The sequence below is a fragment of the Colletotrichum godetiae genome (genome assembly GCF_030913485.1).
Source record: "Colletotrichum godetiae strain CBS 193.32 chromosome Unknown BDP55scaffold_34, whole genome shotgun sequence".
NCBI classification, from domain to species: domain Eukaryota; kingdom Fungi; phylum Ascomycota; class Sordariomycetes; order Glomerellales; family Glomerellaceae; genus Colletotrichum; species Colletotrichum godetiae.
The window spans coordinates 1-65,793 of record NW_026851282.1 but is presented as its reverse complement, the minus strand read 5'-3'; the positions used below and the strand labels follow the sequence as shown (position 1 = coordinate 65,793).

Here is a 65,793-nt window from a genome sequence, read left to right as displayed (position 1 = left end):
CAGTGCTCACGTGCAAGAGCTCTAGCTAGAAATGGATGGGTATTTTAAGTGATGGAGGGAAACAAGGCATTCGCTCTTCTGCCACTCTGTGCAGTACGTACTCCGTATGGATAAAAGAACCTGTGTTCAGGTATCCGTACTCCGTACTCCGTACCTTCTTAGAATGAAGTTCCCTACCTTACCTCAGGTTCCCACCATTGTCAGGTACGAACCAGGATCATGAAAGTTGAGGAGACGGAATCAAACGCGATCATTGGCTGATTCTACCTCTAGTCCGGGGGGCAGGCGCTCTCCTCAAAGGTACCTTGGGACACCAGAAACAGAAGGCCGCAGCTGTGCTCTGGGGCCCGGCTGGCGGCCCATCACACACTTAGGTTCAATCTTCTCCTCCTCGCCTCCCCTCTAGGCCCATGTCTGTTTCTCTTTTTCGCTCCACCCTCCTTCTTTTCGAATTCAAAGCTCCTGTTGGCTTCCCTGCTCCTTCTTTTTTTCCATTCAAGAGGAAAAGGAAGAAATCAAGCTCTTCCTCTTCCTCTTCGTCCTGCCTTGCCTACTCCGTAACCCGTACTGGATCGCAAGGAACATAGGTTCTCAAAGGTACCCGCTATTTGTACAGTGGAACATTCGCAGAGGTAAGGAACTTCCATGACCGCCTGCCCAAGGTACCCTTAGCTACCTGAGGTACGGGTGCCAAGCAATATCAAATACCTTTGCCTGACCACCACACACCTGCCTCTCTCTCTCTCTCTCACTTTGTCCCATTCTCCTCAAACCACCACAACCATAACCATTCCAAAACCCCTCCTCTTCCTTCTCTCCCGGCTCCCGCGCCTTCGTCCTCTCACACAGTCAGATTCTCTTTCTGCTCCGACCAATCGCGACTCGACCGATCGGGTCAGCGTCAACATTCCGGTCCTCATAATCTCCCCACACTCCAAACGCCCCCATCGATTCTCAATTCCCCTCTCGCATACGTCGAACGACGACTAGACCAGGCATCTCGTCTTCTTGAATCGTCAGTATACCCGATTTCTTGCGCTTCAACCAAACTGGCCTCTACCGTCGGAGCCTCCCCCTTCCCGGCCTAGTCGCCCGAATCTTCGCCTTCGCAGCTATTCCAATAGTACTGCGCCGGAAACCCTTTGGACACATTCTCCCTGCCCGGTTTGCGGACCATCGCCACCGCGAATCCTCTCCCATCCAGGCCGGAATCTTGGGCCAACTTTTGTTTCTATCCACGACCGACCCTGACTGTTTTCCCAAGGACGCATCACATTTATCGCCAATATGACCGAGGTATCCTCCACCAGGCTGTACCTGGGAAACCTCCCTCGCAATGGTGAGCTCAGCCTTGCGCATCGCCCGGCGCGTTCTTGTCGCAACCTGCTAACCTTCGCAGCCACCAAGGCTGATGTCGAGGCCCATTTCGCGACCCATGGCACTGGCGAAATCACTGAAATAAAGCTCATGAACGGATTCGGATTCATCGAGTACAAGGATGCCATGGATGCTCGCGATGTTGTTCCTGGTAAGTCGCCCCTAGCTGTTGTTACTATTGCGACTATACCTATTACCCTGTTGCTGACTTCTTCTCTGCCCAGCCTTCCGTATGTCGTATTGCGCCGTTCCACCATTCAACGATATCCCTTCACTTCTGGTGCGCTAACCATAGCGTTGAAAAGATGGATCCGACTTCATGGGCGAACGCTTGACTGTACAATTTGCCCGTGGAACCCGTCACAGGGAGGGCGGCAGTGCCGGTGGCTTTGGCAACAATGAGCGCGCTCCTCCCAGGCCTCGCCGCACTCCCCACCGAATGCAGATTACGGGACTTCCCACCGATACCAGTTGGCAGGTCTGTTGCTCTCTCCCCATTCTCTAAGCTGGATTCCCGGATTCCCTTCTCTTATGCGCCTGAGGCGCGCCTGGACCTTCATCGTACCCTTCGAGGTGGACTGTGGACTGTGGACTTTTCGGCATGCTGTGTAGCCTCAGCTCCAAGCCATCGGCGGCCTGTCAGTCGACTAGTCCGGACCGTGCTGCGCTCCTGAAACTTGCTTTCCCAAGTCCATGGCCGTTTCTTTGAATCGGCGCGGGCCTGCCAAAGCAGCGACGGAACTCCAATGCCGGACGACACCACTCCTGGCTTCAATCCCATTGGCTTGCCGCCGACTGGTCTATGAAACTTGGATCATCAGCCCTCTTCGGCCCATCTTACCGATCCTGGACACCAACTTACATGGATTCTGGATATAGGACCTCAAAGACTTTGCTCGTCAGTCCAGCCTTGACGTTGTCTACTCGGAAACGCCTCGCGACGGCAACGGGCGCGGGTATGTTACCCTCAATCCATTACTTGCAATCGTGCGTTTGCTGACCAAGAAACCAATCAGCTTCGTTGAATTCGAGACTGCGGCGGACTTGAGAACCGCCGTAGAGAAGCTTGATGGCCGAGAATTCAAGGGAAGCCGCGTCACCTGTATAGCAGACGTAAGCGAAAGTAGATAACTGATGGTGAGAGGACGTTTATACTCACGTATTACCAGACACAACCGGACATGCCGCCTCGCGGCGACATGCGCAGCGGCGCTCGGTCTCGTTCGCCCGGCGGCGGCCGTCGACCCTACCCGCCTCCAGTGGACGACTACGACCGACGTGGTCCCCCGAGAGGCTACAGTCCACGCCGAGATGGTTATCGCGAGGGATACCGTGAGCGTAGTCCCCGCCGCGAGTACTATGACGAGCGTGCTCGTTACCGCTCTCCTCCGCGTCGCCCCATGGACGATTATCCCCCTCCGCGAGGCCGTTACGACGATCCTTACAGGCGGGATTACCCCCCGCCACCCGACCCCTATGTCAACGGCAGAGGGCCGTACGACCGCCCTCCCAGAGACTTCCCTCCTAGGGAAGCAGGTTACCCGCGTGATGGGTACCCTCGCGAGTATGAACGTGGTGGCCGTTACTGGTAACTCACTCCTGCTCATAAACTTGCCTCATAGGGGCTGTCCTTGACTCTGAATAGATCCTGGAAGCACCTCCACTTCAATGGCTCAAGCCAGATTGGTAAATATCAATAACAACAAGCGGTGTTCCGTGGTAGTGGGATGAGGTAGTTTGCTCGTCACGCAGACGTCCCAGGCTTGTTCCAAATTGCGATTTCTGTCAAAGCATCATCAACAACATAGCTGCGGATGCAACAATGTAGGGTCCGTTAAGATCAGGAGGGGGAAAATGCCGAGTGCCTGATGTATATTGTACGATTACATGCATGGATATCCATCAAAAATGAATAGGCGTATCCGCCTTATGAGCACAAAATCTTGGTCTTTCGAGACTGGCTTTCAGATTGATTAACAATGGCATCTCTATTGAAGCCGGACGCTCAGGGTTTCTACCGGATCCACTATGGCGGCTGAGGGTGGTCCAGACACTTGCCATCACAAAGTGCAATACATGTTATCCATTCGTAGATACCTTGAATATTCGATGATGATGAAAGAGGTTTACTTGGTATCCAAGCCGACTGTCATGTCCGCATCGACAGCGGGGAGTACCTAGCAGTCTGCCTACCTTGTCCCGCCCATCATGGCACCATGCCTACAGCCCAGGCTAGGAACATTCCGAACGCCCAAAAGATTTCAAAAGCACTGCCTCAAATAAGCTCAATCATCTCCCTCCTCTCACTCTTCAACGCAGTAGACAGGTACAAATACCAGTCGCTCCGACGACGCATCTCGTTATCCGACATACAGCACAATTATCACAAGCATACATATACAACGCACGGCCCTTCCTTCGATGCGACAACGCGATTATGCCGTCTTCTTCCACTGGGTATACACGCCAATCAAACTGCTTACGGTACCAGCGAGGCCGACAAGACCGTCATCGAAGTTGGCCCATGCGAGGGCAGAGGTGGGGACGGTCAAGTCGCAGAGGTCGGAGATAAGTTGCAGGCGGCCCGCGGCGCGCTCACTGTTGTTTCTTGTCAGCTTGCTGTTGCTAGAGCACGAGAAGTGCATTCAAGGGGCGAACTATAGGAACGTACATTGCTATTCTCTTAGCCTCGACGACACCCTCGCCCTCCTTCTTGTCGACCTTGGCCTCGCGCTGCTGGAGACGGTAGAGGGTGTAGGTCTGGGCGACGACGCTGAAGATGATGCCGATGGCCCAGAAGCGGTAGGCCTCCTTTTGCAGCCTCTTTGCACCCTCCCACTTCTTGATGCCGGCGGCGTCGAGGACGGTGGCGGCGTCGAAGGTGAGGTAGCCGGCGTAGCCCAGCTGGCGGCCGACGGCGGCGTAGCGGAGGACGGGGTCCATTGTTTTCGCGTCGGATGCGACGGCGGCGGCCTTGAAGTGCTCGACGTTTTTGCCGATGCGCATGATCTTGCGGGTCAGGCCGAACTGCTTCTTGATGGCGTCCCAGGGGGCAATTTCGGCCTTGGAGCCATTGGTGCGGAAGAGGTACCAGGCGTAGAAGCGGGCAAAGTACTGGAGGGTGCGGAGGATCTTGTCGCGGCCGACGGTGGTGGCTACGAACTTGTTGTAGTGCGATACGGACGGGTGGTAGATGAGGGCGTCGGCGACCATGTTGGGCGGTGTTCTGGTTCTGATGGGGGTATTAGAAATCACTGGATGAAATGGATGGGCGATGCGCGATGAAGATTGGTATGTGGTGGATTAGATGGTGTTTTGCTGGATTATGGAGGTCTTTTTTTTAGATGGGGAAGCAGGCGTAAGATGGATGTGTGGGCTGGTCTTCACGCGGAGGTTGTAGTTCTCAAGTATGGTATCGAAATGGCAATAGGTAGTCTTATCGGGGGTGGTGCGGTTTAGAGAGAAGTATTGGGCAAGCCGACCGGCTCAAAGAACGAGCTGCCACATGCCGAGGTCCGCCAAAGAACCCGAGACATCGCCAGAGCTGGGGTGCTTGGGGTTATTCCTCTGGCAGACTGCTGGGGCACAGGGAGACAGACCTGGAGGACGTGCAGCCGGGCAGCTGCAACATACCTCAGCAAGAGCGACCAACAGGAGCCGGGGTGCGGAGAAGGCTCTCACGTGCCTGAAGACTTTCTGCTCTCTCTCAGTGTCTTCGCACTAAGGGACGTTTTAGGCCCGGTCAGCTTAGCTAATGAAATGGGGCAGCTCGCAGGGGAAATTGGGTGACCCGTGACAATTGACGGCAGTACATTTTACCCAAGGCCCAAGGGGCCAGTCATCAGCAACTTATATCTCAATTACAAAGTGCCCATGGATAGTTTCCTTGGAGGCCAAGGTAAGGTAGGTAGGTAACCAGCACGCCAGGGGCCTTGGCCACGCCTGATAATGAAACGTTGAAGCCTTTTTCTTTTGGTTCTTTATCATTTTTCAGTCACGAGCAACCAAATACTCCTCTCCATGAGGTAAGGTACGGATATTGGATCTTCCTCTCCACATCCAGTATGGAGAGGCTGAACTCCCATGACTACACAATGACTAGTTTTTCCTCCTATGGTAATTGGAAGCAGTGGGTTCCCGGATAACCCCTTGTCGTTCCCAATCCATCACACTTCTCGTGTCTTTCTGTTTCCATCTGGCACCAGGAATCGCAGTGACTTCTCGCTTCATCCATGCCCCACCCCGTCGGTCCTGTCAAACCCAACTAAGGAGCATACGTAGTAATACGGACAAAGTCAACACCTGCTTCTTCACATCGAGGAGATGTGTAAACCACGGATATCACTCAGAACTTCCACATCAAGGAGGGAGAAGCCGTGAGCGCAAACAGCGGAACACAGAGACATCATCAATACATATCCGTCCAATCCAACGGCTTGAAAAGCAAGAAAGGTGCGAGGGTCCAGAATACATTCATCCCATCACCCGCATGATGTCACCCCGTCCATCGGTCATGTCTTATCCGCCGTCCTTCTCTGCCGCTCCTCTACCTGTTCTTCTCCTATCGCCGAAAGAGTTGCCCCCTTCCAGAGCGAGCCCCTCCCCCTCGACGCGAGTTGTTAGTGTTGCTAAGTTGGCGTTGCCCACACAAAGGTGCCCCCCGCCCCCGCCAAAGGCAAGGTTCTCTGTTCCAGCCCAGCCGCCCTTTCAGAGTCTCTTGCCAGAAGCCACCCGTAGACTGCCGCAGCCATCGTGTGTGCTCGCTGCACACCGCGCCGAGGGTTTCCGAGAAATCCTCGAGGGGCGCCTTGCGTCCTCTGCTTGTTGCGCCCGCGTCCCCATGTCTCGGGTTCCCCTCGGCCGGAGGTGCCTGCGGTTGGCTCCACTTTGTCGTGGTGACTCGGGATCGAGCGCGATAATAGGACGTGTGGCCCTGTGATAGCCGTATGCCGAACTGAGGGGCATTTTCCCATGGCTGGGCCATGGACCATGTTTTGCCCATGGGCCATGAGAGGACCCCTTGGTACACACACGAGAGCTTCCGGCAACGCTGATGAATGAAGTCTCAGGTAATTACCTAGTAATAGTCCATGCCCGGACTACAAACAAGATCGCTTTTCCTTCAATCTCTCCTTCGTGATCCCATCTCTTGACTACTCTCCTCTCTCTCTCTCTTTCTCCCTTCTCCCTCCCTCCTACAACATTCATCTTCCATCTTCTATCCTTCGGCTTAAATCCCGAACCATTGTGTCAGTGCGCAACACTCTTTGTTAGAGCTCCCGTGAACCCCGCCATCGCAAGTGTCAACCCCTCGTCCTCCATTGGAATTATTCCGTAAGTTCTTCGTCTGTTTACAAGCAATCCAGGCCATCCTACTGCACCAGTGATAGCTAAGACTCGATATTGGAAGCCCAAAATCTAGCCCATCATGTCGGCCTACACAACGAACGCCGGTGAACAAGAGACCGAGAAGATCAACACCAACATTATCACCTTGACCCGTTTCCTGACGGAAGAGCAAACTAAGCACAAGGAAGCCACCGGAGATTTTACGTGGGTACCCTACGACCTTCCAACCCCTCGTGATAGCTTCTAACAATGGTTCTAGTCTTCTGTGCCACGCCCTGCAATTCTCCTTCAAGTCCATCGCATACTACATCCGCCGAGCTACCCTGGTCAACCTGACGGGTCTGGCCGGTTCCTCCAACATCACGGGCGACGACCAAAAGAAGCTCGACGTCATCTCCAATGACCTCTTCATCGAAGCCATGAGATCCTCCGGCCGATGCGCCCTGCTCGTGTCAGAAGAGGAGGAGGAAATCATCTTCTTCAAGGACGCCACCGGCGCCCGCTACGCCGTCGCCTGCGACCCCATCGACGGCTCCTCCAACCTGGACGCCGGTGTCTCCGTCGGCACAATCTTCGGCATCCACAAGCTGCCCGAGGGCTCCACCGGCACAAAGGAGGACGTCCTCAAGCCCGGCTCCGAGCTGCTGGCCGCCGGCTTCACCATGTACGGCGCCTCGACGCAGCTCGTCCTCACCATGAAGGGCGGGACCGTCAACGGCTTCACTCTCGACAACGGCGTCGGCGAGTTCATCCTCACCCACCCGGACATGCGCCTGCCCCAGGCCCGCGCCATCTACTCGGTCAACGAGGGTAACTCGCTCTACTGGGAGGACAGCACCAACAACTACTTCAACTCGTTGAAGACGCCGCAGGAGAACGGCAAGCCGTACAGCGCGCGGTACATTGGTTCCATGGTGGCTGACGCCTACCGCACGTTGCTGTACGGTGGTGTCTTTGCCTACCCGGCGGATAAGAAGAGCCCCAAGGGCAAGCTTCGCATCCTGTACGAGTGCGCACCCATGGCGTTGGTATTTGAGAATGGTTAGTAGCAGACTACGTACACCAACGTTTGATTACAGCTTGCTAACGCACATCACAGCCGGTGGCCAAGCGGTAGACAGCCAAATGAGGAGAATGCTGGACGTCGTCCCCGAGGGCATCCACGACAGGGCTGGAATCTTCATGGGCAGCTTCGACGAGGTTGAGAAGGTTAAGAAGTTCCACCAGTAAACTGTGTGTATTGCTGGGAGACCGACTGGTGTGTCCTCGTGCTACAAACCATCCAACACCAAAAATGTGGGAGAACACGGCGCATTTCATGATTTACTGAAACCCGGCGGGTGGTTTATTCTTCTTTAATGTGGGCGCTTTGGGACAAATGCGATGAACATAAGGATCGCTGGCTACGTGCCAAGGAGGGATCGGATTGAGAATTCCCTGTTGCAAGCTCAAGTGTAATTATCTGGCCGTAGATCGTAACCTTGAGTTGGCCAGGAATTGGATATGCATTGAATGAATTACAGGTTTGAGTGACGTAAAGCAGATGAACCCGCCAACTATTGAGTATTTCCAAACCACCAACAAGTTTATTGAACACGGGCATGTCCGCGATCGTACCACGATGCTCTCCACCTAGAAGATCTTGGGGAACAACTTTGGTGTGTTCTTCTTCCACTCTTGATAGTCCTTGCGGTCACCGTAGCGCTTGTCGTACTTCTTTTCGCTCATGGGCACTCCGGACACCTTGAGGAGAAGGAAGCTGACGAAGGCCGGGCTCACATAGGACATGGCCATCGCAGTAATTGGTCCGGTGACGCCAGACGACAAACCGAGTGCCAATTGAATTGGTTGCGTCACGAGGATTCCAGCGGCCGCGGTCGCGATACCGGTCCATAGTGACATCTCGCCGAAGTAGTTGGGGTATTGGCTAGAGAAAAGTGTCAGCTTTTTTCTTGTTCTCACGCCGTTTGGCAACGTCGCATGCGATGTGGTGACACGGGCAACAACCAGGTGTTACTGCGAAACATACCTGACACTCCAGAGACCCTTGGTCATAAACTCCTCATCATGGGCCTTTGCGCGCTTCTCGCGCAACCATTTGCTCTTCTGCCTGTCGGCCGTGATTTCGAAAGCGAACCCAGCGACGTAGACAAACAGACCAATGGCGTCCGTGATCTTGAAAGCGGGAAGGGAGGCAAAGGCGGCGGCGGGCACAGAGTTCAGGGCGATGACGGGCATGAGACAGAGGGAGACCCAGGTCGCTTGGGCGAACCAGGCGCCGGCAAACTTGGCTGGGGACTTTTTGATCTCGTCGAACCTAGAGTCTTTGCCTTCTTCCAAGATGCGCTGGAAGAGGTACGATCCGACTGTGGTTCACATCAGTCAGTGTTTGACGGCCACGCGCGGACAAAGGAATGGGATATTACGTCTAACAGCCCAGAAGGCGACGGCACCGCTGATGACAACCTGTCTCCAGTTGAGGGCTCCCACGCCACCCGGCTTGGTGAATGCTTCGAACAGACCAGGGAGCGGTGCCGAGCTAGCAACGGCCGACGAGTATTTGGCACGGAGGGAGGGCAGGTATAAGCTCAGAGCGGTGACGGACAGGTAGGTCAGCGACCCGGAGAAGTCGTAGAAACGTTCATTTTGGGCGAGGATTGACGGCACAGCAAAGGCCGCCTGGATCGCATACGCTGCCGAAACGGCGGGGATCAGAGTCCGGAGCAGTGGGTTCTTGAAGTTGGTGAGGTGCAGGAGGGACTGTAGTAAGGACATTGTGGATGATGGTTGTGCGAGAATATCGCCTGCTCCCTCCCACGTTGTAAGATCGGGGGACAGGTAACTCTTTATGAGCTGCCGAATCGAATTGAGCTTGCTACAGAGTCAGCCCTATGGCTTTGTATGAAGTCCACTCGGCCGAAGCTCACTCCTGGTGAGGCTGGAGTGAATGACGACACGACCTGGCCAAGGGGGGCCCAAGCTCCTTGGGCTTCGGCCTTCAGAAAGGTGCGGAATGCCGACATGCCCGTCTGCCGGATCCGGTCGCTCGGTGAGAAGGCCGGTATTTTTCTCGGTGAGTCTAACACCGACCCCGCACTCACCGAAAGATTATCGGGGTCTGAATGGCGATTTACCCCACTAAGAGCTGCCCCGCGGTCGGAGGGGCTTCGAAAATGAGTCTATTTCCTAACGTACACTTGCATGACATACTCTTTTGCAATTACATCTTCAGTCAATTGACGGTAGCACATCAAGCAATCCACAATGGCCTCCCCCAAGCAAGTCTTCATCGCCATCATTGGTAAGAATTGCCCGGTTCCAGAGACAGCCTCGGGACTCTCTTTCTTCCCACTGCACGTAGCAACGAGCTTGTGTTGACCTATTGGTGTGTTACAGGTGCTGGTGGCGTCGGAAAGTGCTTCCTGTCCCAGCTCGAGGCCTTGGCTACCCGTAGACCCTCGCCGAAGCTCAACTTGATCTACATCTCGACCAGCAAGAAGGCCCTGTACGATGCCAAGTACACTCCCACCCCCTTCGCCAGCGCCATCGAGGAACTGTCCCGCGCTTCGCAAGCGCCTCCCGCCCTCCCCCAGCTCGCCGAGTACCTCGCCGCCGCCCCGGCCAAGGTCGTCCTGGTCGACAACACCAGCTCCCAGGACGTCGCCGACGCGTACCCCGTCTTCCTCGGCAAGGGAATCAGCATCGTGACCCCCAACAAGAAGGCCTTCTCCGGCTCCTACAAGCTGTGGCAGGACATCTTCAGCGCGGCCTCGACCTCCGGCGCCAAGGTGTACCACGAGTCCTCTGTGGGCGCGGGCCTGCCCGTCATCTCGACGCTCAAGGACCTCGTCGACACGGGCGACCGCGTCACCAAGATTGAGGGTGTCTTCAGCGGCACTATGTCCTTCCTCTTCAACTCCTTCGCTCCGACATCGGGCGCCGGCGGCAAGTGGTCTGCCGAGGTGGCCAAGGCCAAGGAGCTGGGCTACACAGAGCCTGACCCCAGAGACGATCTCAACGGCCTCGACGTCGCTCGCAAGCTCACCATTCTCGCCAGACTGGCGGGTCTCCCCGTCGAGTCGCCCACCTCGTTCCCCGTCCAAAGCTTGATTCCCAAGGAGCTCGAGTCGTGCTCAAGCGGAGACGAGTTCCTGCAGAAGCTGCCCGGGTTTGACAGCCAAATGGAGGAGACCAAGGCTGCTGCGGAAAAGCAGGGCAAGGTCGTTCGCTTCGTTGGCAGCATCGACGTCGCGAGCAAGCAGGTCAAGGTTGGCCTGGAGCAGTTCGACGCATCTCACCCCATCGCTGCCCTCAAGGGTAGCGATAACATCATCAGCTTCTACACGGAACGTTACGGCAGCAACCCGCTCATCGTCCAGGGTGCGGGTGCTGGTGGAGATGTCACGGCCATGGGTGTCACGGCGGACTTGATCAAGGTGTTGGGCCAGATTGCTTAAAGCTCTATGTAGCCTCATGGAATGAAATCCACATGCCTACCCTGACGCCATGGATTGATCATCTTGAGATGTCTAAACGTAACAGTGATTTCTACCCCGCCGCAGCCTTGCCATCCGCTTTTCCAGCCACCATAGCATCTTAGGCTCGTCTATCCCATCCACAAAGCCAACCCAACCACGATGACGGCTTAACTGGTGCCGGTGCAGGTGACGCGACACGTTCCTTCTGGAACGAAACATCGGAGTCCGATGACTCGCGGCGGTTGCTGAAAGCGGCAAGGTAGCCAACGGTGAAGCTGAAATCACCCGATTGGGTTCCAAAGAAGCTGCGATGGTGTCAACAACATTCAGGGACTCCTACTTAAACGTGCATCTTACCTTCGCATCATGAAGCTGATTCTCTTGATGTTGGCAATGTCCAGTGGCTTGGCGTCAGGCTTATCCCTACCTCTGTAGGTTGCCTTGAATTGATCCCAAGGGATCTTCACTTCGCCAGCCTCGGGTACAAAGTCGAACTCCCAGCTAATTGTACTCTGGTCGCGGCCGTCCTCTCTCGGCGGGAGGATTTCATCCTTGATAGTGACTGTGTACTTCTTGGAATCGCTCTTCAAGACTTTGATGGCAAGCCCGTCATACTGACTCAAGTCCAGGTCGAGTGTGCCGAGCGTCCTCTGCGACGCAAATCCCGCTCCTCCTAGGGCGGTGATGTCCAAGTTGCCAAAGAACTCGGCCTTTTCCGGGGACTCGCAGTGCAAATGAGACTGGCTCTTACCACCACGTACTCTGTCGTCTGAATCGGTCCAGAGGCTTGAGTCCCAAGGGCTGCGGATGATGGTCAACCAGGCAAGTTCAAAAGGGGAAAGTTGTACGAGGCCGGATGGTCAGGCATGACCAGGAGCAACGCTTGTTCATCAAACTTGGGCACACTGACTTGTCACCACCGTAAAGGGAGAGCAATTTCCAGTCGGGAGGCATGATGTGCGCTTTGGCAGGTTGGCAGAACTGTGGCTATATCGGCAGTTGCACTGGGGCGTAGGTTCGGTACAGAACTGATGGCACGGAGGTTTGAGCTAGTCAATTGGCAGATAACCGGCCAAAATGGTGGTAGGATCCAACTTTTTTGCAATTGGGACGGAATTGGCTCTAGGATAGGGCTGTGTCGTGAGCGGTCGACGGCAGGCAATTGTCGTTGAAGAGCGCGAAGGATCATGACGACTTCATCTGAGCGTTCGCGAGGCTGGTGAGCTCTCGAGTGAATCCTAGCCAATAGGAGGAGTGGACAAAGGCGTGCAGCATGACCGTTCGAGTGGGTCTGAGTAGCTATTGTGGCTCAGCAGATTGGTTACCTAAGCTCCTACAGTTCATGGACTGTGGCTGTACAACGGCTGTGATGTCCATCCTTCCTCCTTCATATTGCTGCCTGCGATCAATGAACTCCCCATGGTGTCGATTTCCGTAATCGGCAAAAGGAGGTAGTGGCCTTGGAGGCGGGAATGACATGCTGATCTTTGGGTCATTGTCTCAAGTTACCGCGAATCACCGGGATGATGAGCCCATGCATTTGGAAAAGGGCGGATTGTGAGAACTTTGAATCAAGACACAGAGTGACAGACTGCGGAGATCGTCACGGCCTGTGCAGCCAAGGAGCCAGGAAGGAAGGCCGAGAAACGCTAGGGCAATTGGTACCAAGCTTCGAGCCAGCCAGTCGAGACAATTGTCTACCTACCCGTTCGGAGAGGTTGAACAAGTTTCCCTCACGGCTACCAAAGGTTTTACAAGCTAGGTCATCGGGGAGGGGGGTTACAGACTCTAGAATGCATCTGAAACTTGACTACAACCGACGATGGTTTTTTTGTTGAAAATCAAATGTTGCGGTTCAGCGCGAGTGGTGCCGGCGGCGAGCTGAGAGGGCGAGCTGGGCGAGGCCGCGAAGGCGAGCGCGAAACTCAAGTGTTTAAGATGTAATGACGAGCAAAAAGAAATCTTGGGGGTTTAGACACAAGCCTTGGGTGTGTGTGTGTGTGTTGTGTCATTGTCCCAAAGACAACTGCTGGCGCAAGAACGGCACGATGGGCTCGAGCTTCACACGTCCTCTGAGAGCTTAGCGCGAGCCAAAGTCGAAAAATAGCTGAGGCTTAACTTAATACCAGCCTCGACGGATTCGGATGACTTTTCTCGTCGTCTCAAGTTGAAAGATTCATCGCCTCGGTGCGGGGCGGTACGATGCTGCTTGGGATGATCTGGCTCACTTTCGAACTGGCGGAAACGACGATGTGAGGCAATGAAAGGGGGGTGTTCCTCGTTGCTGATGGGGTATTGACTTTGATAACCTTGTGGGGACAGAGTTGCACCTGAATAGTATGGCGTCTGTCTATCACTAATCATATTCTACTCCGTGCTCCGCAAGCTCCCCCGACCATCCCCATTATTGTAAGGCAGATCCCAAGTGCTTGTCTTGATTGCGCCCTTTGGGAAGGCATGAAAGGGCCGTGGACGGATGTTGTTTTAGCGCAGTGATGGGATTGAGGGGACGGGCGTTCGAGCTGGCGGGGGGCCATGCCTATCCCCCGTCTTCTGCCGGATCGGCTCCGAGTGTGTAACCAGGAAGATGGCGGTTCTGGGGACTCGTAACTTAGTAAGGCGGGGAGGCGGACAAGGCTTGTTCGATATTTCCTGACCTTTTTGCGGCCTAATGTGCTTCTTGGCTGAAGTCGACTTTGACGGGATGATGACGATACTAGATCTCCCCGATGAGCTTTGAGACGAAGTAAAGCGGGACAGAATTGGTTTGAATATCGGGGTAGACTGTAGGAGGTCTAGACCGTGCCTACTCAGACGCATGAGCTAACAACACATAAAGTATACAACACGCCTTAGTCAATTGCCTTCTTTTTCCGAGAAACCTTGATCCAAGACCCGGGACTTGACTGCCCCGGCGTTGTTGAGTTTAGATGGGCATTGCACCGACGTAAGGGGACTTTGGGATAGTACGTTTGCTGTCGAAGGGGTCTTAACTCCGTCCGATCTTATTCCGGCTCCGGTCCCGATTCCGTTTCCACCTACGGAAGAAAAGCCCACACAGTTGCCAACTCACCCCGATCCCCCATTTGTCGGATGATCCTTTGGGGCCACGGGGGCCTAGAAGTAGGTGTCGGTAGGCAGTCATTCTGAATCAATATGAGTAAAGTTCTGGTTATTTCAGCAGCCATCATAGCGGCGAAAGGCAAGTGTCCAACTTCGGCACCTTTCAAAACCTCGCCGACATATCCAACCCGCCGTACCAGCCTAGGCCGTGCGCAGCGTCAACGTTCGCAGTAACTAGCAAGAGCGCTACCTCTTTTAGTTTGAAGAGAGAGGGCAGAGAGTCGAAACGAGGTAGCGGGAAAGTGTTTCCTTCCTTCAGGGAGACAAGACTCTATTTAAAGGACACGCGAAAGTGAGACCTCTAGCGGCTTCCTTATGCACATTTGCCGGCACCGCGTACACAGCATTATCACAGGAACAACTGTTATCATCCTGATGGATTGCACAACTCAGTAGAATATGTCTCTAGACTTGGAAATGTAAACCGAGCACCGTAAAGTGTTGTCCGGCAGAAAGTAAATCGTTCCCGATCCATCTCGGCCTACAGATTTACTTCCCTACATCAGATACTCGCACTTCGGATGGAATCCTTGCTAAGAAGAGGAGACTCTACTATTGCACAACATGACATGGCGCGGGATAGTAGAACTGAGAAGGCACACGGGGCTTAACTCCGGGAAGACACGCACGCACACGGCACACACCCCCCGGGTCTTCTCTCTCCCGTCTCTTTCACGGCCGCCCTCGAGCCTCTCTCTCTCCTTCTCCCGCACTCCCCTCCCACTCGGTTGTGTTCCTCCTCCCTGAAAAAAAAAAAAGATGGCGTTCTGCCGCCCTCGGCGACTTTCCGGCGACTTCCCCCCCAAGTCGAACAACATCTGTAGGCGTTCGGATACAAGTAGAGTAGACTGGTAGAACCAGTCCAAAAGTTGCTAAGCTTTGGAGACCGGCCGTGGGAAAGCTGGCAGCGTCTCCCATAGGTAATCCCCAATCTCTTCTAATCAATCCGTGCCTTGGGAGAACATGGCGCCGTCAATAACCTTTTACCCCAGACCGAACCGACCGCCCGTTTGGCCCCAATTACACCCCACCCCTGCTCCTCAACGTACATACCTACGTTCAAGGGCTTCGCGGCAAAACGCCTCCAATACGTGCAGTCAGTCCCCTTCTGCGTCTACGTTCAAAATGCTGTGTCACCAAACCATGCTCACGCGCCCCCCTTGTCAACCGGTAAGGAAAAGTCGTTGGTAACACATCATGCGGTCGCCGGCAACTCTTGCACATACTATCAAGCTTCCTGCTTCTCTCCTAATGCTTGGTCCTTTTTTCTGCGCTTGCTGGGGGGGGGGGGGGGTGACAGAGCAGTACGCAACCTGACAGCCGACTCGAAATCCTTCCTTGTGTCACTTCAAACCCAGAGCCCGACTGATAAACCTGGGGGGTGGGCCGGCTGGCCTCTTCTTGTACGACCATGGGCCATGCTTCCCCAATCGAGCAATAGACGCAGCTCGCAGCAAGAAAAAGGGTGACAAGCGAAAGGCGGTTCAAATCCCGTGTTTCCCAAAGGAACTTGGTCCCATCCGAATGCCATCCCCGAACCGCCGCCCGTCCATCCATCATTACCCATGGAGGTGTTGATATCATGCCATGCCACACCTTGCGAATGGCCTGCAACTGCAGCCAAAGTCCCTTCTTTGACATGATCTATTGAAGCCTTCTCGACGCCCGGCTTCGCCCGTTATTGACGCACGACGTATCCGTAACATTTTACAACATCCGTTCAGACACCCTTCTCATGGTCTTGACATGTTCCCGCTTCGTTTTTCATGTGCAAGGCTCTCCTATCATACTCTTCATGGAGGAGCCAAGGGAAGGGCAGCGGCAGGCTGGTCGGACTTTGCCGAGTAAGGTTATGCTCCTGAAAGCGCCCCTCCACCCCCTCCTCTTCCCTCTTTTCCGACCCAATGTATTCTACGTGAGTTATCTACAGACAATCCTCCCCAAGTGCTATATTGTGGGACTTTGGCTGAGGCCGCAATTACCAAAGCCGTTCCGCCGCCACGGTGTCCGGCTCAAGACACGCAAGGGGCATATGACGAATTCCAGATCCGACCGGGCTACGGGCGAACATCCCGACCGCCGGGAACTTTTTCTCTAGGTACATAGGAATCCCTCCTATTTCATGATTTTAGAGCGTGTTTGCGTGTGAATCTCTTGCTGTATTCGTCATCTTGTTTCAGGTACCTCTAGAGAGCCTTGCTGCGCGTATGTTGAAGGAAACGGGACCAAGTTGTCGCGTATATGCTTTCCGCCCCTCGTTCCCCATTCCGCTCTCTCCAACGTCTTGTATCTCTGATCCCTGTCGAGCCCTTGCTTGCGGCAGAGGCTCATTCGTGGGTGGTACCGCAACATCGTTCATCTATAGTGTACTGTTGCTTGCTCAAGATGCTGGAATCCCAGTCTATTCATCCATCGACAGTCATCGTTTTCTATAGACGTAAGGTAATCTAGGAGAGGAATCCTCATGACATCCAGTTCACTGACGGGCGGGGTCTAATTTCCAGTCTGCTTTCATGTTCAAGTCTTTACTCATGCTACGAGGAACACAGCACACTCATCCGTCATCCCCAAAAAGGGCTGTTCTTCAAAGTGCTTTGTCAGATGCTTTGACCCAGGCCTAGACGCGAAGGTAGTTTGTAGTTTGTATCTTGACTCTCGAGCTTTGTCCCGAACGGAGTACGGATACTAGGAGTTAAGAAACTTTAAGCTATTTTCTCCGCACCCGACTCGGCCAGACTGATGTTTAACTCCGCCTTCCCTGCACGCTTCGTATAATCTTACGATACGTATATTCCCCCACGGCGGGCTAGAATTCGCTGTTTGTAACTGCTGAGCTGTCTCATCTTTGGCTGTTTGCCCTTTCGACACGCCCATCTCGTCATCGGACACATAATCAGTACGAACATCCCACAATGGTAAAGACGAGTGATGCACTGGTGTGATTGATATCGTGTAACTTTTTTGAGGTCCTCTATAGTACAAAGAATGTTTGGGACAATCTCGTCTTTTCAATTTTGGACTGCCGTATCAAACCTCGTAACAAGATGATCCTCAATGGGATCAGTCTGCCCAAAGTGAAACGCCGTCGCCTATTCCCAGTCATATCTCCGTGAGGTCGAGCGCTTCGACCGATACATGCGATCCAGACGCCCCCGAACTCCTGGCCAAAGCCACGCTGAACATGTCGAAAAGGAAAAAAAAGGGGGGTGGTGGATAAAAAGAGTCAAGTGGTAATAGAAACCCAAATTGAAGTCGCCAGAAATGCTACGCTCCGATAAATAAGGGTGTTGCATGTTTGTTTTTCCTCGTCCTTCGCGCTGCGTTCTCTATTGCTGGATCAGGCCAGGAGATCCCGGCATGGACAGTGGTGTTGTGGGATACTCGTAGCCGGCGTCGGAACAGTTGGCCGAGTGGTCAAACGAGTGTGAGAGCGGAGGAGTCTGCTCAACAACCCATCAGCATCATGTATCGCGGGAAGGCGGTTGTCGCATATAACTCACATGAGGGTTCGTGGGGTCGTAGGAGCTTTGCGCGTTCATATCCATGCTGGGCATGTACGCGTAGTTCATGTACGGAGAAAGACCATCGTCGCTGTGGTATGATTCGCGCTTGATGGCGTCTTGGAAGTGGTTCATGGGCGGGAGTGTCACCGGTACCGCTGCCGCGAGATATGTGGGATACTCGGCGGCTGACATGGGGTACGGTTGTGTGGTGTATGCAGGAGCCATGATCATCTCTTCGGCAGGGGGGTAGGTCGAATATGTGAGGAACGGAGGAGTGATGGATCTTCCGCGGTCATCCTCGTAGTGCTGTTGTTGGAAGAAGACCTCGTCGTCGTTGTTCATAGGAGGAGTGAATTGGCCCTGGTTCATGGTCTTGGTTGGTGGGGGCGTCTTTTGTTGCTTGCTCGCCGCCTTGGTCTTGGTGCTCTTGGTTGTCGCAGGCTTCTCGGTGGGGGATGTGCCTTCCTGGCCAGCGCGTCTCTCGAGGTCTTCGAGGCGTCTCTTGAGCTTCTTGCCTGTAAAAGGTGTTAGTATGTGTGGTTGTATCGCTAGGTGACTGTAGCTGTGACGTACGGTAGTTGCGCTGGGCAATGCGGTTCTGGATTCTCCTGCGCTCGGCGAGGTCGGAGATCTTGGTCCAGTCTTCATCAGGATTGGCGGAGCTGCTAAAGGCGCTGCTGGTACCGTGTCCTGAGTAAGCCCTGGGAGCGGGAGTTGTTGCCGGGTAGGCATATTGGTGATGTTGGGACATTGTGAACATTGACATTGTAGGCGGCTTGTGTGGTTGTCGCGCTTCTTGGTGTAAGAGGATGGTGGGGGATATGTAGTCGGGATGACTATCAGGCTGTATAGAGGGGCAAGATGTAGAAGAGGAAGCTTGGTGATAGTCGACAAGTCGCAACTTGTATAAAGTCTGGATTGTTGGAAGTCGGGATGGCGAGGCAAGATGTGGCAGAGGAAGGGGAGAGGAAGCTATTAAATAAAAAGTAGCCCAAAGGCATCACAGAATGGATGGATGGAGCTCAGCCCGAACTGCCCAGCAAGCCGGGAGCAATGACATGGCTGGCAGCGGCAGCAACGACAGGGCTGGCAGCGTGAGTGCGAAGGGCCACAAGTACAAGCAGGGGTGCTTGTCGTCCTCGCAGGGCGTCCAGGTCGACTTGTGAGGTCCACATAGCCTGGCTACCCTACACACTAGTACAAGGTATCGCAGCAAGACAGACGGGCAGGCAGATGAAGGGTACAGGTACCGTGCCTTGCGCCAGGTGGAAGACGACGAGGGGAGGCAGGGGAGGGGGCGTGCGGCTGTGTAGGAGGGGTGGGAGGGGGGGTGAGGTGTGGTGTGGGTGAAGTGAAGAAAGGCGAGTGAGCGAGAAGGTATGGGTGATGAAAGCCTACGAATTACCCATCTCAGGTAAGGTAGGATACCACGATACCTAGGGATGGAGATGGGGGCGCATGGGAAGGAATAAGGAGGGGGGGAGGGGCAAGAGAGCGAGGAAGAAACAGAGACACAGAGACATACAGAGAGAGAGAGAGAGAGAACGGCAGCAGCCGTCCACAGACACAAGAGACAAGTCGGAGAGGATTTGGTGATGGGTGAAGGGTAATGGGTGGAAAGAAGGTGCCTGATGACCTTTTGGTTTAAACGGAGCAAGCCAAGAGCAACGCCTCGTTCCCCTCTCCGTTTACAGATCAGTTAGCAGTACCACTCGCACCTCAGTTTTGAGTCTTTACGACGGGACGGCTTGGGAGAGGTGAGGTATGCGGTAGGCGTAGCCTGTAGGCTGGCACTAGCACAGAAAAGATGGGCGCACCGGCACCCAAGGATCAGCTGGGCTGGGCCGGAGCAAGGAGATTTGACGGAGCTGGAGAGAGGCCAAACACACACAGAGATTGACGGCCAGGCTGCAGTCCGACGGTGGGTGATGAGAGGCAGCAGACACACAATGGACGGAGGGATATGGATGCTGCGCTGCACTGCATCTACGCCAGTGGAGAACAACGTCGGAGAGCATCCAGGCTGGGCGGAGAGAAAGGGAGACTCGAACGAGAGGAGATGGACCTGGCAATGGCAATAATGGAGTGGTTCTTGTTGTGTAGCAGGGGTCGGGTCCGACAGGTCTTGTGTGTTTGGGTGTTTGAGTAAATTGAGAATGAGAATGACACTCAATTCTCAAAGACGGTCGAGACGGCGGTGGAGGTACGTACCTTGCATCTCCATCTCGCACTTTCTTCGATGGCTCCACCCGACCGGGTCGACAGAAGCTGTGAGTGCACCGTGGCCGTCGCCCAGGGTTCGCGATAAGTTTTGAGTCTCCACGTCGAGGGGAGACACAGAATCCCTAACAAAGTACGTAGTACGTACCATTGCTCATTGAGGACAAGGGAAGGGTGGCACTGGTGGCTCGGGTGGACGAGGGGGTGGTGGAGATGGTGGAGATGGGAGCACGGGGCAGAGATGGACGACCGGGGGAGGGAAGGAAAGCAACACCTCAACTTCCTTCCTCAAGACTCCCGCAAGACTACTTCGTACTTACCTTGCGGATACTCAGGAGCAGGGGCACCCAAGGCACCTTCACCTTCGATCGTTGCTGGAACTCCAAGGAAGGCGCTGTCCTTCGGGGTTTAAACAGCGGCAGCGCCAACCCGACGGCACCACCAAGCCCCGACTCTTACCTTTCGGATACCTTCCTTCCCTTCCCTTGCCTTACAAACTTACGAATACCTCAATACCTCCGACCTGACCACCTTACCTAAGGCAACTTCGGTACTTGTCCACTCCTGCTAATCCAAATGCCATTGACTGGACCACTTGTACGAGAAACGCAGAAGGGTTTGGCGCCGATCCATCATCATCATCATCATCATAGAACATCATTTCTCGTGTCTTGCAACCTCTCTTGATTTCATTTCGACGAGGGGACCTAGACAATCGCGCTGGCGCCTAGCCCATGGTAAGGTAGCCCTGGCATCATCCCCGTCCATCGAATTCAGAATTAGAATCACCTACAGGTATCAACATTGTCTACCAATCTTGGAAGAGGCAGGTGAGTATTGTTAGAACCCGACAGCAACATGATATATCAAGATGCTCAATAATAGTAGATATCCAACATCGTCCGTCGGACTGACTGGAAGGGCTAATTGTTGGTGGCAGCACGCGGCACAGCAGAAGCATTCTCATTGGACCTGCTGTTGCTAGCCTGGGCTAATTTTGCCCACTTGCATTCGTCTCCTTCTATCAATACCTGCGAAATGCTACCTCGAGATGCCATTGCGAATCAAGCGCGTCAAGGCATTCTGCTTTTACCCGTCTTATTTTGGCATCGATTGTGCATCAACCCATCCTCCATCTTCAACTTTCATGCTGGCCAGACCTCATGCTCATGGATGATGGAACAGGCGACAACTGTCGGACTTCCCGCGTCAGTCGGGTCGGTGACAAATGAAATGGGCAGCTCGGTTCACACTGGATGACATAGCGTCAAGGTTTCACTCCTTTGGGCCAGTTGTCCTGCTTTGTAAGTTGCTCTCGATATATCTCATGTGCAGGAAATTAGGAATAACCTCGAGGACGCCTTGCGCGCTGCTTCGATGCTTCGACAGAAAGAGTCCTAGCACTCACTCGAGGAAACATTTGAGGACTCGCAGCGCCCCATCCATGACGGGAGGTACGTACTCTGTACTTCGTACTGGTACCAAGGATCGCATCCCCTGCCAACTCTTGTGTAACACAAGAAAGGACAGGGCAGGGAGTTCGTACGGATATTGGCGCAGACAGACTCTATCCGTACTACGGACACGGATACAGAGAGCAATAAACACCTTACTCCGTACCTTATGTCCGTCCCGTAGGGCTGCACGCACGCACGCACAGAGAGATCCCGTTTCTCTCGCCGCCTCCCCCTCGCGCTCATCCTGCTCAGCGCCTCTCGTTGAAGGATCTGCCAGCGCAGAAGCACCTTGGGGGTGTTTGGGAATGGTAAACGGCAGAATGCATCAGTCAGTCTACGCCGTTCGTCGCCAACACCTGCTTATTGGTACCTAGTCATGTCAAGCAACGGAAAGGCAGCGGCTCTGGCAAGCCTGGCTCCTGGAATCAGCAGTTCTTGGTATGCGCTGTTGCGCAGAAATCGCCCTTACCCCAACGCGGGAACTGCTACCCCATTTGGGGGCCGCCGTTCAGATCCAAGCTTTCGCCTGGCGTTCTGTAGGGCGGCCGATCCCTCCACCAGTCACCACCGCCCACTTGGTGCTAAGTTGTGGCCTTTTGGCCGTTCCAGGTCGCCCTGTATCCATAAGGTGAAAGTACGTAGAACGGTAGCTGATCTGTTGCAACTTGGGGAGTTGGGGGGATGTTTCGGAACCACTGCTCCCCAAGCTACCTAGCTCAGCCCGCACACAAGGCCTAGCTTCTCCCAAAGTTCCTCACATAGGGCTAAGATGCGTCGTCTTAGACCACCAAAAGACTCATACACCCATACACCGTGACTTTTGTGGCGGCTTCTCTCTGCCGCGCCATAACGTCCCTCCCGAGATGGAATCGAGTAGGATTCTGTACCTATGCGGCTATGCCTCATACCTGGTCTTTTCACCCATCATTGGAGCTACCAGTCGCCAATGCCACTAGATACACGGTAGACTATCTGGAAAGTCTCCGCGCCCTGGACAGACCATGTTTGACAAGCACTCACAATGGCATTCCCCGGCCCCAGTAATGGGTGTTTCGTCCTCACCTGGCCAGTGGCTGGTCATCGTTGACTAGCAAAAGGACATGTCGCTGCCGTGGATTTGGGTCTTGGGGTCGCCATGGCTCGCTCTGTGGCGAGCTTTCAACATTCTGATACAGAGGCACCCTTGTCGCTCAAGGTGGTGCTTGGCAGATCTAGATGCTCCACGTCAACCGCCCCCACCCCCTCCCCGGACAACGACCGAGATCTTCTCTTGGGGGTTGAGGAATAGTCTCCGACCCAAACAACGGACGAGCTCTATTGCTCGTGTAGTTGAAGCGTGGTTAGATTGGCTTCTCTTGCGTGCGCGCGCGAGCGCGCAGGATGAGTCCCGAACGGGAGATGGCTATCCAGGTGTACCAGGCAATAGAGTTGACACTGGCGGCATTTGCTACGTTTGAAGGATCGTCGGCAACGACCCTGCGCCTCACAGGTGTACCGTTCTAGTGGAGGCGCGAAATGGCGAGCGCAAATCCGTATGGACGTCGAACAAGCTGCCTGTTGTTCCCATTGACATAATACGTCCCGAGAGGCGCCGGCTAGTTGGCTGGCACGGCTGGTTGGTAATCCGAATGAGGTCGTGACCAGGTCCGTGGGCAAGCAATGTGCCCGGGAAGATGCTGTCAGAAGGTCGGACGGTGCCGTGGCCATTCCTTCAGCCTGGCACCGTTTCCGTGGACAACACTTGACGAGAGCTATTAATTACTGACGATATCGGAGAGCGGGAGATGATGGCATCCCCCTTGGCCTCAAACCAAAAAGGACAAAGTCGCAAATCTAGCTACGGATGGTCAAGGCAGAGCCGGTAGGATTCGGAGTCTTGGACCGTAGAAGCATGGATTAACCCATGGCACGACGTCCGTACGGGGGAACTCTTTCGACGTGACTCCATCTCCAACTTCGTCTAGATTCCCAGGTATTCATGCACCAGCACATATACTCGCATATTCATCATTGAGGCGTAGGATGCAAAGACCCCGCTTACGATGGGGCCCGATACACTGCGGATACAGCATTTGAAAGACCCTTGGCGCATCTCGAAAGGGTTCCCGAATTGATCGCAGTCGTGCCCCCCAATCTTGCGCTGCAATGTTCAGCCGGAGCGGGAGCTAGGTGTTTGTAGACAGGGCCATGGCTTGCTTGTACAAGTTGATTGAGCATCCGTGGCCAGCCGGCAATAAGGACGGGACAAAAGTGGACCGGTCCCGGGATGGAGCGGAGCGGCGCTAGTCCCAAGATGTAGCCTCGTAAGACGGGCCAATCCCGAAGCTCCAAGCTCCTGGTTTTTAGCCTCTTTCCGCAGGCCAAGCTTTGCAGAGGTTGAATGAGTGTTCCCAAAACATGGGTCAGTGCACTGAACTTTCTATGATTTCCAGCGCAGAAGTCTTTGTGATCCGGGGTCCAGGATCCTTTTTTCTCTCAATTTTTAGGTTCCATGGACCGGCTGCGGTTGCGATGCTACTCCTAGGTGGCAGGTGCTCGATGCTAGATGCTGGGTACGGAGTACAGGGTGTGTCCAACCAAAGGGAGGGGGACTCAGGCTCGGATACACTAGCTAGACCACTTACCCCTAACCTTGCCTTGGCTATATTAAACATTGAAGCGTGCGGCCCAACCAGCATCACGAGAATTCGATTGCCTAGAGACAAGTGGGGAGTCTCGTGGCCGAGCTTGGTCATTAACGAATGCAGCAGCCAGTGAGAGCCCGTCGTTGATCTTTTTTTCACTACGAAGTGCGGTGCTGTGATATTTAACCTAACGCCCGCGCAGAGGCGCAGGTGGGGATCCATAGATATGTACTCCGTAGGGTATCTTCCATTCGATCTTCCCATGTGAGGAACTGAGAACAGTACTCCCAGCGACCAGTTCCCGGACCCGATTCCAGAGACCAGGGAACCTTCAACCCCATAGTCGAAGGGCTCCTCTTCTCCTCCTCCCCTGCCGAGACGTCATAACCAAAGAGGTAAAAAGGATTCAAGGACGGGGGCACCTACCACCCCAAGGCCCAAGGGACAACCCCACCCAAGCCTTTCCAGCCTAGAGACGGGAAGAGGCTATTCCGGCTACCAAGCCACAGGGCGAGGTGCGCCAGCGCCGTTTTGGCGTGTCCCGCCCGCAAGGCACACACGGCACAGCGTCACGTCTTTCCTGAATCCTCGCGCGTGTCAACGTTTTACCGTTGGGTTAGGTTGTTCTGTTGACACCTGTGGCCTCGTGGACTCTAGGACTCGTATCACGAAACACTGACTGCGTATTTGACACGATTCATTTGATATTTTTTTTACTATTCACAAACACATTTTCGGATATGGCAATAATCAAATCGCCACGGGAAACCTGGGTGGACCACGTCCGGAATTTCCCCAGATCCCTGCCTGTAGATATGTGTGTGTGTGTGTCATCGGCGAGCTGAAGATATATTCAGCATCCGAACTTCACGACGTTCATTGCAAGGATACCGGTACCAGGAGAGCGGTCGAGACACAGATTGCTCCATGCAGAACGGGAATAAGATCAAAAAAAAAAAAAAAAAAAAGACGCGTTGTGAAAGCAGCGGGCGAGACTTGGCCACGTCTTGCTCCGGCTATTGTTGGCGAGTTCCGGTCATTCGTACGATTAAGATGCCCATCACCATCATCATCATCATGATCACCATCACCTTGCTCGTCCTGAAATCCTACCCCCTCGGTCTGGATCCTCAGTATCGCGAATCCTCCCAGAGCGGGACCCCAATACAAGAGGCCAAAATTGACAAGGGGAATCAAACACCCTGGAAGCTGGAAGGGCGCGCAAGGTGCTTTAGGTCGGCCGACAGCCGCGCTGGTTTTGGTGTGTGTAACTAGGAATTATCAATCTCGAGACAGGGCCTCCCTACCCCATGTTGACTTGCAAATGCAACGTGCACTTCATCTCCTTCTTTGGGACGCTCGTTCTCGGCCCCCAACCAGCAATAGTGACTCTAGGCTCTCAGGCTCTGGTATCCGTACTCCGTACACATATCCGTTAGGTTTACTGGTGATTCGGGACTGGGTAATTAGGTGTGGTAAGGTAGGCAAGGTACTTGAGACTACGCCGTACGTCTATCTTACGGTAGTGCGGTCTACCCTTCCCGTGCCTCGTCCAAGGGCCCAAAGGGGGGGGGCCAAATGACGAAGGCTTCCACGTGCTTTGTAAGACGTCTATTTTTGCAAAGTCGATTAGCAAGACGCTGCCTGCCCTCCTATTCGTCCGTACTTGCGCAGTCACACATCAAAGTACCCCATCCTCCGCATCTTCCTCCATCTACCTCAACCGTGGATGCGCGGATACAACCCTCATCTGCGATCCTTCGGACGAAGTGAACATTTGACCCCACCCACTCACTCCCCCATCGTACTTCGTAACCATCTAACCCATCTCTTCCCTACCCCGACCCCTTCCCAGAATCACCGCACCTTCAAACACATCGCTGGTCATGCCATACCATGCCCATGATCCGAATAACTCCCATGTCGCTTTTTTTCCTTTCTTTCGCCGAACCTGTTTCGTAACCTGTATCGTACCCCATCCATGGAAATCATCAACGCCCGCAGTACCCCCTCCCCCCCTGTCAAAGCCGACCAGCCGGCTCCATCGCCAAACGCCCCTTGTCCCTGGATCTTCGTCGCAGCCTGGGTAAAAGATGAGAGCTCGCAGTGGGTGGGACCTCGGACTTGGGTTCCACAGGAGAGGGTACGAATAGGCATCCAACAAAACGTGCAGGTTCTGTATCTGTAATTGCTGCACAGCTCCAACAGGGCTGCATTTCCCATCGATGATACTATTGCAGGGCCGCCGTTGACGGTTGAGCCCGTTCAGACTTCTCGTCAAGCGCACACATGACTTCGAACGACTTTTACGCGCCGGTAACCACCCCTCCCCCTCTGGCCTCTGGCCTCTGGCGCATCGATAACGTCTAGAACATGCCGTTACCATCACCATCACCAGCACCCATCACAATCTCGACCTCTGAGTGGCTCGTTGTTGCATGACACGTTGACTTGGCGATATCCAGATCCGAAATAAGGAGCCAGAGTGTAACAAGACCTAATGATTTAGCAGCTCATTGGATGCTGCCTGCTATGCGTCGCTGCCGTCTCCCCAGCCCCCGGACCCTATAGGAATATTACTGGACCGCCAGATGAAGCAGGATCAAGTTCATTCCAGCCATGAGTTATGTATCAACGTTATGGCCGAGCTATGTCAGCACTGCACTTCTTTCTCCGCGATGCGATACAACGTAGCCTCCGACTTTCGATTTGCAGGGCGCATCACGACGCCACAAACCCGTTGGACGGCACTTGTCCACCAAAAGGCGGGCGCCGTTTAGTTCACTTCCTTAGAGGCCGTTTATTATCTGCACTTGTCAGCATGTCCAACGGCGGCCGGTCCGTCACTCTGTCACGGCAGCGCGGTCAGATATGCCATGCAGACGTTGTCATCAATTTGGCTCCGAACAGAGCAGAGAGCTGTTGAGATTGAGAAACACACCGCACCCATACCATGCCGTCAGACAGGCGCATTGTCTAGTTGCGAGAAGGATGGCGCAGCACTGTCGGTCATGACGATAATCAAACGTCTCCACGAATCGGTATCCTCACATTCTCCTTTTCAGGCAGCATACCTATCCTATTCCATTTACATTGCCTTTCATTGCCCGGGAAAATGGTTCTAGCAGATACCTTTCGAGTTTCCTCGCGGCATACCTCTGTAGCACTCCCCCTTCACGATGGTATGGTCTCTTTTTCCAACGTGTGCATGACCACTAAACCACGGTTGCTGACAGTTCTCCTCCCATCGATCTATTGAACCCAGCGCTGCGGATAAAGATTCGTAAAGGTGGCCAAGCTCGAGCCGTGAGAGGGCACGGTATTCTGCATGTTATGTCTTCTCCTGGATATCCAGCCCTACGCCTTCCAGATTGGCTTCAATTCATCCTAGGGCAGACAGATGGGCGCATACGATTGCATCCTCCTCCAGCAACCCCAGCCCACCGCACCGAAGTCTCGGGCTTGCAGGATGAAGCGGTGGGCCAGTAGGATTACACTACTACGCGGGCCCCGGCCAGGAAAGGAAAGGGGGCGCTGCGTTGGCTCCCCCTACAGGCTACTGTACATACAGGCAACAGGCTACGTCGTTCCACCATGACACCCAAGCCCCCCCCCCCCCCCCCCCCCGTCGACATGGGGTACGACGGTTAAACCATTGGGTACCAGGCCATGTTTCACGAGACGGCCACCTGCTAAGACCTGCCAGCTGAAGCTCTGGGGGAATCTCAAGAGGGTGTTTTTTTTAGGTTCTGACGATGCCCACACACATCGTGAGTTACGGCCTGTACGAAGCTACTGAGTTGGCTGCCAAGCCCGAAATTTGGATTTGCTTTGCCAGCAGGGTGCAGAACGTTGCGGGTGTGGCTGATTGTACTAGCCGTTTTCTTCTTTTGCGACCTTGGCCTCATTGTGGTCAGTGTACGACATCCCCACGAAGAAGGGGTACCATCTTTGGATGTAACCATGTCCTTCGCGATATACCTAGTGTAATGTCGATGGATCTTGGCCAAGAGAGGGAGGTATCCGCAGAGCTACCTTTTGGGTGAGGGGTTGGAGCATTGGAGGCTGAGAGAGAGAGAGAGAGAGAGAGAGAGAGAGAGACAGCAGGCTGCAAGATTTAGGGAAAGCAAGGGTAGGTAGGTATGAGGAGTCCAAGGCAGTCCAGACCGGGCCAAGGGTTGCGCGATTTCTCCTCATTCTCCTGAGTTGTTGCTCTTGAACAATATCCATGGGTACGCATACGATATGGGCTGGTTGGAGGAGGCAAAAGATGTGCCGGGATTGGCAGCAGGTACGGTGTTGTCCCCGGAAGGTCGTTGGGGTTTCGGGGCAACAAACGCACACAGCACGACCAACACAGGGCACCAGGTGATGGGCAGGTAAGGACCGTAGTAGTCCGTAGGAGTCGTCCTTTCCCGTGTCGCCCGTCCGCTCCAAAGCTCCGGGGTCGATCGGGGCCATGAAGGCCAGGGGGTCGCTGGGTTCCGAGACCCACAGCAAGCGGGGACGGATGGCTGCGACTGGCCGGCTCGCATTTGTTGCGTGGGGCCCTCCACTGTCCGGGGGGTGGTGCAAAAGGGCAGCGTTTCTTTCGTTTCTTTCGTTTCTGTTGCGGTTCCATGCAACCGTGAACCGCCAAACCTCAAAGTTGCAGCATGATGTTATTTCTTTCTACCAAGGCTAAGCCAGCACCAATGCAATAACATGAATTTGCGGTTTCTTAGCCAAACTATCTCTCAATCGTTTGTCATCATATGCTCCCCATTATCATCATCACCCCCATCTCGGTCACAGTTACACAGAGGGAGAGTACGGACAAAGTAGTGGCACCACAATCACTGGGCTCCAATCACAAATCCATCAGGTGCCAGAATTGGTATGTAGGAATCAAAGACAGGGTAAGGTAGGCGAATACTGGAGAAATGGCGTGTTGTTGCTTGGCCTCGGTAAAAATTCGTTATTGACGTTATTGAAGGGAAAAAAAAAGTGAAAAAAAAATCTGGATATGCATTTTCCAAGGTCGCTATGCTGCTGCCTGGGACCGGTGGACGGCCTGGCCATCAGGACTCCGCTTCGCTTATAATGGCTGAGCAGCAAATCTCCTCTCTAATTGTCTCCTTCTTCTGTGTTGGATCATGGATGAAGTTTCGTTGCGGCGGTGAATCGCGAAAGTGGATTTGATGATGGTCCCATTTTGAACTGCTTGATCTGGGCATATGTTTGCAGTGCACGGCGGAGCCCCTTGGAGGAAGCTGAGGCCGTTGTAGGCTATTCGTACAGAGTTGCGGGTAGAGAAGAGAGATCCCACGTACGGAATGTGATTAAAGCCCACCGGGAGAGGGACGACCCCATCATGGTGGATACTGGATAGGTAGAAATCCAAGGACCCTACGGAGTAGAATGAAGTGGAACCCCTATCCCTGTCCAACCATCAATGAACAACAGAACGGGGAGGGGATTGCAGTGATGCCTGTGCTTTTCTTTTGTGTGTCCGTGCTTGCGGGTCGACGATGTCTGCAGATTGCGATTGCCTTGGAATCATAACACGGATAATACGCCGCACCCTCGCCTTGTCGGTTCCAAAACCCAGGATGTTGGGAGTCAAGTTCTGGCGTGACCTGCCCTGCCATGTCCTGCCACCAGTCTGAAGACAACGCCAAAGGGGACCAAAAGGGGGTGTGTCGCTTTAGACGAGATCACTACAAGTAATGAGCAACCATCACCCCCCCCCCCCCCCCCCCCCCCCTCGCCGGAACGAGGCTTACCTTGTTGGGTCAAGCGATGTACTCCGTACCCAGGTATCGTTCATCCCCTCGTGCCCCCTAGTCGGCGGAGATGGTCTGTGCTTAAGTAATCAACAGATCAGCACTCCCGGGGGGGGTACAAGAAAGACGCCGTCTTCCTCGGCTTGCTGCTAATCTAACCGCCATTATCTCAATCTCAAGAAGGAGCAACAAGGCAAGGGCAGCTCTGGGGAAGTGCCTTTGTCGCGCTATGGACGAGCCCAGCGCCCGCGAGCTTTTAGAAGCTCCACGATTGGTAATCAGACGAACAATGGCCAGGCCAGGGTGCCAAAGTCGTGTAATGCCTATCCGTGAGGTTTTCGTAGACTTTAGTATCCGTAGCTTGTCTCGATATGGTAACTCGTGGTGTTGGCCAATGGGAGTCCCTTCTTCACGGCAAGCCACGACGCACCAGTCGCAAGTCCCAGACTTCCAAAGGACCAAAAGTCCTATGCCAATTCAACTCCAGCCTCTGAGCACCCTGCCTTTAGTCTGTACCGTTCACGTATCCGTTCAATCCGGGATAGACGTGGCTTGACAATCGCCTACCAGGCCCATGATCCCTTCCGTACTGGAAATCCACGTTCCTGCTGTAGCATGTCTACCTCGCCCAGTAGACCCAAAAAGTTCCAGTGATTACAAAGTAGTCATCCATGAACCTTGAACTACTTGCGGGAACATGGCAACTCCACCTGTGACGTACCGCACGGGCGCGCCATTCAAAGCGCCAGTGAGATGTTTAATTGCCAGGTGCTCATAGGGCTAGCCTCAATAAGCCTTTGCGATGACTGTTTTGGGGGTTTCCTTCGGCCTCGCTGATAAACGTAGTGTAGGCCTCACAACTGTTCTCAATACCCATTTTCCAGGACAGACAGACAGACAGAAATGCAGCTGATGATCGATGACGCGTCTGATTCTGTGTTCCGGGACGTTTGGCAGAAGTGCGAGCATGGCAGCATCAAGCCTCTCTTTACCCGAGCCATCTTCAAGGTCGTCAATGGCAAAGTGGTGTAAAAACGTTGGCGGCTGCTTTTGGCTTCAATCTCCTGATTTGTTCCATCGGCGGACGGGAAGACTGGATGCATTCGCCATGTACTGGTCGCGCCGCAGTCACCCCGAGATCCGGGCGTGTGTGGCCCGCATGCACGAAGAAGAGGGCAACTGTACCGCCGTTTCATCGAGACAAGGCATAATCGAAGGCGTTTCTGTCCGTACCAAGACATCACATGCTCTGATATGGTAGATTTGGTTGTTCTAGCGGTGTGGCTATCCAACTGATAATTCCCGAAGCAGCATGAGACGTACTTGTCGCAGGCGGGCTTGTTGACGATAATGCGCAAAAGCATACAGGGTCTTTTGTTTGTGCAGCGAATTGCTGCAGCATATGACTCCCGTCCTAGACTCTTGTGCAGTGTAGGTACTCGATTAGAAGGAGGACGGGCGAGACAACGCGGAACCGGGGACGAACCCCCTCTACCCCCTAGGCGTGAACTGGCAGGGGCGCGTTGTCTTGTGTTGATGAAGTTGATAATTCGCTTGGGTTTGCTGTGATGTCTGGGGGGTGTGAGACGAGAGGTAAAAGAAGCGACGGAATGATTCCATGGAAGCCACGAGATTGTTACACAATGGAGCCGACGAAGCAGGACTGTAGGTACTTGGTAGGTGGTACGCGCGCACAGCCGACGCGGAGTGTGGATGACGAGGGAGCTGGGAGGGGAAAAGGCGGAGGAAGCAGGTTACACAGGGCTTGGAGAAGTTCCTGGACTGGGGTGAGGCAGATGGGAAAAGGGAGCAAGTTGAAGCAAGAGGCGGAGAGACCAGGCGGGGTCAAAGGAGCTTGGGTGCAGATGCCAAGCTTTCGGTGACGCCGCCAGAAAACGAGGGGTCGTAGGGCTGAAGGAGCGTGTTGGGGCGTATCTGATTGGTCTGTTTGCTATGGTTACACAAAGCTTCCTCGCTTGCCTGCATGACGGTACGAATACGTACCTCCTATCCGTTAGGTTCCTCCCTCACCCTGCCCGCGGGCCTGCGTGCGTCCCTGCCCAGGATTCCAGGACTCCAGGAGGCTGTGAATATGACACGCTGCTGCCAAGGTGAGGTACCTCTTTACACGTAAGACCGCCCGGGCAGGTAGCTAAAAGATACTCGGCCGAGGTACCGCAACTTGCCTATCTGAGAGCCGCCCGCTATTCTGTCAGAACACACCCTGACACCTTACGCCTATCCGTAGCTGTCCGACCTTCCCCGAGTCCCGCAGCTTCATCCCGTCTCCCGTCCAAGGCATTCTCTAAACTCCGCAGGTACGAATAGACAATTCTTTGAGCACTCTTGCTCTGGCGTGGCTGGTCGCCATTACTATCTCTTCCCTGAAGCTCTACCTAGATGCAACATTCAAACCTGTCGTCATGTTTCTTGGGCGGATCTTTGGTGGCAACGCCCGCAGCCCTCGGCCGCATAGAGCAACAGTGCATGCTTTGTAATCTACCAAGTGCACCACCACCTTTGATCACATCACGGCTATAGGCAGTGATGATCGACGGAAATGCCCTTCCCGCACAGAGATATCTGGAATGCTACACATGAGCACATTTTCTTCGCCGTGCTGATGTGCGTACCTACCCGTAAACGACTCACTCATGAATCTCGGTGTCTGGTCTAGCAGAGCAAGGGAGCACGCCATGTCTGGCCGGCTACCTTACTCATTTACATCCATCTCCTCCAACGACGAAGAAGAAAGGCAAGCATGCCTCCTGGGCTAAGCAGCAATTGAAACAGTATTATCCTTTGATCCCTCGCCAGAGTATCAATAAGACGGCGTTTGATCAGACAACATGCTTGATCCTGTTGACTCGGTGTTTGGATTTACAAGGGGACAAACACCGACATCCATCGTTGTAACGTCGGGGGTTCCCGGCAGTGGTGGCGCCACAACAGACAAGCATTGTACGTACCTACTCGTAGGTAGCCTCGCCTGGCCAAGCTACGGGATGTGCTCCGTACAGGCAAACAGTTTTGACAAGTGATCAATCTTTCTAATCAACTATTGCCTGCATGTCGACGCAATATGAGTTGGGAAAAGTCGAAACGCAACGTTCGCCATGGCTTTTTGGCATTTGCCCATAGTTCGCAAGGTGGCAGGCCTGTCCCAATAGCACAACTGCGGCTCAGCGGACGAACGTGAAACAACGATGTGCACAAAGCGAGTGACTCTGAGTCTGCTAGAGCCATTTGATCCGCACCGAGGTATCGAGGTGACGGGCAATAGCAATTGTCAACCGATACAGAGTACTCCGTAGTGTAAGGCCCCTTTTGCAGATAGTAGTATGGGTTGGCTATCAACATGTTGGAAAGGTTGCCAGCAAGGGGGGGGGGGGGGCAGGTACAGGACTCGGAACCTCGATACGGTTCGTCCTTTCGTGCCTACGGGCTACACGTGGTTGGCCCGTATCGTTAAGAGTCACACCGGGACTCAGTCATTGGGTACGAACTCGTGCTTGTCTGTTCCTGTGCCTCTAGGCGGCTGTGCGGCGAAAAGAGACCCATCATGCCGTTGTCGTTTGTCGTTCATGGCCCCCGATCGCAAAAAAAATCGGCCACTAGTGCGGGACACGCAGGGTCGTTGCGCCGGTACTGCAGTTGGGGTTCAGGTGCGTATGCGTAACGATGAATGCGAATGCGTCCTAATCTGTATCCATGTCTGTAAGGTAGCTACGTGTGTCAGTGCGATATGGCCAATCGCGTGTATCATGTCTCTGCGCGTGCAACGTTGTCGAGCGGCCGCCTCTCGTGTAGTCATGGGCAATAAAGGGTCGTAGCAGTGGTGACCGGTGACACAATGGCAGCCCGGGGGAGAACATGACGATGGGCCCCCAGCACATCGTATGGGCATCCATACAACTGCTAATACTGCATGGCCCATTTATGACAAATTGAACTTCAGCGGCGTACCGAGAGAAGACATTGATGGCACCACCATATGCTCACGGGCATATGTAGGTGATTTGTAAGTAGGGCAAAGTACAATAACAAGAATTAGTTGTATCCGCATGTGTGTGATGTGTGCGTTTGTGTGTGTGTGTAGGTAGTGTAGTGTGTGATGTGGTGTAGAGCCGAGTGCGTACGGATATGAGGCCAAGGTGATGAACCTCAGGTACGGGTGCAGAAGGGGGAAATTCGCCGTGTCCGGATTAACGGCATGCCATCCAATCAGGTCGCAGCCATCTTTTCCCCCCTCCGAAATTCCACATGGACGAGCCACCGCCAATTCCCGCCAGATTTTGGTGTGCCCCCTCGAGCTTTGGTGGTGAAAAGGCGGAGGACAAGGGTCTGGACGCAATGAGCTAAGGTACAGAATAGGACTGGGCGGAAGACCCCTGCACCCTCTGTCCCTCTGTCTCTCAGTGTCCGTACGAGATACGTGCCTTTGCTTCTCCGCTCCACACCCGCACCCGCTCTGCACCTGCACCACCTGCAAGTGACTGCGCCTTCCTCAGAACCTTAGAGCCCCGTACCGTTTTGTGCGACTCGAGAGAACGGTGCGCATTTTAGTACTAGCGTCTCAAGCTCCGTATCAACAGACTACAGACAGACGTCTCACGGTCAACTACACCATCCGCTCGACCTTAAGCTGACCTTAAACCCATCCACCATTTTCCTTCAATGCAGTGGACGCTATTCCGTTTAATAAGAGAAAGCCTGCGGTTGACTCATTAGCAGATTCTTCGCTGATATGATTCATGATTGGTCTTTGATTTGCATGGCACTACCTAAGCATCTAGAATACTCGAGGTGCATCTGCATCTTGCTCTTTGCTAGAATTCAGCCCAATGAACGTAGGAACCTTGCGTATATCAGGCAGCAGACTTGGGGCGGAACATAAGGCATCGTCACCTCCTCTGGTCATTCGACGAGGACGAAAGTAGGCCGGATCCGATGGATTTGTCACGGGAAATGAGACGAAGGCTCGTAGGGCTGGCGAATGGCATTCGCAATCCTTAGCTTTGCTCCCATCTTCGTGTCACACGTTCTCGTGGACCGTTCGTTTTGGACCCCAATACGCAGGCACAGGTTGCCAATGTCTTGAATCCACGACAGAAGTGCGGCGGAGTTTACATCACCTACCTAGCTGCAAGCCATCGTCGCTGTCGCTGCCGCTACCGCTGCCACCACCATCTCCGCCTGAGTCTCATCTACTTCACCCCCTTGAGCAGTTCCAGATACACGAAACAGACTGCCTCATTCCGTGCGCAGTGACAAATCAGTTATCTCATTAACTGCTGGAGGGCGTCACTACATCCGTCTTCAGTCTTTCTCTAAATCTACTCTCGACATTTTTCATAGGCGGAAAGAAGGAGAATAAGGTCGGGCTATTAAACTATTCGCTATTCCCCCTGTAAAATTACGTAACTATGTACTTGTACCATCTGGCAGTTGATGGAATAGAGCTGCCTTGATGTTGGGGAGATATGCTCCCACTTCGAAATGGACATCGATTATGAGCCCAAGGTGGCTCGCGTAGACGGGCGCCAGCCTCTGGCCGATGATTGGAAGTGTATTTGAGGGCTGAGTTTGTAAGCCTCTGACTAGGCTTCTACCGCAGCTCAGCCTTTGCTTTTCCTTGTATGCCGAAGAGCTGGCTCCTCTGGCCTGCCCCTTGCCCTCTCAAACTTGATACTCGCGCTTGCCCAAGACGCACAAACACGGCGCGCGCTCTGGTCCAGACACGCCAAAGATGCCTCGTGGTAACGGTGACGATCAATCCTTCCGCCAACCTTCTATAGCATCTTCGTACTCGTCTCCAATGGGAGCTTGGCTTACAAAAGGCCCCGAGGCCCCCCGACCAAAACTCCACACACTCTTCGCTTCACAAGGCTCTTCGGCCTATCCGCACCAACAGATAGATGTATTGTTGACCCCATTTGAGAATCGAGGGCATCTACTACGCTTCGTGTGCGCGCTGCGCTTGTGTGGTTGACCGAGGGCTACGAGCGGGCCTCATCTCCAGTTCTATCATGGAAGGGCCTGCCTGATTTTCATTCAGCTTTGCTGCGTTGTACAGTTCCAACTAGGGCGGAGGGTAATCTAAGCTTGCTCTCCCGGTTATCCTCGCATGTCTACTCGCCCATCCCTACGACCCGGAGCTTGCTAAGTGATGAGAACTGCGGACTTCAAAAAGAATAAGATCTAGGCTCAAAGGATGCCTCTGCCGACGTGCAGAACTTTGGTCGCTGGCGATTTGTCGTACTTTGTAACACTGATAGTCTTGTGACTCTACTGTTCTTGTCATAGTCGAGTAACTGATATTATCTGTGCGGAGGTCGGCTTTCCGCAACCAACTGCCCGCTTCTGGCGTCCCTGAGAGAATAAACGGTCCAGACCGTGTGATTGGAAGACCCAGTTCCCCGGAGCATGTCTTTGGTGGCCGGGTTACCTCAGAACCCTATTGGGAACACGTTGGGCCGTAGGGCTGACGGAATCCTCCATGCACTTTCCGGAGGGTCAGATTTCTTCCAAGCCGTATGAGGACCATGTGGCCCCAATCAAATATCTATCTGGTGGAGTCACTTTCAATGGCGGCCGTTTACAGGCTACGGAGATCTTATGTGTCAGTGTGTAGAATACCGAGGATTCATTGTCCGGTTCTCGTTCTTCTCGCCGAAGTTCCTCCTGGCCGCCAACTTACTTCTCTTTGCAAGTTCTGAACAAAGGAAGTGCAGGAATGAGTATATTTTCACCAAAATTCCAGTATAAAGGAACATTTGACGAACATAATGAACGTCCAACTGTCGGTTATATTTGCGGATGCTGAAAGCTGAGTAGGATCGCTGTACCATATGCGAATTTCGAGTGCATGGAGTACTGGAGTATCCAAGCCCAACTACAGACCAGGCCGCTCTGTCAAAGTATTCTTGAGTGATCACTACGGATTAGATCGTTTTCCCTAGACCAAAAGACCAAATAAAACGACAAGATGCTAGAAATCCTGACCAAGAACCAAGATACCGCCGTCACCTACGGTCATTGGAGGATGCATATGAGATCTCAAATCTATGGTGCTGCCCATCTCAATGAGCCCGGCCGGATCAGACTACCCTGTCAAAGTCTCCATCCTCTCCTTAGGCATTGAATGCTTGACTGATGAAGGAGGATCACAGAGAACCTCTTGCGAAGCCTCTGCTGTGCGCCTGGGCTTGGGAGCGGTAAATATAGACACTGCAAAAGAAGGACGCCTCGATTTCAGTGATAGTACGCTGATGTGTCGAGTGTAATAAAATCCCAGTTATCTACGATGACTTCGACTGCTAATGCCTGGCTCTGGAAGTACAGTACTCTTGTCGCCATGCTCCTCGGATTGATCTCGTGATCATTTGTGAATCATCCTTTCGTAAGAACAAACCCAATTTCGTGGCAACACCTCACGTGTGTTGCCAACCAGCCACCGGTCTGGAAGAGATCTTCCATTCGTCTTAATTGTTGTTGAGTATAAACTATAGGAGACACTAGTAGCATGTATCAGAGAAGGAATTTTAACAAGATCCGCAAAAACATGGCTAGATTCAGCTTGGCCCGAGAACTTGTGCATGCTCAGACACGACGAGTAACGCTTGTCAATTTATGAAACCATACATATTCCTTACATAGAGAGATCTTGCCTTTGGTGCGTATATTCGTGGTGGAAATAGCGGCAGCGCCAACTGAGAGACACTCAATAACGAGGAGAATCGTCGATGGTCACAGCCACTAAAGCCTCATACCGCTAAATATGGAATCGCTAGTAGGTCCTGTCGATACTTCAGCCATGGCAAGATGAGTACTTTACGTCGATTGGGCGCCCGTTTTAGCTGACAGGACAGTTGTTGGACAGTTGTTCATTTGACAATATCTGAGTAATGGCATTTGCCAAAGAATCCAGGCTTGAACATGTCTAAACGGTTCTCATACGCCCATCGGATACCGAGTGGTTTCGCCGAGAGCAACCACTCTATCACAGGAAAGATAATCTCCTGTAGTCGAGAAGTAGTCCCCTCGCCGAATGCACGAGTGGGAAAGTGTACCGAAGGGTAAATTGACAGCCTGCCTATCACAAGATACAGCTCTGTCACATCCTGGTCATTGATGTATATGCCTTCCACCGCGACGCATGACGTGCCTCATAATCTGATTCCTAAACAAGAATCAAAAGGAAGCATCGGATGCGGTAGGTAGGGATCAGACCAAGGCGCATACGAGGACCCTGAAGCATGGAAAAGCCGATGGCGATATCTACGCCGAGAAAGCCCTCGTCATGCATCCCAAGTCAACCAAGAGTGTCAGGGCAAGTGATTCACTACATGTTACCTCTTCTTCTCCCCGGCACAGCTATCATACTGTCCCGCAATAACATGAAGTAGCATGGCTAGGAAACACAGCTTTAGTGGCCAGACATCGTATTTGCCGATGGTCACATCACTTGATCGATCAGGCGAAGAGCATTGGGAGGAATCTTTGGTTCACAGGTGACAAGTTGGAATAAATTGGATTCATGGACCTGACCCTTTACACATACACGAGTAGGTCGAGCCACATAGCATGGCAACTCCCACCCCACTGCCAAGAAGAACAGTTCATACAAGTATACCGCCCGACTGAAGCCAATACTACCATGCGCGACCCCGGATAGGAAGTACGTTGGCAACAGAAATCTTTGGGTCGTGTCCATAAAGCCCGAGACGTCATCCCCAGCCTCCGGCGCCAATTCCAGGTCCGCCTGCTCCTTACCGTATAATCAAAATGACACAACCCCATCGCCGATACCAAACGAGAAAAGAAACCCTTGCTTTTGCCCCCCGCCTTTTCGATGCTACATGTAAAGAGAGAAAGAGAGTCCGCGCAAGTTGAAGATGCATCCCAGATCAGCCTGATATGCCCCCATCTGGGCAAGAAAGCGGGTATCGATACGTCTACGACGCTTTGCATTTTCCGATGAAATCACTGACCTCCAAGTCGCCGAGTTATGCATGAGTCTATGTTGGCCCCAGAACGTTTACAATATGTCAGGTATCCATGGCCTCAAAGGCCAGGGTGTCCCCCTTGGGCCGGTTCGACGACATTGTCTGACAGGTTTATGAGGAGCTGGGCTAAGCATCTCTTGGTCGCAGCGTCGTCTCTAAGGACAGAAGAGAAGGTCGCATCTCGGAGGGGCTCTGGAAGACACTGGCGCAGAGCCTCACGCGCGCGCGCGTTGTCGCTCAATCTTCGCGGCATTAGCGAGAGCTAGAACAATCGAGTGATCTCGGGGAACTCACCGGAGAAAGCATCTCACAACGTGCTTAAGAAGCCGAGCGGTTTGCTGCTCAACGAGTTGAGCAACCATGTTGCTAAGGACAGTGCCCACCGCGTAGAAGCGTTCGTAGGTAGCGCAAATGTAGTTGAGCCCATTGTCATCCAATAAGATCTTTTGCACAATGAAAATTGCCACAGTTTTACTCAGCTCTGAGCCTGTCTCCATAATACGTAGGCAAAGAGGAATGATCTCTGTGGTGAGCAGAAAGTTGATGACCTCGGAAGAATCATTCTTGACGAGGGCGCCAATAACGCCTAGCGACGTCAGACGTAGGTATTCGAACGGTCTCGATTTCGACGTCGTGTTAAGGAAGGGATAGAGGAATAAAGGGATGTGGGCTAGTAAATGTGAGCTCAGGGACAGGTAACGTTTCGAAGAATCATGGAGGGCGGCGTACCGTTCAGGAACAGCGTGCGCGTGTCATTGTGGGAGGCCACACACTGAAGAAGTGCTAGCGCGTTGCATACCCTGTTGGAAGCCGCAGCAGTGAGTTGTGAAGGATTCAAGAGAGTGTAGACGGAAATAATCTCTTGCAGCAGCGATGTCATGACTCCTGCGTTGGCTTTAGTATGCGTTAATCACACTCGTCGTCTCCAGGCATAGGAGCTTACCGAACGAATGCCACAGTATGAGCGCAAGCTCAGGAACCTGTTCTCGCTTCTTGCTCAGCTCCAGAAGGGCCGCCTCGCGAGTGCTTTCGCTCAACAGATCAGCAATGTAAGCCATTGTTCTTCGATTGTCCTCGGATATGTTGTCGTGGCCGCCTTCCGGGGCATGCGCATTGCCAAGAGACGGAACCGCAGAATGCCCACTAGCAAGTCTATTGTAATGCTGCTGCTGCTGTTGCTGTTGCTGTTGTTGCTGCTGCTGCTGTACAGCAGAAGCGGCGGCGGCAGCAGCTTGCTGAGCATGGTGGTGTTGGTTAGACTGCTGATGCATCCATGCCGAGTCGGTCTGTGGATTAAACTGATGGTGTCCGTAAACGTGCTGAGCGGGCATCATCTTCGAGTCCCAGATCCGTGTGCTTTACAGAGTATGTTCTCGACGGAAATATGTGTAGTGTTCACGCGAGGGAAGCCACTGCCTTGACCGCAACCGAATATTTCTATCGCAATTTCCTCACGAGGAATCTCTTTCGGGCTGAGACTGTGGCAACAGCAATGATGATGGGCTGTGGCACTTCGTCGGAGTGTTGATGTGTGGGCGGCGGGCGGCGGCGGATCGACGATGTCAACTTCGCGGGGGGGGGGGGGGGGGGGTGGTTGCGTTTTGGGCTTCGAACTCTTGCGCGCGAGGCCGTTGAAAGATTTGATCGCAGATTCGTAATGGGTAAAGACGCCCGAAGATTGTGCCGTCTTAATCTCGTTGTGGTGCGTACTTCAAACCCTTGGCGGGTGTTGCGTATTCAAGGGGACAATTGTGCGTACTCGGTCAGGGTGGAGGTTGTGAACAATAAACCAGGTAAGGTTGAGAGGATGAGGCACACACAGAGGAAGGCAAGGTCAGACAGGGTTAGGTAATTGGTCGGTAGTTAGGCTAAGGCAAGGTGTAAGGAGAGCGTTGGAGGCAGGGAACACAGGTGCCTTATGCACATGGACAGAATAGCGCGCAACTAGGTAGGCACCACTGGGTCGCACCCGCGTGTATTACCTAAGCTGCCTGGCCTTCGACTCAGGCACCTCAGGGTAACTTGAACCAGAACACAATACAGACACCTAGAAGCCTCTTGGGGTTACCTGTAACAGCGGGGGCGGATGGACCTAAGTAATACCCTAATGACCTCAACACGACCAGCATGAAGTACACTTGGTTGGTAATATAGAAGACGTCAAAGATGGGAGAAAGCGGCTGGCCAGTTTTATGTACGACCCTAATATGTATCCTACAACCACGCTTCCTACCTAGGCGTGCCTGAGTAACTCGGTAGAGTATTGCCCGGGCCAGAATCGCGGAGAAAGGCTCTTTGGTATCATGGATTCTACTAACATAGAGGAGTACCACCTTGGCTGGCGATGTCTCCAAGGTTCTGGGTCTGCCCAGCGACGTAGAGAGGGATGAACAACATGCCGCACGTTGCGAAGCTTTGGAGACCTACGTGGGCTGCCCGGAAACGTTCTTGAGAAGATCATTGCCCGCCCACTGCTTATGTTGGGCTGGAGCGCTTGTCTGGGCCAACATCATAATTCTCAGCAACATCCAGCAGAACCTTAGTACTCTTTTTTAAAGCGCTGGTAGCTGTGAAAACCTCAAATTTCTCATTCATACTGGCATCTCAGAACTGGGCGACAGCTTCTGACTTCGATCATCTCTGCTCTGGCGCCGACGTCTTGGCTACCGTAGACGGAGTGGCAAATCATACAGCCATCTGCTTTTAGATAGAATCAAATGGACGCACGTACGTACACACTACTGACGTTTCTAAACTTCTCTATACACCTCCACCTAATTGAATTAGTTGACATTATCCAACCGCTGCTGATTATTTTACTGGGCACTTATTCAAGTAATGCCGTTCCTTCGCAAAGGCAGAAAGTTGCTGACTGATTGGCAGTTGGCTACTAAAACACCTCGATTGACGCCAAGGCGACCGAGTAAAAAAAAAAAAGTTAAGTTAAAGGTCAAAAAGGTCGTACGATGAGATTGTTTGCCTTCGATACCCTCCACCAGCTCCAGGATCCCGGAGTCGGGCCCCCAGATCTGAGCTAATCCTTGACCACAGATGTCCTCCGCGCTTTGTGTCTGAACGCTTTCGGCCCATCTAAAGACGAAGCTCCCTCAAAACCTGATCGGCCATATTCTTGTACTGCCACGTATTTCCCACCAGTCGCTTGAATTGTATTCCGTGGAGAGACAACAATGGGACCTTGACAATGAATATTTCGAATTCAAGAACCATACTTCCGCCAAGATCACTCTGAACGTGAGTGCTCGTCTCGCCAGGGACTCTTCTGGACGACCCTCCCGCTTCCCGCGAGACACTGTCGATCGAGACGTCCGAGTTGGAGTAACTGTGGTCTGCCTCAGTTCGCCCAGAGCCACGCGGTGTACTTGGCCCTCGATCAGTCGCCGGCAAGTCTTCTCGTTCCCTGTCGCCGCCTCTGATGGCACCAAAGCTGAAACGTCTCCTGTGACCAGGTGGCGCTTGTCCGGGGCTGCCAGGAACCTCTGGTACTTTCTTGAGGTCAATGCTGGGTGTGTGCTTGCACAAGAAGCCACCTTTGATCTCGGTGTAGTCGACTCCGAGGCCCTTGAGCACCCGCTTGATATCCGCCCGAATCTCTGTGACGTTCTTGGTAGAAGTGGTCGAAACGCTGAACAAGCCTTTGAGGAAAACCGGCTTGGCCAAGTCTGAGCTGTCCAGCCTGTCGGTGGATACGCCACTGTGGTCGCCTTGTTCTTGATCCGTTTCCTCCGGCACATTAGCCTCTCTAGCTTCCTCCCGACGAAGCCTGCGCTGCTGGATACTCTCGCGCCTGGCATGACCGAGTGATTTCGCTCTCATGGATGCAGCCCGTGTTTGCTGGCTGTCTCTAGATGCGGGTGGTGGTCGATCGGTGGCCGTCGACTGGTCCGAGCCACTCGTCGGGGGTGGCTCCTTCGGTGTCCTCGTTGATCCACGGCGACGCAAGTCTGCAGAATTCACGCTTGTGGACCGACCCAAACCTTTGCGCCGCGATGATTGACCCCCGGCAGACAAGGGTGGGCTGAGAAGATCACCGTGCTGTGGCTGACTGCTTCCAGATCGAAGCGGGAGAGGGTCAGGCTCTTCTCGTTCCCGTCTGCCGCGACGTATGCTGAAGCTTTTCCGGGGCATCGGTGCGGGAGGGGCCTCGGAAGGTGAGTGAACCTGGACTACAGGCGGATGAGACCGGTCTCTATCCGATCTTTCCGGATCCCTGCGTCTCCGTGTACTGAAGCGGCGGAGGATACCTGCAGCGGTACTCTCCTTCTTTGGGAGTGGCTCGGGCGGTACCTCTGGAGAGAGAGGTGTGGTTGGCGAAAGTTGGGAATTCTTTACCGCGTCGGGGGCTTCATCTTCACCATGAGTCCTTGCGCGAGGACGAGAACGGCCGCCCGTGACCCTTTCGCCGGGCATTTCGTAGGTAGAGGAGTTGGTGTGAGCCTCTTGTGGCGGCGTGATTTCAGGGATCGCAGGCTTCTCCTTCTCCTTCTCCTTCTCCTTCTCCTTGTGTGCACTGGCAGCTCCAGGGTTCTTCTCCATACGATCGCGATCTTGTTTCTCTCGCACCAGGTAGTATATGGAAACCAAGGGACTGAACGCGTTGAGAGGATCATTGCCGAGCTGGAGGGCCTCGGAACTAGGAGCCGTCAACGTGTCACGGCTGGTGCCTGAGTTCCTCCGCTTGTAGAAGTCGAAGCCGAAGCCGCGCTTCTTCTCCACGTCTTTGGCAGGCTGAGGAAGCTCTTTTTCGCGCTGGTAGAGTTTGATTGCGCGTTGGTAATCCTCTGACTCGATTGTTCGTTCCAGCTGGGCCTTGATGGCGTCTGGTGAGCCAAAGTTGAACCCAGTCATGGCGTTGACGACATCGGAGTCCAATGGGAGCGAGAGAGGTTCTCGCGGAGGCAATCCGTTATCCAGTGGGCTGCTGTAACCTTTCGTCATCCACGGGTGGACCATGACTTCCTGCATGGTTGCACGTTGCTTGGGATCCGTTACGAGCATTCGAGATAGTAGGTGCTTGCATTCTGCGCCATGTTAGATACATACCAGTCGCTGCACATAACTATGAGCAACTTACCGCTTGAGAGCCAACTTGGGTAGTCCACCAATCCCTTTTTGATTTTGGCGTGTAAAGCGGGCATACTCTGATCGTCGAACGGCACCTTTCCACACACCAAAACGTAAAGAACGATGCCGAAGCTCCACACATCGACCTCGGGCCCAGTATAGGCTCTCGCCTGAAGTAGCTCCGGGGCGGCAAAGTAAAGGCTGCCGCAGAAGGTTTTGAGATGGCCGCGCGGAGCAAACAGGTTGCTCAGCCCAAAGTCGATGATTTTGATATCTCCATTTTTACTGATCAGAATGTTTTCGATCTTTAGGTCTCTGTGGACAATACTGTTCCGGTGACAGTAGTCGAGAGCGCTAGCGATTTGACGGCTGAACTTGCGAGCTTGCTTCTCCTTCAATTTGCCGTGGGAAATGATGTAGTCGAGCATCTGGCCGCCGTTGACGTACTCGCAGAGCATGTACCAATGGTAGTTGGTGCGTACAACGTCTCGCATACCACAGATGTTGGGATGGCTCAGGAGGGTGACGATGGCGGCCTCTCGGGCGGTCCTGATTTCCTTGGACTGGTCCGCTCTCTCCTTATCTGCTCGAGTCTGATGTTGTGTATCTTCCGTTGAGCCGCGGGGAATAATTTTGCAGGCCACCTGCGATTAGGGAGGAGGGTGAGTTAGCAAACACGACAGGTTTGGGTGAGAGGTATGGAAGGCCATGGGAGGGGAAAGAAACATACCTGCTCGCCTGTATCCTCCTTGCGGGCCAGCTTCACTTTGCCCATGCTACCAGCACCAATTGTCTTGCCCAAGATCCATTTTCCGGATGGGGTAGGTATCGTAGTGCGCGATCTGCTCGTATGCTTCGAGGCGGTGGGCGCGCCTGGGCTCCGGGGGTCGGGCCCGCCATGATTGCTGACGGGAGCAGGCCCGGCGTTGTTGGCGACTGCGGTGCTCGCGGGCATGTCGGGAGCGTGGTTATATCGATGGTTTGATCTGGTACTGCTGTGACGCTGGAGACGCGAGGCCTCGGCGCGGGTTGATGAGGGCGGGTGTTGGCTTGGGGCGTTTCGCTTGGAGTGGAAGACTATGTCTGGTGTTTCATACTCATGTTGCGGGAGAAGGTCTTGAGCAAAATGGGAACCGGCTGAGCCAGCGGAAGCGACAGCAGCAGGGACGGCGGCGGTGGTGGAGGAGGGTTGTCGAGAGTGAGACCGGTGTTGAAGTTGCTGGCTCCCGCTGTATTGGTGACGGCGCTGGTGCTGGTTGTGGTTTTGATTGGAGGTGGAGGAGCCACGCTGTAAAGGAGGACCAGAGCCAGAGGCGGAGACAGGAGGCCGGGTTCGGGTGGAGAGGGAGCGGTGCGCAATCGATGGTTGAGACTGAGACTGAGAGCGAGACAGAGGAAGGGGAGCCTGGGAAGGAAGATGTGCTGGCAGATCAGTGGTGGCCGGGATTGCTGCTGTCATTGCAGGAGAGAGGAAACGGGGGTGTGACACTGCGAGGGTTCGCTGTGTGTACGGAGTACTGGCACTGACGCTGGCACTGGCACAGTCTCCGGCTCCTCTGGCGACACGAGAGGGGAAGAGGCAGAACGTGGACCGAACAGTGAGGTCAGGTACGGTAGGACACTTTCAGGATGGGATGGGATGGAGGGTACGGAGTAAGGTATGGGGGGGCTGGGGAACCACCGACTCCACTACCTACTTCAAGTTCCGCACAAGAATAAGGTATCCGTACGGTTGAAGGGGAGGAGGGGAGCGAGGGGGCAGGTTCCAAAGCAGGCACTGAGAAGGGCGAGCGCTGCACCGTCCGAAGCGAAAGTGGGAATTTGTCGGGGATGAGGCACCGAAGCAGACGAGCGGTCAGACGCAGAGGGAGAGAGCCAGAAAGAGAGAGAGAGAGAGAGAGAGAGAGAGAGAGAGAGAGAGAGAGAGAGAGAGAGAGAGAGAGAGAGAGAGAGAGAGAGAACAGCGACAAATGGTTGATGATTATCCGTAGTGGGGGAGGAGGGAGAAGGTGCGCGCAACAAGACTCATGGAACCTAAGGTGAAAGTGAGCGGCAATGATCAATCCCTGCAAGGGTGATTTGAGAGCTGGCTGAAGTATCCACACCAGGCAAAGCAAGGAAGGCGGACGTTCAGTCTCGTCTGATGCGGGCGTGCGGGCGTGAGTGCTGTCTGTGTGTTTCTATGTGCATGCAAAGAAGGACAGGACTGAGTAGGAAGGGCGGGGAGAGCGATAGAAGGAGAGGAAAAGAATTAAGAAGACTTGAGAAGGTGGAAGTGAATTTACTTACAACTTTAGGTACCTTGCCTTAGGTTGGTCAAGATTCAAGACTCAAGACTTCAAGTTGTATTTGCCCGGGCGCTTGTCCCGTCGGTCACCTACCTACCTTACTTCGCACCTTACGGCTATTTACCTCCAGGTTCCAGCTCAGGTATCCGTACTTAGGACTGCCTCATGCTTCCAATTGGCCTTGATCGTGAGCAAGGTCGAAATGAAATCTCCTTTTCCAGCGTCTTTGTTTGACGCGGCGCGCCACCTTATTGTTGGCGTGGTGCCATGTCGACCTACCTCACCTTTATCTTGCCTTATACGTTAGGGGGGCACATATCGTCCCGTACCTTGGGAAATTAGCGTCGGATGGCAGGCGCTCTAATAAGGTACGATGTACCCATACAATGCCTGTGTCCGACTATCTGCATCTAGGTACGGATACGGATGTCTATTTCACATCCCATTGTCTGAAGAATTGGGCCGGGAAGGGCAGAAACAAGTTTACCCAAATCCAGGTTCATCAGCAATGACGACAGAAGCCGTGAGCAGGAATGCAGACCCCGCGCTGGAGAACCTCGGATTAACTTGGTTGGCACGTTGGGCTATCGCAAAGTCTTCTTCGCCTAAGCTTCCCAAAGCACCCTGCCTTCGGCAAGGTAGGGCACCTCAGACAAACGTACCGAGAGTAATCGGTAGCATGGCAGGTCCAGTTGTCCGTACATGGGCTAACTACCAACCTGGGTACTTCACACTAAGGTACCTTGCCTCGAGGTACCGCGGGCGAGACAAGCCAAGGCATGAAGGAAACAATGGGCAACCATGCGGCAACCTCATTAACCCGGATACAACACCAGAAAGAACTTCACGATGCGCCTCAGACTTGCAATCTCAACTTTCAAATCTCGTACCCTATACAAGGGCTTCGAAGTCCTGCGCACCAAGCCGCGTTGATCAGCATCTGTAATTAAATGGGGTACCCGCAATGAATTTGGAGCAGTTGCCCAATGCCAGTCCCGGCTCCTCAAGTGTGATGTGATTGGACCTAAATAAGGTAGGTATTCGTAAATAGCTTAGGTACGCGCCTACTCGTGGACGCCCACGAATAGCTGGGGGATTCGCGAATGGCCTGGGCCCAGGTAGGCCACCTCAGGCCGAGCAGCAAGTTGCAACAGCACGGACTAGATTGCACAGTACTCAGGTACGGAGTAAGGTACCCAAGAGTCACGAACCAACCGAGGATATCATGCAGGAGGAACCAGAAGAGGTTCCCAAGGGTCAAGACAAAGTACCATACTCCGTACGGAGCACATATTTGGGTCTTGGACAAATGTTGATACAGAGCCGAGTCCAAGAATATCCTATCCTAGCTTGCCCTACCTTGCTTCTGATTCTTCATCAATCACAGGGCGGCTGTCATGCAGACTAGAATACCTACATAATGAGAAATGCCTCGTTATTACGTACATCTGGCACGCTTCCATGTCTGACCCGACCCCGTACAGAAATACAGTCTACACGTTACAGGTACTTCGTAGCCTCTCCAGGTTCCACTAGTCCACTTTCCAGCATCCATCAAGCGCACGCTGGGGGCTACGTGAAGATACGCATCCATGGGAAATTGTAAACGCTGCCGCGCCAAAGAATGAATCACTGCACTTTACACCAGGGAAGGGTAGATACACTGCGAGACAAACATCGTCAAATACCAACGGGGTACATCTTTTTGTCTATTCCCCCTTTCCCAAATTCCAACTTTGTCCTATTCGGTATCACTCGGTGCCGCAATATCCGTAAGGGTAGACCTGAGCCATAATGATCTTGAAAGACTCGAAGATGAGGAGGACCAGAAGGCCCCCCCCGGAGGTGATGGGCAAGTTCACCCGTACTCTTCCTTCGACTCCATCCGCAATTGACGGGAGAAAAGTACTTACCTGGAGACTCAAGTGCCCTTGCCTTAGCACAATGCATTGTGACACCTTGGTTCCACTGGGTATCCGTACTAATTCTATAATGCACAGCGACTTGGGTGAGGTACCTTTACGAAGTAGATTGCGTACTTTGGAAGTTATAGAATGACAATGGCAACCTCATCCCATGTGCTGCCCGCGACCTAGGTGCGTAGGTAAGCTACCTTACTGGCCTTGGCCTGGGTTAGCACGTTGGGTGCCGGTACCTCATCGTTTGTCGCTGATTGCTGGCCATCTTATCTTATCTCCTCTTATCGATAGTAATTTTCTCCTAACCTAGATAGGGACGTGCCTAGGTGGTCCACCTCACCTCTACCTACAATTCTCAAGCATGCCTTGGCCCAACATTATTGAGATAAAGATCCTCCAACCGCTTGCCTGTCATTCCGCCGCAAACCTGACATATCATACGCAGACACCCACCACTCGATTCGTCCAGGTGGATAGAGGCAGTGACGCATTGATCAGCTAGGAAAGCCTACACAGTCGTTCACCGTCTTCATTACATGTCGCGTAGCAAGAGGTCGCATGCTATCTACGAGGCTGACTTGCACGATGAAGCCGCCGTACACGTCGCTTTTGGCACCCCTCTCCCGCCGCTTGACCCGGAATTCCGCGATGATGGCGCCTATATTCCAGTACATAAGCAGGAAGTAAGAGATGAACATGGAAGGCGACGTCTTCACGGTGCTTTCACGGGTGGATGGAGCGCAGGGTTAGTCTCTCCCCCCAGCACCTGGACCAGACTTAGCTATCATTTGACTGACAAAAGAAAACCAGATACTTCAACACAGTTGGCTCCAAGGAAGGATGGACGCCGTCTACATTCGTCTCAAGTCGCACGAACCGTCGCAAAAACGAGCCACGTACGAGCCAACAACGCCCAGAGGACTACATGGACGATGAGGATCTCGCAGACGCTGCTGCTACTCAGAACATCCAGACAACAAATCCGTTCTCTGCTCTTGGAGCTTCGGGTCATAATGTGCATCACGCTGGCGACTTCATCGGCTTAGCAAGAGCTAATGGCGATAACATGGGCCTCAAGCTTTTAAGAAAGATGGGCTGGAAGGACGGGCAGGGCATTGGCCCCAAAGTACGGCGGACCGCCCGCCTAGGTGTCATGATCAGCACTCAAGATGCAACTACCGAAAACACTCACTTATTCGCTCCAGACGATGTCAACGTGATAGAGTTCAATCGCAACCGCAACCGCCAGGGCTTGGGTTTTACAGGACAGCAAAACCTCTCTCAACTGTCTAGTTCAGGCATCACACGGACGAATCGAGATCAACTTGGCATGGAAGAGGAAAGGAGTAACGGCGATGAATTTGCGGACGGCCACCAACTTGCACTCGGTTTTTCTGGCAAAACAGGAAAGCAAAGCCAGACAGCACGTGGAGGCTTGGGCGTGGGCATACTGAATGACACCGGTTCAGATGACGAAGATCCGTACGACATTGGGCCACGAATATCATATAATCGAGTCCTGGGTGGGGACAAGAGCAGGAAAAAGAAGAAGCAACCAGCCAGTCTGTCGGCGAACCCCACGGTGAGGTCGAAACCGGTCTTCGTCGCCAAACCTTCATCGGCCAAGGCCTATGGCCAGACGCGATGTCTCGATGGGAAGTTGCCGCTCAAGGGCTTCACTATTGGCCAAAGTGTTGAGTCTCGGCTGTCTGGACAATCCACGGTGCCATATGGTCCCCTGACTGTACCTGATGATTGGAGATCAACGAAGCGCTCTGTCGGCGGGAACGCAACTACAGCATATATCTCTACAACAGACGCTGCCAAGACGGCTCAACATGACCCCGGATCTCGCGCACTGCTTCTGGGTGAATCGACATTGCCCGGCAAATCGATTTTCGACTACATGACGTCGGCTGCTCGCGAGCGACTGGCTGCGGCCACTGGCAGAACAAATCTACCCCCTGCCAAAGGCGAGGTTCCGACCGAGCATGCGCGCACGGCAGAGCAAAAGCTGCAAGATAGGTTAGGAAGCATACCTGTCTTGGCCAAAGAAACAGCCATTGCCGCAATGAGTCGAGGATCAGGCACAGGAGGGCCTTATGCGAACAACGAGGCCAAGCAGGCGAGATATCGGCTCTATCTACAGGATGCCGCGGGCTTCGGAGGTTCGGCTCCCGCCAAGCCTTCAGGCATGACGGAAGGTGACTATATTAAGGAGATCGAAGAATTTTATGGGTGTGCTCAGCTATTCAAGCCAATGACAGGGTTAATGGCAACACGGTTCACGACAGCTTCGACTGGGTCCAAGGAAGGCGCAGGCGTAGGCTCTGCTTACAATGCGCAGCAGGTCCTGAGATCAGTTGGGCAGGCAGATCCTCTTGAAACGGCGGCCAAGATGGGAATGTATGGGCGCATGACGAGGCTGACTACAGACTTCTTTCCGACCAGATTACTGTGCAAGCGGTTCAATGTCCGACCTCCCGCTCATTCACGACCAGATTCGGAGGCAATGGTTCCACCAGAGCCTCGCAAAACATCCTGCGGAGTGTCTGCCAGTGAGGTCACGCCCCACGAGCCGCTTGTTCGTGGGACGAACGCAGATGTGGATGACATGCTGGGTCGCGATGTGGCGAAGCAGTTATCGAAGCCGACGGCCGACATCTTGAAGCCCAAAGGCGAGACCGGCGAGGCCTCTCGACCAAGCAACGATGTCTTCAAATCAATATTTGGTGATAGCAGTGACGAGGATGAATGAAGTAAGTGCCAAATGTCTTCATTGAGACTGATGCCGTTACGACACAGTGAAGGCGCGTGGATAAGGTAGCCCACATAACCTTCCACTCACCGAACTACAGCTCAAAAGTGAAGGGGCCAACCAGCAAAGGTCCCTCTGTAGGATATAACTACGTGCCTTCTAGTATCCAAGCCTATCTGCTTCGACTTTGACTCTCAGTGAAATCGAGTAAGGTGTTTGCAGTACGGCGTGGGAAGATGAATGCCGCACACCACAAACTGGCTCCAGTCGCATATGCGGAAGCCGAGATATGGGGATTGACTAGCATGTCTCCCCAAGGAACAACACCTATTGCAAGTTCACAATCGCCTTTACTCTGGGTTCAACTACAGAAGCCGATGGAGCTGGGGAGCCGCAAGTACCACCAAAATGCCGCGATGCTCGGGATGCGAATAATAAATAGCGGATAGAAGTTTAGTTATCACGGTTATGTAGAGTATTAAAGCATGGTGGTCAATGTATCTGTTAAGAGGTCATACCCTACACGACGGATTATCCCCTATAATGGATCACCTAATTAAGCTACTTTTTCGCTCCATTATTACTACTACTAACTTAACTCTATATATATTAATTAATTGAAGAAGTCGTAAAAATTATATTAAATATTATAATAAACTTACTATATTTAATTATATGAAAAATTATATTACTAATAAAAATAGAAGTTTAAAAAGTGAATTAAATTTAAAAAGCTATAATTTATTAAAACGTTCTTTATATAATCTATTTATATAATAGTTTTTTTCTAGGTTTACAAATATAAAAAATTAACGTTAATAGGATTAGCTTTTAAGAGAAATTATATAATATAATATATAATTTAACTATGTAATATATATAATATACTCTATATATATACTTAACTTAATATAATAATTTTAATTTAAAAAATATAATATAATATAAATAAGTAGATTATATAATAGTATAGGCCGTTAAGGTTAATAATAAAGGTCGACTATTAAGGTCGGCCTTAAAGGTCAAAGGTTATTAGAAATATTCTAAATTTCAATATTAAAGTAGAGGCTTTTAGAGAAAGGGCTAATATAGTTAATATTTTATTATTCTTTTACTATATTAAAGCTCGTAAGAATTCTTTTTATCTTTATTACATTTTATGTTTTATATATAAGTATAAATATTAAAATAACTATTAAATAAACCTATTAAATAATAATATTTTAAGAATACTTATTATCTCAAATATATCTATCCCTCTCGGGCTTAATTAAATCGGCTTATTTAATACTTTAATTATTATAATTTATAAAAATATATTGGTAAAGTAATATAATACTTTTTAAAAACATAATATTTAATTAAATAAAATTATAAATATTATAAATAATTATATTAAGGATAGTATTAAAATCTAATAACTTAATATTAGTTTTAAAATTATATTTTATAAAACTAACTTTATAAAAATACTTTGTATTATAAAAAAAAGATTATTTAAAAGTTTTCTAGACTTTAATAAAGAAGGAAGTTATTATATTAGATTTAATTATTTATATAGGCTAGTATTAGAAGGTTTCATATATATTAAAGTAGGTGAAATTAGCCGTTTAGGTATAGGGCTAGAACTTGAAAGAAATATAGCGGAAGGTCCGGCGGAAGCTATTAGTAGTTATGAATATAGTATAATATACTTAGTTTTCCTATTATATAATATCTCGTATACATTAGTGCCCCGGCGGATACCTCCACCAAAAGATTAAAAAATTATATAATTATTTAAAATTTAAATAATGTTATATAAACTAGTTTTAAGAATTAAAAGAAAGTAAAATTTAAATAAATAATTTATGTAAATTAAGGCTATTCTAAAAATTAAATAGAAAATAATAATATATTTATAATAATAAATTATAATATCAAACATATTAAAATTACTTTTTAATATATATTTAGAATTTTAAATTTAATAAATTTACATTATTAAATAATAAATTCGCTATTATAAGGTTAAGAATTAGAATTTCTTTTTTTTATTAAAAAATAGCTTATTTAGGTGATCCGTCGTATGAGGTGGCCTCTTAAATGGGGAAACGACACTGTCTTGAGATGGGCGACTTGGGTCTTCCTCTTGCTGGTTTGTTCATCCCATCACGGCATTGCTTTCCACTTGGCCAAAATTGGGATGTGCCCAAGGTATGTTAGTGTTATTATAGGGATTAAAAGGTTTTAAAGGATGTGACCAGACCATCGGCATGGCACGTGAGATCATCGCGTATTGCTTTGATGCATGGAAATCCCGCAGTGACATTCCAATGACTTAACGTGTGCCTCGCGAGCTGGTGATTCGCTTCAACTCCCGCTGGCCGTCATCCAGAAGGAAACATGTTTGTGAGGAAGGTCAGAGGCATCTCGTACCTCAGCAACTCAGTCAAGGTACGGACTTGCTGACCTACCTGACCTTGACGTACTTCACCCGCACGGAGGACCTTGGCTTATTACTTTGCCATGAGTGAGCCCAGGCTGCGTTCGTTGGCTGCACCAAGTTACCAACCACCTCCTTCCATTACCTTAAGGTAAGCCCAGGTAGTCTGGGTACGTACTTCAGGGTTACCCTAGCGGATAACAAAGCAGACTGAGTCTCTGAGGTGCTCTATGCGGACGAAGTACTGTCAATCGTACCTGCTGGTCACCAAGGAAATAGCCGCCATCCTCCCCTGCTCGTTCTACCTCATCAAACTGCCCCCCAACGACCAATTTCCCATCCGCCATTTGCTCGGACACCTGCGCGCAACCATTGGTTTCTCTAGACCCAAGATACACCTGCCACCCCTGCGCTTGCAAGGCGACCTTTGTCACACCGTTTCGCGCCGTACTAAACGAACTACCCTTTCGCGAGCATCCCGTCCTTTTCTCTCTCCCTCTCTCATTGCACGTCTGCCCTTCGCAAACCACTTGGGTCACTGGAATCTCCGTTTCGGATAGACCATTCATTTGGCTTTCACATTAGCGTCTGAACACAAAGCCTATTCACGAATGCCATCAATTACAACTAGCTAAGAAGAGGTCGAATTACCGTACTGCTTTGTATCTAGCTACGATCCGATCCTCGATACCCTGTCGAAACCGCCATCACGTTGCCAGGCTCGCAACACGTCAGGAACGGGCAGCCCGTGTCCGCCCGGCGTACAGTCACCACTCTTCAAGGAGAAGACTCCCCTCAGCTACCAGCAAAGACCGAGCAAGAAAGTGCAGGCGAGTCCAGTCTCAGCGCCCAGTCACCCCCTCCTCAGTATCCCTCCGAAGCATCAACTTCCCGGCCGCCACCCTTCTCTTCAGTCTGCGATTCACTCGAGAACCCCTCCGAACCCGCTCACGATCTCCGCTCCGCCATCACAGTCGCTGTCGCTGGAATATCCCCTGCTGCGCCGTCGTATGCATCGCTAGCTCCAGATTTCTCTACAGAACAATCGGTTTCGACTTCTTTTGAACACGCTCTCGCAGAAACAAAGCGTGCGCTTCCCCGCGACACCAAAGGGAGCTCTTCCGCAAAGGACGACAACGCCGAACCACCCCCAGCATACTCGGAGGGACCTAGTCCACTCCAATCTTTCGCTTTTCTGATGGCTACCGCCGGAGGCGCGTCGAGTATTATTACTCAGGTGCAACAAGGGGGCCCGCCTATCAATGCAATTGGAGGTGAGTTTCTACTTGGCCTGGACGACTCGGTTAAAGACTAATATGATGACAGATGTTGGCGCCGACGAGACGATCGCGATGGACCTCCGGTAGGGTTTACTTCTACGCAACGTCCGACTCTGAAGGCTAACGGTTGCTATCTGCAGGGGCACCCGATTTGTTCTGTCGAGGGACGAACTCTTGACACTGCCCGAATTTGTCCTCCTGTCGTTGTTCCCCAACGGCCTCTTCCCCGAGGGGCACATGGGAGGGTTTACTGAGGGCGATGCAGTACAAGTAGACGTAAGTACAGATTCTCCCGCGTACAATAGCCTACATGGCGCATATCGATTGTTGACAACATCCCGGCAGTATGACCCGGCATCCCTGCAGTATATGCTGGACTTTTTCCGCACCGTTGCACAGTCGATACCTGCTGAGTCCTCTCCGAGCATTTCTCAGGAGGAGGATCCCGCGACTGGAGACCCAATGGGTTCACGAGACGACTCGTCGAAGAGAGCGGGCATCATCGTTCTGAGGGAGGATCTCGACTTCTACGTCATACCGCCGCGGGCCGATATTACGCAGCCTGAAATGATGGAAGTTAAGAGAGCTGCTGGAAGAGCCCTTCTTCAACAGACGGGCATTTTTTCAGGCCTCAAGCGCAGTGATGAGCCGGGTACTACGGAAGCCCACCTTATCGAAATGCTTACAGCAGGGCAAGTTTTCCCTGGTATGGTAATGGCTGGCCTCGAGCATGGAGCTAATTGTTCACTAGCGGGTTCAACCATCACGACAACTGGGGTCACAGGGCAGGAGAACCAAACAAGGCGGTTGTCTGCAGCCTAGCGTTGGCACGCCTGCGAAGCGACATCAGAGGCAACGATATGGGCAGTAATGCTGTTGGCATGGCGCAGAAGCTGCTCCTCTTTTGGAGGAAGCCTGCGAGACGCTGCTGGTGGGAAGGCGTGGAGCTCGACAATGTTGAGGGCGTTGAGGGAAAGCTGAAGGTCTGGATCAGGCGCGTTTGGACCCTGGAAATGAGCGTGATCGGCCTCCGATGAGGTCGATAAGCTTGGCTACTTTCTTGGGCGGCGAGAGGTCGGGAACGGGCGTAATGGTGTAGCGCAGCCTGGCTTTGCGGGTTGAAATATTGGTTTCCTTGCGTCTACTTCTTCGAACACATACGCGAAACGGTTAGTGGGCTTTGTCGGCCATGCATAGGCAACGTTCGTTATCGATGGCGAAGACCTCTATCTGAGGCTTATATTGAGCGTGTTCATAGGTGCATCAGACCAAGGCGAAAGAACTAATCGTGGGTCATTTCTCATATAATCAAACACGAGCGTCTTCCCGGAAAGACGTTTTTCGAGCAGCAAATCTATGCCTTGTGCTTATCATATAAGCGGAAAGGAACGACGGCCAGCAGTTCCAGTAGGCTTGGGTAGGTATCCAGAGACACCCAGCGTAAAGTCCGAGGAGCACGTCTTCGAATGCTGGAACGGGCCCAAGTACTCCCAGTAGTGCTTTTCACAACGTGATCAGTATGTTGAAGCCTGCTTCTTGGATACTTGGGCTCATGGTTGACATTTGTGATAATCCCAGTGATGATGGTCTCGACCTTTCAATAACGGCGCAGTAGTGGCGAATTTTAGGCTCTATGACTTCAGGTATAGACCATGTTGACTTGGCTAGGAGCGGCACACTGCCAGCTGTGCTCTCGAACCGTCAGCCTAGGCTTTGTCCACTTATACTCACATAATCATGTAGTATACCAGAAGTTGGCTTTTGTCTCCATGTCTTGGAGGATGGTGACAAAATGACTTACGCCTCAAGTGGTATCTATTATATGCATCATCTTAAAACAGAAGCAACCTCACACACAGAGACATCGCATCCTTTCCCCAATCATTCTCTTGGGGGCGGGGGGGTCAGCGTCAGGCACACTACTGCAGCTCTACATCCTAGCCAAGCTCCCCCGGCACAAACAAGTGTAGCATCATTTCTTGGCTGAGCCGTCGGTCCAAGCTAAGTTTCACAGCAACGCAAGGTGATCTTCCGTCATAGAATGGTGACACCAGCCGCTTCCAGCTATAACAACGACTTCAGGTCCAGTCCAGTTAGTTGCGTTTTATACTCTCGTGCTTCTCCATCCCCGCATTTGCATGCCGACTACCAACAACATGATTCTCTTGTTTTCTCTGCACGTTCTTGCGGCAACTCAATTCCCTGCGGTCTTAGCCCAGGACTGCCGGAATACTTTGAAGGCGACTTACACTTCGCCTATTGCCGCCGGTGGCTGGACATACCGTCTAATCGCGAACGGATTCACTCGGCCTAGAAGTATCCTTTTTGACGATCAAGGAGCTCTTCTGGTTGTCGATGCCAACTCTGGGGTGAAACATCTTAAGCTGACTGACGATGGCGGCACTTGCTTGTCTGTGGCTGAGAAACAGACTATCATCGATTCTCCAGAAGTAAGACATGCCTCTTCAAAGATCGTTTAGGTGTAGGAGCTAGCTTACTTATCGTAATGTGTCCGGCGACCCAAAGTTGAACCACGGAATAGCCCTGTCTCCGGATGGGAAGACTCTGTACGCCTCGACTGCCGACAAGGTATATTCCTGGCCATATGATAGCATTGCCGCCACTGTTGGCGATAGGAACAGGACCCTCATAGCGAACATGAGCAATACTGACCATACCACCCGAACGTTACTTCTATCCAGCAAAATGCCAGGCATGCTCTTGGTGTCGAGAGGCAGCGCGTCCAACATTGACGACGGTGCGATCAGCCAATCCACTGGGCATGCCCAGCTTCGCGCTTTTGACATTGGGGGCCTCGACAAGAACTCAGGGCCATTCAACTTCCCGATTCAGGGAACCATTCTAGGATGGGGACTGCGGAACTCTGTCGGCGTGGCAGAAGAGCCCGTCACAGGCGGTATATGGACTGTAGAGAACTCGGCAGACCAGTTAAGGAGGAACAACGTCGATATTCACACTGATAATCCTGCCGAGGAACTCAACTTTCATGGCCGTCTCATTGATTCTACCAAGGACCAGGGCGGTAACTACGGGTATCCAAATTGCTTTGCCGTCTGGTCGACCGAGGGATTTCCCAACAGAGGCAACATGACCACAGGAGATCAGTTCACTCTCAACCCATCACCTACCTTGAACGATACAACCTGCAACTCCGCTTATGTACCCCCAAGACTATCTTTCCAGGCACACACTGCTCCATTGGATATCAAATTCACGCCCGATGGCTCAGAAGCTTTTGTAACATTCCATGGCAGTTGTAAGTAGTGCCGTAGCTCTGTTGTCCAGATTTAATCGCATGTCTGACACCGGTCTAGGGAACCGAGACGAGGCTATTGGGTATAAGCTATCTAGTGTACGATTTTCGAACGGAGAGCCCATAGAGCCGGCTGACAGCCGGACACCAATCACTGATGTTTTGAGCAACGCAGACACCAGTAGTTGCCCAGACAACTGCTTTCGCCCGGTAGGGCTTGCCTGGGACAGTCAGCAGAGACTTTTCATGACATCGGATTCGACGGGGGAAATTTATGTCCTCCAGAGGACTGACGTCTCGGTCTCGACGAGTACCTCAGCGGCCCCTGTTCCAACGTCGTCATCAGACGCTGCTACGACTTTAGTCCCCTCTCGGCTCACATTTCTTGGCAGCCTTGCGATCTCGTTTTTTGCTTTCCTGGGAGGTGCGGGCGTGGTCGGGACTATGCTTCGCTGAGAATCAGCCTCAGCCACTTTTAGTATGAAAGTGACCGACTGTGACTGACTCCAAAGAGCAAACAAATGGTTGGTTAAGCCGAGAAAAACGTTCACGCCAGTAGATATCTGCGTTGTGTTAGCGGTGCTGGCCTGGCAGCTCTGGTTCATGTCATCCGTAACGCTTGCATCAACTCCATAACGACATCAAATTCACGGGTTCAAATGCGCGATAACCCATCTATGCCCTATTTTGCCGCGAACGCCTTGCCTATGACGCTACATGGATGTCTGTATCACTCCTCGATACTCTTGACGCACTCCCATTCGCCTCTGAGGTTCTCCTTCCATAACGAAACCTTGTTGTCGCCTCCGCTGACAGCGAGTACATTGCCGCTCAAAGACCAGCTGACTCTCCACACAGCTGCATCAAAGTTGAGAACCTTGCAATTCCATTGTCCAGCGCTCGACGAATCCGAGGTCCAAATCCGGACCGTCTTGTCTTGGGAAGCTGACGCAATGTATGACTTCTGCAGTACCGTCGGCGACCACGCGACATCACGAACCCAGTCTGTGTGGCCAGCAAGGGGCTCCTGTTCCTGCTTGTACGACTGCGCTGCCGAGTCGAAAACCCAGACTTTGAGCAAGTTATCACAGCCGCCTGTGACAAATCGCCTTACACCTGCCGAACCAGGACCAGGAGAACTGCTGACGATGCTTCCAGGTGCCGTGGCCGGGGCCCAGGAGACAGAGTTCACGCCAAGTCCATGGGCTGGGAATGTTACATGGTCGAAGCTGTTGTCGCGAAACTCGAGTATGCTCACGTTGCCGTCCGACGAAGCACACGCCAGGAGGCACCCAGACTCGTGTGGTGACCAAGAGACGATATTGACGGAAGCTTTGTGCAGAGCGAAATCGAAAATCTTCTGCCACTGATTGTTCTGTTCCCTCCAGATGAACACCTTGCCGTCGTAGCCTGCTGAGGCCAGAATGTTTCCATACTTGGGGTGCGCCCAGGAAACGCACCAAACTGCACCATCATGTCTGCGACAAAGTCAGCAGGAGTAGTAAGCCTGTGTTTCTGAGGGTCTGGAATGTGTGATCCTCACCCTTTCAGGGTTTCAACAAGCCGTTGAGAGTCCCCGTCGATTTCGAATATCTTGATGGTCCGGTCGCTTGAGCATGTCGCAAGGCGACGTCCGTAGTAATCGAGGACGGCATCGTGCTGTGAAGGGGAGGCGGAATGTCAGCCTAACCGAATGTGCTAGAGAAGGAGGCGCCCGCCTATCGCATATCATGGCACAGGCATCGATGATGTATATCTTCCCGTGTCGATGAAGATCGTGCGATCGGGTATGTCAAGCAAGTTTCGCAAAGGCACTTACAATCATGTCATCGTGACCAGAATTCGATATGACTTGTGCAGACGCCTAAGTAAAAGAGCCATGTTAGCGAGGGGATTGCCAAGTGCAGAGTGGGAAGCCGTACCATTGCAGAGAATGAAAGCTGGTGTTGTAAATCGAGGACTGCGCTCAATCAGAACATCAGATGGGTTGATGCGGGAGGGAATCAAGACCTGGGTATATGTTGAATGGCAAACTGCAAAGTGTCACTGTAAGTGCCACCTAAGTGAATCGAAGCTCCCAGCTGGCCTTAGCCCAAGCTTGAGTACCAATTTGGCTGACGGGACAGAGCCGTATTGCAGGAGCACCAGGGAGGGATTCTATATTGGGAAGGCGGTGGGACTTGCTTCCCGTGACCTGGGCCTCGTGACCTCCCTCAAGATCGACACCTGGGACCTCCTGTTTATCACACGTGAGACCCTCCCTCCCCCTCCCCCCGCTCCGGCCTAGAGTCCCGATAACGGGTGGGTGCCGTGCTGACGCAAAGGTACGTACAAGCCGGTGCCGAGGTAAACCGTTGTCCGAGTCAATGAAAGCCTCACACGGCCTACCTTCTATAGATACCTTCCATACGCTGTTCGGGTACTTCCTCTCCATATACTTACTCGAATGTTATGTGGCGCTAAGCTATGAAGTCTATCATTCTACAATCAATCTGGTCTCTTAACGCACCACAAGTCCCTACTCGCTCTCAATCCTCGATCAACATCGCCCATTACCTTAGGACCGCGATCAGTCTCAAACACCAAAACCCATACTCTTCGGACACTGCTAGCAATTTCATTGCGAACTCGAATAACATAGTATATCTCAAGGGCCGGACCTATCGATTGTTTCCCGTACAAAGCCTTCGCCCGCCTCCTCATCATGGCCGACGCTTCCTGCAGCGGCTCTACGCCGTTCAAGGGCCTCGTCGACCATGGCGCTCAAGATCGAAGCCTGCACCGAGATCGGTTTTCCAGTGCTCCTAATCCCCAGCAAGTAAGGAACAGAGTATTGCCCCCGTGTTCTCACGTAGTTCCTCTAACAGTGACAGGGATTTCGATCTACAACTCAAGCCTTTTCGGCGCCGGCTCAAGCAGGCTTTGGCGAATTCCTTGACTCCAACGGAACTGGACAAGTCAGCCTCAACACTCCCCAAACCCACAGCTCGCCCATATCAAGCTTCCCTCAAGGACTACAATCATTCCACACATCAGCGGCTCCTGACAGTCGGATGTTTTCTCCCAGCCCCTTCCAATCTGCGTCTCTGATTCCGACAGCTTCCCGGCAAGATGGGTCTATTACATCGTCACCGAGAGCATCGAGCTGGGCGCAAGATTTTGCAACTTTCTCTAGGGCGCCGCCAGGTTCTGGAAGTCACATGACAGGTTTTCCTTCTTCGCAATATCGAGCGCCTCCAGCCGGACTGACGCAGAATATGATGGGGTCGCATTCAAGACCTTGGTTGTTCGGGCCTCAAGGCGGTTCTGCAGCCGGTATAAATCACGGAGTTACAAGCACCGAAGCTGATTTTGATCTTGAGATGAATCGGTGGATGGCGGCCAATGGTGACGGGCAGATGGAGGATCTGGACACCGTCATGGAACAGCTTGCGCGGGAACTGGAGCAAGATCAACAAACGGAAGACGCCACACAATCATCCAGGGGTACCATCGGCGGCTTTGTGGATACTGCCACAACCTCTACATCAGATGCTTCCGTGCAAGGTGAAGCCCAAAGGATACAAGCATTCGCTGTCACGGCTTCAACAACACAACAAGCATCCGGCGCACCCTCGGTACTTGAGACTGATGCCGTCAATGTACCAACAAAAGCAAGTTTTTCGGACCACATGCCCGACTTGGAACGCCTAGGCCTCAACGAAGCAGATCAACCACCTGCAGAACACGGCCAGTCAACTTCGGATATTTCGGAGGCAGCGAGGCAGATCCTCGACTCGGTTCAACATGAACAAGGAGACAAATGGAAAAATTCTCGGTTCTTGTCACTCATGAAGGACTTCAGGGATGGGCATAAAGACATCATCAACAACGAAATTCTCGAAACTAGTGTTGGTGGCGAGCGAATGGGTGGGGACTGACTTGGGACCTTGGGTGCTCTTAGGCACCACCTAGTCACCTCAGTCGCATTGTCCAAGTGCCACCACCGCAAAGCTCTGACACAAGACCTGCTTCATTGTGAAAAGGGGGTTACCGCGCAAAGACGACGTTCGACGCTGCTGTATTTATATATAATAATAAGGATTGCTAGGCAGGCATTCATCATAGAGCCGAAACGGTCGGTAAACATTGTTGACACAGCAACAGACCAAGTGATGTTCCAGCGATCGCCATGTGTGTAACACGACAAAGCGTTGTCGAAAGACTTGCAACACAGGCGAGGCCTTGAAAAGGCTGACTCAGAGAGGGAGAGCTGAAGGCCGGTTTGGGACGACGGCTATTACCGACACGGCGAGGCCGGTAGTATCAATGTGTGCTACATATACATCATGTCAGATTTGACAGCGTAGGTGTACTGATGTGGTAGGGTGGGCATCGTAAATGCAGGAAGAACAATTTAGGATTAATAACCAGCACAAGCCTTTCAGTCACATTATTGATTATGACCGGATCACCATATTAATATAGTGCATAGTCACTTGAACGTTGTTTGACTGAAAATCCACAAATTTTCAAGTGTAAATTGATTTAACTACAGCCGAGAATGACACGCAGGATTAATGAAAGCAGTTGATGATTAGGAGAAGGGATGTTACTAAAGGAAATGCACGATGTGTACCCTAATCCCTCCAGTTCATCAGTGTTTGCGCCTTGGCGGTTTTGAGGGAACAGTTCAAGATCGACCCAGAGCAATGCTCTTCCAGTGGTCACGCTCTTCTTCAAGCTTACGAATCTTCTCCTCCAAATCTTCAAACCGTTGGGCCTTGCGCTCACGAGACTTGCGTGCAGCCAAAGTATTGCGAGCACGCTTCATGGCGGTGGTGTCATTCGGATCCTCAACAATGATAGGAGGCAGTGGCTTGTCTCGTCGACGGGAGTTCACACCCGACACCGACGAGTGACGAGCGGACCCAGTTGGGGAAGAGTTGACAGACTTCCGGCGACCCGTAGTAGAAGTAAATTCGACCACCTCCAGGTCATCAGCATTGAGCGCAGGAGACTGATCAGTCTGCAGCTTCTGGGTTCCCTCGACGCCGGCAGCGTCTTTCGTGACGGAGGTGGACTCCTGGGGAAAGAGGGGGAACCAAGGATCACCAGCGGTGTGGTCAAAGTCTGCTGATCCAAAATCGCCCGAGTCAAAGCTGGGAGAGACATCATAGCCATCGTTGAAGTCTGGCGACTCATTGTAGATCGACGGCGATGTAAGGGCAGTCAAAGCTGTTGAGTTCGGAGCAGACATGAAGGGCTCCTGGATGAGCAGGTCCTGTGGAGAAACGGTGCCTAGATTGGTAGGACCGACGTCGAAGACCGAGGGCATTGCAGGCGACGAGTATGTGGTGGAAGCACCACCCTCGAAGCCGGTGAAATCCTCCAAGTCAAGGTCTGTGAAGTCGCATGAGGAGAGTCCAGAAAGAGGACACGGTGGGAAGGGCTTACCTTGGATATCCATCTTGTTGGTTGTACCCTGAAGACTTTGAGCGAACAGTGGCACAGGAGGACGCTGGCGGCGATTCAGAGCAGCTGAAGATGACGGAGCAGACGAAGCGTAGAATTGGGCTGATTGAGCAGGGGAGTACACTGAAGATGACCGAGAGTGGGATCCGGAAGCTTGGATCTGGGCTAGACGATGCTTCTGTTGAAAATGAACGCGGCTTTGAGGGTTCTGTCGAAGTTGGTGTGACGAGTGACGACGTTGATTCAGACCGAGGGCGGTATGAGCGGCCAAGTGTCTAGGTTGACTGGTGCGAGGCTGATCGAACAAGACGAAGTCCTGCTGGGGAGACTGTTCCGTTGGACTGAACTGAGGCTGTTGCGCGGGATGTGCCGGCAGGCTGGGTGAACTGGAGGGAAGCCATGGTGATTGGGAATCCGTGGTGAAGACTGAAAAGTCTCGGGGTAGAATGTTTGCGGAGGCGGAACTAAAGCTAGAGCTGGAAGCCGTAGTGAAGTTCAGATCGACCTGTAAAGGTTGAGCTGAAGTATGGAGCGGAGAAAAGTTGTATTGAGTTGTGGACTGAATGTTGTTGAGCTTAGAAGCGGGATCAAACTGAAGATGATGATTTAACACATTTTGGCGAGCCTCTTTGGGTGTGTAGTTCTGGGTCGTAGTTTGGAAAATTGTGGTGGTGAGGAAGGAAAAAAAAGTCAAGGGGTTGAGAGGGCGCGAAGGGACTAGCGACCTTTTGTAGCCTGAAAGGCAGCAATAGGCCAAAAAAATGAAATGGGTGGTAATTAGTTGTGGGACGGCACTCCCGAACATGCAAACAGGGCGAAGGGCGCAGTTGGCGAAGCCCTGTTGTTGGAAAGATACTGCGGGACTATGTATCCTGCCGCAACGCAAAAGGCAGAAATTGGTGTACAGAGCACGGATACGCTGCACAACTACCGCAGCCAGATGTAGCCCAAGGCAACCAACTGCGCCCACAGGAAGGAAGGCTGTTACCCCTGCACGGAATCAGAGTGTGAGTCACACTTTCTGATGCTAGGCCTGATTTGGCTTGGCCGAGCGCACGGGACGTTTGCTCTCATTGGTTTGTGACGGTGGCAGGCAGAACACAGTGTGGGTAGGAGACCTTGCTGGCCATGTGCATTGTGTAACAGCAGCCAACAGTCAACTCCGACCTGAATAGGTATCATCATGAAGGTCATCTAGTTGCTTACATACATTCATCCCCTGCGCGGCCTCACCTCCCGTGTCATGCTGACATGCCGAATCTCTTTGATCTAGTACAGATAGGCGTCAACTCTCTGCCTATTGATGTATGTTCCTCCCTCACATGACCCCACGGACCAAGACTACCGAGGCGTCCCTCTACTTTCAAAGCCGGTGCTTGTGTTCGTGAGGAATAATGAGTTTCAAAAGTGCCTGGGGTGTTGAACGCATGGAATGTTGGATAGAAAACTGGGGTATGTACAGTTCTATCCAGGTCAGTATGGATGGCTTGAAATGAAATTACGGCTATTCATTCGAGTCTGAGAATGTACCTTGCTAAGCCATATGTGGTTGTCGCCATTCGGGCATTCCAATAAAGTATTCACGTTGTTTCTCGAGCCTCCTTGGCACAGTGCCATTGTGAAAGAAGCTTGGTCGCGACGCCCAAATACGAATCTATATCTACAACCCGGCTATTTGAACTGATGAGTATCATGGTTTGGCTGTTTTAAGTGGGTGCCACTGCCAATAGATCTCCCATAGCTGCCGAAGGCACTTATATAATCAACAGTTTTTACGGTCGCATTCTGTCAGATGGCCAGCCACACGACGCTGGCCCGGGCACCTCCTGGCACTCAAGGGCCACCTTAGTCCGTAATGCATTCAAACCGCACTCCGGGATCACTACTAAAAGGTCACCCCATACGACAGATCACTCCCCACAACGGATTACCTAATTAAGCTACTTTTTTAAACTTTTAATTTTTAATCTTAAAGTAGCAAATTTGTTATTTAATAATATAATTTTATATTTAAAATTTGAATGCAAATTGATAAAAATAGCTTTTAATATATTTAATATTTTATAATCTATTATTATAAGTCCATTATTATTATAATTTAATTTTTATAATAATCTCAACTTTTATAAAGTATTTATTTAAATGTTATTTTATTTTAATTTTTAAAATTAATTTATATAGTATTATTTAAACTTTAGATACTTATTAGTACTTTAATATAAAGGTACTTAATATATGGGCACTTAACTAGACCTAGCTTAGCTATAAGGCTATAATTAAGGTTTAATATAGCTTAGTTATAGGCTATAACTTAGGCTTAGCAAGTTTTTAATAAAGTTTAGCTTAAAGAAAAACTGATTTTTATAATAGGCTTATAAAAATATTAAGTTTAAATTTGTTTAATATATT

The 65,793-nt window shown here is 52.2% G+C and overlaps 17 protein-coding genes across 17 annotated transcripts; 9 read left to right on the top strand and 8 right to left on the bottom strand.

The window, feature by feature from the left end:
* Positions 1-1,287: 1,287 nt before the first annotated feature.
* BDP55DRAFT_634422 (uncharacterized protein) lies at positions 1,288-2,969 on the top strand (the record flags this gene model as incomplete). Its single annotated transcript, XM_060572662.1, has 5 exons — positions 1,288-1,339; positions 1,400-1,528; positions 1,683-1,855; positions 2,257-2,490; positions 2,547-2,969. The coding sequence occupies 5 exons, from the start codon at positions 1,288-1,290 to the stop codon at positions 2,967-2,969; spliced, it is 1,011 nt and encodes a 336-aa protein (XP_060426912.1).
* Positions 2,970-3,316: 347 nt separating this feature from the next.
* On the bottom strand, positions 3,317-5,029 carry BDP55DRAFT_614872 (peroxisomal biogenesis factor 11). Its single transcript, XM_060571249.1, has 2 exons — positions 4,049-5,029; positions 3,317-3,975 (listed from the first exon to the last, which is right to left on the bottom strand). The coding sequence occupies exons 1-2, from the start codon at positions 4,588-4,590 to the stop codon at positions 3,813-3,815; spliced, it is 705 nt and encodes a 234-aa protein (XP_060426911.1). The 5' UTR covers positions 4,591-5,029; the 3' UTR covers positions 3,317-3,812.
* A 1,532-nt stretch (positions 5,030-6,561) lies between these two features.
* BDP55DRAFT_234542 (fructose-1,6-bisphosphatase) lies at positions 6,562-8,331 on the top strand. The gene is made up of 3 exons (XM_060566172.1): positions 6,562-6,930; positions 6,986-7,767; positions 7,826-8,331. The coding sequence occupies exons 1-3, from the start codon at positions 6,806-6,808 to the stop codon at positions 7,954-7,956; spliced, it is 1,038 nt and encodes a 345-aa protein (XP_060426910.1). The 5' UTR covers positions 6,562-6,805; the 3' UTR covers positions 7,957-8,331.
* A 27-nt stretch (positions 8,332-8,358) lies between these two features.
* BDP55DRAFT_557481 (uncharacterized protein) lies at positions 8,359-9,501 on the bottom strand (the record flags this gene model as incomplete). Its single annotated transcript, XM_060569699.1, has 3 exons — positions 8,359-8,653; positions 8,756-9,092; positions 9,153-9,501. The coding sequence occupies 3 exons, from the start codon at positions 9,499-9,501 to the stop codon at positions 8,359-8,361; spliced, it is 981 nt and encodes a 326-aa protein (XP_060426909.1).
* A 489-nt stretch (positions 9,502-9,990) lies between these two features.
* On the top strand, positions 9,991-11,183 carry BDP55DRAFT_730918 (homoserine dehydrogenase; the record flags this gene model as incomplete). The annotated part of the gene is made up of 2 exons (XM_060579761.1): positions 9,991-10,027; positions 10,123-11,183. 2 exons carry the CDS (start codon positions 9,991-9,993, stop codon positions 11,181-11,183), a joined length of 1,098 nt encoding a protein of 365 aa, XP_060426908.1.
* Positions 11,176-12,527, bottom strand: BDP55DRAFT_671329 (complex I intermediate-associated protein 30). Its single transcript, XM_060575447.1, has 3 exons — positions 12,115-12,527; positions 11,562-12,005; positions 11,176-11,509 (listed from the first exon to the last, which is right to left on the bottom strand). The coding sequence occupies exons 1-3, from the start codon at positions 12,156-12,158 to the stop codon at positions 11,323-11,325; spliced, it is 675 nt and encodes a 224-aa protein (XP_060426907.1). The 5' UTR covers positions 12,159-12,527; the 3' UTR covers positions 11,176-11,322.
* A 4,900-nt stretch (positions 12,528-17,427) lies between these two features.
* On the bottom strand, positions 17,428-18,716 carry BDP55DRAFT_234313 (uncharacterized protein). Its single transcript, XM_060566170.1, has 3 exons — positions 18,404-18,716; positions 17,828-18,345; positions 17,428-17,770 (listed from the first exon to the last, which is right to left on the bottom strand). The coding sequence occupies exons 1-3, from the start codon at positions 18,594-18,596 to the stop codon at positions 17,654-17,656; spliced, it is 828 nt and encodes a 275-aa protein (XP_060426906.1). The 5' UTR covers positions 18,597-18,716; the 3' UTR covers positions 17,428-17,653.
* A 2,275-nt stretch (positions 18,717-20,991) lies between these two features.
* On the top strand, positions 20,992-22,272 carry BDP55DRAFT_234306 (uncharacterized protein). Its single transcript, XM_060566169.1, has 2 exons — positions 20,992-21,835; positions 21,882-22,272. The coding sequence occupies exons 1-2, from the start codon at positions 21,279-21,281 to the stop codon at positions 22,045-22,047; spliced, it is 723 nt and encodes a 240-aa protein (XP_060426905.1). The 5' UTR covers positions 20,992-21,278; the 3' UTR covers positions 22,048-22,272.
* A 1,676-nt stretch (positions 22,273-23,948) lies between these two features.
* On the top strand, positions 23,949-24,408 carry BDP55DRAFT_671309 (uncharacterized protein). Its single transcript, XM_060575446.1, has one exon. It carries the CDS (start codon positions 24,019-24,021, stop codon positions 24,262-24,264), a length of 246 nt encoding a protein of 81 aa, XP_060426904.1. The 5' UTR covers positions 23,949-24,018; the 3' UTR covers positions 24,265-24,408.
* A 14,554-nt stretch (positions 24,409-38,962) lies between these two features.
* Positions 38,963-40,238, bottom strand: BDP55DRAFT_730914 (cell differentiation family protein; the record flags this gene model as incomplete). The annotated part of the gene is made up of 4 exons (XM_060579760.1): positions 38,963-39,146; positions 39,199-39,574; positions 39,634-39,789; positions 39,848-40,238. The coding sequence occupies 4 exons, from the start codon at positions 40,236-40,238 to the stop codon at positions 38,963-38,965; spliced, it is 1,107 nt and encodes a 368-aa protein (XP_060426903.1).
* Positions 40,239-41,994: 1,756 nt separating this feature from the next.
* On the bottom strand, positions 41,995-45,445 carry BDP55DRAFT_730913 (uncharacterized protein; the record flags this gene model as incomplete). The annotated part of the gene is made up of 3 exons (XM_060579759.1): positions 41,995-43,943; positions 43,997-44,630; positions 44,717-45,445. 3 exons carry the CDS (start codon positions 45,443-45,445, stop codon positions 41,995-41,997), a joined length of 3,312 nt encoding a protein of 1,103 aa, XP_060426902.1.
* Positions 45,446-48,729: 3,284 nt separating this feature from the next.
* Positions 48,730-50,951, top strand: BDP55DRAFT_634411 (uncharacterized protein; the record flags this gene model as incomplete). Its single annotated transcript, XM_060572661.1, has 2 exons — positions 48,730-48,938; positions 49,004-50,951. The coding sequence occupies 2 exons, from the start codon at positions 48,730-48,732 to the stop codon at positions 50,949-50,951; spliced, it is 2,157 nt and encodes a 718-aa protein (XP_060426901.1).
* Positions 50,952-53,336: 2,385 nt separating this feature from the next.
* BDP55DRAFT_770483 (uncharacterized protein) lies at positions 53,337-56,012 on the top strand (the record flags this gene model as incomplete). The annotated part of the gene is made up of 7 exons (XM_060581087.1): positions 53,337-53,387; positions 54,047-54,650; positions 54,703-54,739; positions 54,797-54,932; positions 55,002-55,348; positions 55,408-55,825; positions 55,915-56,012. 6 exons carry the CDS (start codon positions 53,337-53,339, stop codon positions 55,691-55,693), a joined length of 1,461 nt encoding a protein of 486 aa, XP_060426900.1. The 3' UTR covers positions 55,694-55,825; positions 55,915-56,012.
* An 800-nt stretch (positions 56,013-56,812) lies between these two features.
* On the top strand, positions 56,813-58,414 carry BDP55DRAFT_695698 (soluble quino protein glucose/sorbosone dehydrogenase; the record flags this gene model as incomplete). Its single annotated transcript, XM_060577494.1, has 4 exons — positions 56,813-57,106; positions 57,183-57,933; positions 57,992-58,224; positions 58,295-58,414. The coding sequence occupies 4 exons, from the start codon at positions 56,813-56,815 to the stop codon at positions 58,412-58,414; spliced, it is 1,398 nt and encodes a 465-aa protein (XP_060426899.1).
* A 182-nt stretch (positions 58,415-58,596) lies between these two features.
* On the bottom strand, positions 58,597-60,206 carry BDP55DRAFT_671265 (protein transporter sec-13). Its single transcript, XM_060575445.1, has 5 exons — positions 59,941-60,206; positions 59,853-59,890; positions 59,750-59,794; positions 59,474-59,589; positions 58,597-59,408 (listed from the first exon to the last, which is right to left on the bottom strand). The coding sequence occupies exons 2-5, from the start codon at positions 59,853-59,855 to the stop codon at positions 58,661-58,663; spliced, it is 912 nt and encodes a 303-aa protein (XP_060426898.1). The 5' UTR covers positions 59,856-59,890; positions 59,941-60,206; the 3' UTR covers positions 58,597-58,660.
* Positions 60,207-60,499: 293 nt separating this feature from the next.
* Positions 60,500-62,329, top strand: BDP55DRAFT_233809 (uncharacterized protein). The gene is made up of 2 exons (XM_060566168.1): positions 60,500-60,748; positions 60,804-62,329. Exons 1-2 carry the CDS (start codon positions 60,635-60,637, stop codon positions 61,848-61,850), a joined length of 1,161 nt encoding a protein of 386 aa, XP_060426897.1. The 5' UTR covers positions 60,500-60,634; the 3' UTR covers positions 61,851-62,329.
* A 273-nt stretch (positions 62,330-62,602) lies between these two features.
* BDP55DRAFT_730907 (uncharacterized protein) lies at positions 62,603-63,785 on the bottom strand (the record flags this gene model as incomplete). The annotated part of the gene is made up of 3 exons (XM_060579758.1): positions 62,603-63,312; positions 63,367-63,592; positions 63,690-63,785. The coding sequence occupies 3 exons, from the start codon at positions 63,783-63,785 to the stop codon at positions 62,603-62,605; spliced, it is 1,032 nt and encodes a 343-aa protein (XP_060426896.1).
* Positions 63,786-65,793: the final 2,008 nt, after the last annotated feature.

Excerpts from the sequence above, each read along its gene's own strand:
- BDP55DRAFT_671309 (XM_060575446.1), top strand. The coding sequence starts at position 24,019 with ATGCTACTCCTAGGTGGCAGGTGCTCGATGCTAGATGCTGGGTACGGA.
- BDP55DRAFT_234313 (XM_060566170.1), bottom strand. The coding sequence starts at position 18,596 with ATGTCAATGTTCACAATGTCCCAACATCACCAATATGCCTACCCGGCA. Across the intron at positions 18,346-18,403 it reads CATTGCCCAGCGCAACTACC|GCAAGAAGCTCAAGAGACGC; the intron begins GTACGTCACAGC and ends CACCTTTTACAG. Across the intron at positions 17,771-17,827 it reads ACGACCCCACGAACCCTCAT|CAGACTCCTCCGCTCTCACA; the intron begins GTGAGTTATATG and ends TGGGTTGTTGAG.
- BDP55DRAFT_234306 (XM_060566169.1), top strand. The coding sequence starts at position 21,279 with ATGAAATGGGCAGCTCGGTTCACACTGGATGACATAGCGTCAAGGTTT. Across the intron at positions 21,836-21,881 it reads GTAAACGGCAGAATGCATCA|TCATGTCAAGCAACGGAAAG; the intron begins GTCAGTCTACGC and ends ATTGGTACCTAG.
- BDP55DRAFT_233809 (XM_060566168.1), top strand. The coding sequence starts at position 60,635 with ATGGCCGACGCTTCCTGCAGCGGCTCTACGCCGTTCAAGGGCCTCGTC. Across the intron at positions 60,749-60,803 it reads GTGCTCCTAATCCCCAGCAA|GGATTTCGATCTACAACTCA; the intron begins GTAAGGAACAGA and ends TAACAGTGACAG.
- BDP55DRAFT_671265 (XM_060575445.1), bottom strand. Across the intron at positions 59,590-59,749 it reads CTGGTCACGATGACATGATT|CACGATGCCGTCCTCGATTA; the intron begins GTAAGTGCCTTT and ends TCCCCTTCACAG. Across the intron at positions 59,409-59,473 it reads CTTGTTGAAACCCTGAAAGG|ACATGATGGTGCAGTTTGGT; the intron begins GTGAGGATCACA and ends ACTTTGTCGCAG.
- BDP55DRAFT_671329 (XM_060575447.1), bottom strand. The coding sequence starts at position 12,158 with ATGCCTCCCGACTGGAAATTGCTCTCCCTTTACGGTGGTGACAA. Across the intron at positions 12,006-12,114 it reads TCCCTTTACGGTGGTGACAA|CCCTTGGGACTCAAGCCTCT; the intron begins GTCAGTGTGCCC and ends CATCATCCGCAG. Across the intron at positions 11,510-11,561 it reads ATCAGCTTCATGATGCGAAG|CTTCTTTGGAACCCAATCGG; the intron begins GTAAGATGCACG and ends ACACCATCGCAG.
- BDP55DRAFT_234542 (XM_060566172.1), top strand. The coding sequence starts at position 6,806 with ATGTCGGCCTACACAACGAACGCCGGTGAACAAGAGACCGAGAAGATC. Across the intron at positions 6,931-6,985 it reads GAAGCCACCGGAGATTTTAC|TCTTCTGTGCCACGCCCTGC; the intron begins GTGGGTACCCTA and ends CAATGGTTCTAG. Across the intron at positions 7,768-7,825 it reads GGCGTTGGTATTTGAGAATG|CCGGTGGCCAAGCGGTAGAC; the intron begins GTTAGTAGCAGA and ends CGCACATCACAG.
- BDP55DRAFT_614872 (XM_060571249.1), bottom strand. The coding sequence starts at position 4,590 with ATGGTCGCCGACGCCCTCATCTACCACCCGTCCGTATCGCACTACAAC. Across the intron at positions 3,976-4,048 it reads GAGGCTAAGAGAATAGCAAT|TGAGCGCGCCGCGGGCCGCC; the intron begins GTACGTTCCTAT and ends AAGAAACAACAG.